Below are 72,089 nucleotides of genomic sequence, written 5' to 3' on the forward strand. Positions count from 1 at the left end.
AACAATGGCTGCCATAATGTCTCTTGTTCTCTTTAAAATAGCTGTTCATACCTTCGTGTATGTTGAAATTAAACAATACAAAATAGACTAAAATCATCCTAAACAAAGAATAATAGTATTGCTGGATTTTACAGCATGACACTATGGAATCAGCACTGGATACTATAGTGTCTCTTTTTCTTCAAAGTAGCTGTTCATTTCATCACACATCATATAATTGATTCTCATGAACTGATTAGGAGAAGTTTGAGGCATGTATAATGCTCTTCATGTATACCTACCATTTCTGTATTAGAGGGAAAAACAAAACAAATTCCTAGAAAAACAAACAAGACAAATAACAATAGCAAAGAGCCCAAAACACTGAGAATATAAGCCTTCAAAACAAGGTGGTAGCATAGCTATAGTTGTCATTTTACATAATGGTCTTCAAGAGTTCCTCAGATCACCATACAATAATATGCACAATTGTTCCAATCCTATGACTGTTAACTATTTTGTTCCAAGAAATTATAGAATTTGTAGTACAACCATCTTAGTTATTCTAAGTGTGTTTATATAATTTTAGATATTTTTTGTTTCCCCCTTTTCTTATTCCTCATTTTCCCTGAAATATTATTTTTTACCCTTTAAGCAGATTCTTATCCTTTCACTGTATTTACTGAGTTTTTTGGTTTCTTATGTATTCTTACCATTTCTTATACTAGGGAGTCTTTATGGTATTTACACATGCGAGTTTGATTTATTTCACTTACGAATATGGTCTCAAGTTGCATCCATTTACTAATGTGCTCATTCTTTATAGCTAAGTGGTACTCCATTGTATAAAAATACCACATCTTTTTTTTATCTATTCCTCAGTTGATGGGCACTTAGGTTGTTTCCAAGATCTGGCTATTACAAATTGTGCTGCTGTAACATGGGGGCACATATATCACTGTGGTATGATGTTTTCAATTCTTCTGGGAATATGGCCAGAAGTAGAATAGCTAGGTCAAATGGGACTTCCAATCCCAGCTTTTTGAGGAATTTCCAGACTGACCTCCACAATGGCTGCACCAGTCTACACTCCCACCAACAGTGCAGGAGAGTTCCTTTTTCCCCACAGCCTCTCAAGCATTTGTTGTTGGCAGTTTTGTTGATCCTGGCCATTCTTTCTGGAGTGAGATGGAATCTCAGTGTGGTTTTAATTTGCATTTCTCTAATGAACAATGATGCTGAACATTTTTGCATGTATTTATTTGCCAATTGTATTTCTTCATCTGAGAATTGTGTATTCATCTCAGATGTCCACTTTTGAATTGGGTCTTTGACTTTCAGGGGTCTGATTTTGTTTTTAATTCTTTGTATGTTCTAGAAGTCCTTTGTCTGAGGGACAATTGATAAGAGTTTTTCAAAATTCATGGGTTTCTTTTTTAGTTTGTTAGAGATTTCTTTTGACATGCAAAAACTTTTTAATCAAGAAGAGATCCCAATTATTGATTCTGCGAAGTATTTCCTGTGTGGTTTGATTTTTGTTCATGAATTCTCTGCCTACCTTAAGTCGTTAAGATTTCTACCTATTTTTGTCTTCCAGCAGATTTAGTGTTCTTGTTCTAATATCTGCAGACAAAAGAGAGTTTTCATAAACTTCTGGTAAACTTTGACTTGCTCTCACTGTGCTGAAAAATCATGCTCCTATATCATTTGCATTCTTTTTGTTGGGCGCAGGTGCTCAACATACCATACCCCACCCGGGACTAAGGACCACGCCAGCTTCCGCAATGCGCTACGTCCCTCTCCAAATTAGCCACCTCGTACTCACTTCGTATTCACCACAGCTGAGTATATTAGCCAGAGCCCGCGTCTCATTCCAGCCCTTCCTCCTTGTGGCAGCCCTCGTGGCAGCCTGATTGGCCACAGTCAGATATATAAGCCAGAACCCGCAACAATAAAGTTGGCAGTTCCTGTTACCACCTGAAGTGTCTCCTGTTTCATTGGGGCTGCGCCGGTCACTTTTAGCTACAAAATGGGTGATTTTTGCCAGTGCTTAGGGTTCCTTGAGGAATTTAAGCCCTTAGAGAAAAATGGTAGAATGACTCATGGCAGGGACCTCAAGGAAGCACCACACAAAGTGGAGAGTTCGATCCATGCCACTCTGTGCTGTATTGCAGTATGTGAAATCTTGTCATATTAATTCACTCTGCATATTTATCCAGTGCTTGTTCTTTGCCAAATATCCAACTTGGTTTCAGAAGTTCAGCAACATCAACAATGAACTACCTTCTCCCCTCCTCCCAGCCCAGGCAGTGAGGGCTCTGGGCAGGAGAGGCCCAGGGCTTTCCTGAACGGGCTGTTTCTCTTTGGTTTGCTGTCCGGTCCTGGCAGGTTATCTTATCAGGGATAATAAGTTTCTGTGTGTTCTTCCCTGGGCCATCTGTGTATTTGTTATTGTTCTTTCCTGAGTGTACCCATTTGGTCTGAATCTTAAATTCTGAGGCGCTCCCTCACCTTTCCCATGTCTGACCCAATAGGCATCTCCTACATCAGATGCCGCTGGATTTCTGTCACAAGCTCTCATTGTGACTCTTTGCCGACGTGGCCCTAGTGTTACTACATTTAATTTGGCCTCAGATATTTAAATTCAGTGAAATAGTTTTACTTTTTTTTTTGTCTTTTTTTGGGGTCTTTTTCCTTTTTATCGGTACTGGGGATCGAACTCAGGACTGCCTGCTTGCAAGGCAGGCGCTTATGCCACTGAGCTAAATCCCCAGCTCCCCAGTGAAATAGTTTTAGACTGAGATTCCTCAGGAGCCTCGTACCTGCTTATCATTTTTACCAACTTTGCTTTAAAACATTTTTGACTGCATTAGTAAAATGATCTTAATGAAATTGTTTTTTGAAACATTTTTTTAATATGGAGTTCTCATCTGTTTATCATTTCTACAATAACCCAATATCTTGGGAAAAAACCTCTCTTGCAGGTCCTCTCATTTCAAAAGTACCTGTCTATACGGAGATATTTGATAGGCGAGTGCTGACCTATAGCTGGGTGCCATTTTGAGATAGCTTCAAGTTTGTTTAGGTCACTTGACAGGCGCCTTTAGTCCTGAAGGAATCTCAGAGAGGTACAGGGTCACACAGTTCATTTTCTGGACACCTAAGAAGTAAAATTGGAAACTCAGCAGCAACCCTGAGAGAGATGGACTAGGGTGACTTTTGCAGATGTCTTTGGGCTTTGCAGGTTGCTACTGTCTTCCAGGAATAGCTTAGGTTTGATTTAGCATTTCTAAGCTGGCTCACCTGTCTTCGAGTTTGGAGGACATATTGCTTCGCACTTCCTTAGATTAATGTACTGCCAGCAACTCTGAAGCTCCCATCTCAGGAAATTCATTAACACGTTGGGAAATCCAGAGACCAGGTGTGGCACTGAAAGGTTAATCTATCCTCATTCCTTCTTCCCAACAACTTCAGAGTGAATTACACGCTTGTCATTTACAATGAACAAATGAAGGCAATGTGCTTTACCTGTGCTTATAGTAGGATGCATGTGTTGCTGATTTTAATCAAGATGTACTGATACTGTGTGTGTGTTTGTGTGTCTCCTGCTTGTCCCACAATTCCTAAATGCCTCTAATAGGGTCAGAGTAAGGTCTCTGAGTATTTTAATGTATATTTTTTGTGCTTTAGTTCATGAGTAGGAAGAAATCTGCAGATAACAGTGTACAGATAAAGACTTTCTGAGCCATCCCAATATGCACAGAGAAAAAGGAACTTTCCCCAGTTGAGGAATAAGGGGCTTTGATTGGAAGCATTAGTTTGGGTGACTTTATTGCAGTACTTTCATTCTGTCTGGTTCCTGGCCCCTGGGAGTCTTAGTTCCCTCCCATTGTCATCATTCCCCACCCCCCTTTCTTTTAACCTTACTTCTGGCACTTTTCCTTCTGTGCCACCTTATACTCCAGCAGCAGGCATGAGTGTGCTTGCCATGGATGCTCCCCAGGAGTAAACCCTGGGTCCCTAAGCATCAAGTCCCTTGTAGTCCAAACTGATTGGCAAGAAATTGGAATTTCTTTCTCTCTCTCTTCCTTTCCTTATCTCAAGTACCATCCCCAGCCCCAGCAGCTAACCTTACTCAGAGAGGACCAGGTTTGCCTTTTGATTTTAATGTTTTCAATTCAAAATTTGCCCATAAAGCAGCTTTACTTTTACAGGATAAAATATTATTTTCATTATCTTCCTACCCCAAATACAAATAGCAATAACACTTTTGTGATGTATAGTGAGTCCTGTGTTAAATGTATAGTACACAATGAGGATGTATCACTTTAATGAAATATTTTATTTCTTCTTTTGTTATTTGGTACAATTTGGTTTAATTTGGTTCCACTAACCTTTTTGCCCAAATGTAACTCTTAAAACTTGTTCTTATGAGCTCTGCATATTAAAGAGAAAGGAAGAGACAAAAAAGGTAGTCAGTTCCACTAAATACCAGGGTGAACCGAAGGTCAGGTTCCAGTTTGGGGGGAAATAACACACAAAGGATGTAGCTGAACATTCTCATTTAGGAGATGTGCAATGCATCTTTGGCAACATGTTTTCACCAAGACAATATTCAGTGGTATCTTCCTGCCTCTCCTGTGTCCAAATTGTGTTATTGCTGCAATTAGGGAAATAAAGGAACACGTAAGGACCCAGGGTCCTTATTTTAGGCCATTGAGTTTTGTCAGAAACATGACAGACAAACCTGAGACAGGATCTCCTAGCCAGACTATTTGGATAGGAGAACTGGTTCCATTTTCTTTTAGCCTAATCATTAGAGTGAAAAATGCTCATAGGCCTGGCTTAATAGGTTTTAGCAAATTATATCAACTCTTGAATACCATCCAAGTTTTTAATGATGATGTTTCTAAAGGTGACAAGCTTCAATAGCTTCAAAAAATTCATTGCATGTCTGGTGGTTATGATTTTATCCTAATAAATGATCATTTTTTCTATAGGTCTTGTAGCATTTTCTATTTTCTTCCAGATTCTGGGACTTCATATGTAATAATGTGGTTTGGGGAAACCTGTTGTATTAGTCAGGTTTAATATTGTTAGGACACAATGTCTGACACCTACAATTTAAGGAAGAAGAATTTTTTTTTGCTCATCATTTCCGAGAATTCAGTCTTTGATCGCCTGGCTCCAAGGCAGGAACATCATGGCAGAAGACTGTGGCTGTTAGTCCCTGCTGTCTGGGAAGCAGGGAAAGTGCCAAGGACTGTAGAGAGCACCCAGGGTCAGTCCTCCATACCCCACCCAGATGCAGAAGTCTGCTTTCCCAGTCTGGGGCCAGTCTTTCAGGACTGCTGAGACTTTCAAGGCCATCAGCAGCAGCAGGGCTTGAGGAGATACAGTTGCCCAATCCGTCTGCATCCTATGGAAAGGACCTTAGATTATGTCATCTTAGGTGAGGAAGATGTAGAAGGCTGCAGTTGGACAGTTTGCTCCTCTGCTAAAAATAGGGAAATGACCCTGGGTCATCTGAGTAGGTCCCGTGTAACCTCACGGGTCCTTCGGAGCAGTAGAGAGGCAGAGAAGGCACAGTGATGAGAGTGGGAAGGTCTGGACCACTTCAGTTGACTTTGAAGATGGAGGAGGAGCCTTGTGCTTAGGAAAGGGGTAGCCTCTCTTTGGCAGAGAAGACAGAAGACGGGGAAGAATGACAGCCCTGGGGACACCATGACTACAGGTGAGTGAGACCTGTGTCAGACTTCTAACCTGCAGAGCTAAGACAGCAGACCCAGGTTGTTTAAGTCAAAACAAAGCAAAGTAAAATAAAAGTATATTCTCATTAGCACCCTCCGCCCCACCAAGTTTCTAATTCAGTTGGTCTGGGTTTGTGTTAAGGGAGTTTGTAGTGCTAACAAATTCCCAGGTGAAAACAATGCTTATTAACTGTTGGTCTGGAGCCATACTTAGGGAATTTAGATTTTAGGAATAGCTTCAGCCTGTCTGAATGTTTTAGAGTGTGTTTGAAAAGCTATGTTTGGTAGCTAGTTAATTAATTACAATGACAAAATACTGTGAATAGGAACCCCTCCCTGACATTCTGGGAATTGCTGAGGAGTACCACAGACACTGACCGGCTCAGTTTCTGCTGCTCTTTTCCTGCTAAGTGAGTTCTGGTCCATTTCTCTTTCCCATTAAGTAACTGGTTTTGTTTCGTACTTTGTTATTTCAGCATCACACAAGCTCAAATTGTAACCCTGACTCCATGTAACTGTTAAGTATCTGTAGACTCTGGCAATTTATTAGAATCTCTGAACGTCAGCTTCCTTATTGGAAGAGTAGTACTTTTAAGGAGATTGTAAAAAAATGAAAGCGCCCTTTTACCCTAAGACCTTGGAACATTTCAGGTGCATTGGAGGTATTTATGCACTGCCCTTGGTTTGCATTGCCTGAGACTACCTTTCTTTTCTCTCTCTTCATTACCTTCTGTCGTATTGTTTCTGTGCCTTCTGCTTCTCCCCTTTGTGTTTTTCTCTCAGGTTCACTGAGGAATCTGTGATGTTCTTGCAATCCCATACCTCCTGTCATCCGCTGGTAGGAGCCCTGTGAAGTTCTCTCCTTTTTTATGTTGAGGCTGCCCCTTCCTCAGGATTACCATAGGTTTGACAAGAATTTACAGTTATTTGTGAAGGCTTGCAGCACGGCATTCTAAAGAGAGGGAGTAGTATCAGGTTTGGTATTTTGGCTAAATACCCATTGTCACGGAGTCCAGAGTGAGTTCCCCAGAATGAAGCCATTCATGAACTCTAATTCAAGATCCATGCCTCTTTGTTTGAGAGATTTCTTCTCACACCCAGAAAAATTTTAATGCATCTTCCTGCATCCTCATGCCTAACTCAGAAGAGAATAAACAAGTGGAAATATTCATTTTCCCACATTCAATGCACAAATCTATAACCTATGTTTGGCTTAGATTTAGGAGGAAAGAATTATTAATACCTATAAATTTTGTCTATCCATGGATGAAAGGAGTGGAAAACTGACACAGGACTGTGGGGTTCCCTTTAGTTAGAGACCCTGCAGGACTACAAGGGTCCTCCAGGGCTAGAGGTCCCCCAGGTTAGATACCACCCAATTTAGAAGTCCTCAGAGACAGCAAGAGTCATCTAGGTTAGGGGTCTTCCAGAACGGCAGTGCTGCTCCAAAATGCAAGAGCATCTGTTTTTGCCAGGCATGGTAGCAGATGCCTGTAATCCCAGCACTTGGGAGGTTGAGGCAGGAGAATCCTTCAGAGTTCGAAGCCATTGTGGGCTACAAAGTGAGCTCAAGGCCAGCCTGAACTGCTTAGTGAGACCCTGTCTAAAAAAGAAAAAAAAATCTGGTTTTGTTCTTTTAATTAAACATACATATTCACAGATGTTTCAAGAATAAACATTGAAATATTGATGTAAACAAGTCTAAAATCATATTGTAAGAGGAAACAGACCTGTGTGGCTTCACATAGCGTCCTACAACCCAGCGCACCGCAGCCATGTTCTCAGTGCATCTCTGCTTTCACGTAGGTGCCTACTGGAAAATGAGTGGCCCATTCCCTTGCAGGGTCTGCTCTTTTTCTCAAATGAAGGGCTGGACTGAATTCTTGGGAGGGGCCTCTGTTCCTTCTTGCCTGTGTCTGGGAAGGGCAATCACCATTCCTGTTCTGCTTCTTGAGGCTGAGAGGCTTGCAGGGTGCTCTCTCACTTTCTCTGGTATTAAACTTAGGACTTCTGTGCTGAGTCACATCCCCAACCTTTTCTTTTCATATTAAGACAGGATTTTTAAAAATGTGCAATCCTCCCGCTGCAGCCCCAGAAGTGTGAGTCACCATGCTCAACTCCAGGCCCTTCTTCCCCATGCCTCTGCCCCGGGGGTCGAAAGAATGTACTGGGGAATGTGCCCTTTGAACAATTTTTGTCCCTAATCATCTTCCTGCCTGCAGGATATTTTGAGCTCAGAGCCATATGTAACAGTGTAACTCATTCTGACCATTCTGCATTATAAACAGCCTCCATCTACTCAGCAGAGAGATATCTCAAAAACTTGATTTTCAATATATTTGAATCTGTCTTACTTCTTGTGCAAGACCACATCTGCAGTTCTTTTTTTCTTTATCTAGACTTAGTAGTACTAACTTGGGTAAGCCAGCATGCTTTGGCACAATGGAATTAAGATTCCTAGAAGCCTTTTAACCAGCTGAAAAGAACTTTTCAGAGATTTTGAGAAAGGTGCAGACACAAGCCTGATGTGGGCTCTTCCTTGAAGACATACCTTACTGATAGCACCTATCCTTGTAGTTTTTTGCTCAAGCTTTAAAGCCAAATAGTTCTGAATGTATCAATATATCCAGAAAACATCCTTTAATTACCAGGTGGTATGTTTATAGTAACAAGTTGGCCAAAATGTTAAATTTTGTTTGTAATTTAGAGGAAAATATATCAGCTAATGGAGGCTTACATAGGCAAAACTATTGCCATTTAAAATGTCAAGAGAGGGTGATCCTCTTGAGTATTTTTTGCCTAGGCAATGTTTATACTCCTACCTCCTTCATAAGCCTATGGTGGAGGTGCTTACTATTATGTTGGTTATTGGTGGTATTCACTGACCTTTTCTAGAGCTGAATTCAATCTACCTATCAAATTCTTTCATCTCCTTACCTTGTCTTAGTCAAAGTACAGAGGATGTAAGTTGTCCAGAATACAAATCAAGAGAGAAAATACTTGGCATCCAAATATTTTAAAAGCAGTTTCATTGAGGCAAACATTCAATAGCTTCTTTTTAATTTATAAAGTGATTATCCTGGAAACATATTTTTAGCAATTTCCCAGTATAAATTATATAGGAAGTAGATTTGTAATACAGAATATATCACATATATTTCCTCTTTATCAAATCAATTGTGGACAAGGACTACAAAGTCAATTTTTAATACATAGCAAATTTTAATATACTTACACACACACACACACACACACACACACATATATATATATATATATATATAATATATAAAATGTGTATTTCTCCTCAAACAAAAAACCTGTGGACAAGCTCCTTCAAAGTGCAATTTATAAAGAATCAATTATCAAATACAATTTTCTAGTTAAACACAAGAGAATTTTATTTTATTAGTGAGCCCCCTGCTTTAGCCCAACTCTGTAAGCTAATGAGTTTCTAAAATCTCATGAGATTATGAACTCAGACCAAAATGGATACTGCAATAATATGGCTTAACAAATTATTTTCAAGTATTGTTGGAGTAAATTTAGAAATAAGTGAGATGCTAAATTTACTTCTGAATTGATTTTTGCTAGTATCTTATAGGAAAACAAATACAACTGTCTTTATTGTCCCTACAATTTTTAATTTATAGCCCTCTCTCTCCCCATCACTCTCCTTACACTTTCTCTTCACACGCATATGTCTATATAGACATTCACATACATACTTGCTAGAGATTCAATAAAATCTAAAGACCCAAATCTCATTTTAGCTGTGAAGAGCTTCCATTTTCTTTGTCACAGGTACCTGAAGTTAGATAACCTTTTCTATCCCAAAGTGTCTATTAAATTGAAAAAATTTGATTGAAAAAATGTGTTTTTTGATGAAGCGTAATCAATTTGAATTCCCTGTTTTTAAGCATTACTAAAGTGTTTCTAGGTTATGGGCACTTGCTCTTGATTAGCACGTATAGCATTCTATCAGAACGTTGGCAAAATTTAGGGCTTAAATAGCTGCAAGTCAACTTCATAATATCTGAAATAATGAGTATTTAATAATTTAGTAAGTCAGGATTCAGACTCTACATTCTTTTCCCTATAACTTAGTCATAATATTGTCTCAACTTCTTTCCAGAAAAAATTTCAACAAGGAAGCTTTGAAAATCTATATAGTGTCTCTAAATTATGTGGTAAGCTGATGAATTAGAGTGTTTCTAAAGAAGGGTATTGGCTACGATGCAAACATCCAGTGTTCCTCAGATCATTTTTTTTCTCCTCTATATCTCTAAAATAGATTTTAAGCCTATTAATTGATGCAATGAGAGATAAGTTGGATGGTTTGTTAGAGCAGTGTGTTTGCTGTGATTATAGAAAACTAAAATGTATAAATGTTTTCATTAATTTGAGGTAAATATATAACACTCAGTATGCCATTTGTTACATCAGGTATAACTAAGCACATTTTCAAATAAATCTGTTTTTATGGGATGAATGCATGCTTATTTTTCTGATTATTCCCATTTTGTGCTGAATATGATCATATTTTTAACAGTTTATGCATATAATTCTGGCATTATCTTAGAATTAAACACAACCACTTGTTTAAATAATGTTAGTATTTGTAGGATCTAAGTTTGCATTTCTATGTTTTGTTTGGATTTGTTACCACTTATTAATTTTCTTTATTAAAGTTAGTAAATATTTCTAACACTTTGTGATCTCCATTGGGACCTCACAGCTGTTGTGATGGGAGTCTTCATAGTTAGAGCTGTGTTTATTGTAGTCTCAGCTTTAGTAAACTTCATTTGTAAGTTGGAGACATCTATTCTAGCTACTTCTGCGGAGTTGCTAAGCTTCCTAAATGAAATGACACGTGTGAAAACTTTCATGCAGGTGAAGATGATGCAGAACAGACTGGGACGGGGCAGGAAGGGATGCTTGTGTAGAGCTCAGGGGCACTGCTGCTCTTGCTCACCTGTGAAGGACTGCTGGCCCTTCCTTCCTGGTCCCTCGTGAGTGACTATACACAGTGACAGACGCTGGGATGGAGGTGTCCCTGGCTTCCTGACTCGCTGCCGGACATGTCCTCTGAAGGATCTTACTTTGAAGGATTCCTATGAGGTTCCGTGCCACTGAGCCTGTGAGCAATGATACTGCAGACAAGATGTGGCTGGAGAAAACCCTCATCCTGAGTCTTTCTCCTTTCATTATCTTCCCAATATTCTGCTTCATGGTTCCCTAAAATCTTCCTGAAATGCTTCATTTGTGGTTTCCTACAAGGACAGGATCACCGTAGGCAGAGCCTCCACTCCTTGCTTTATTAAAGTTCACCTGTCCCTTATGCACTTCTTAAGGAAGCACAGAGAAATAGTGTTTTCATCCATATACAAATACTGTGTTAAGCAATGTTCAATACAGTTGGTGTTACTGTCTTTACAAATCTGATACTGCAAAGTTCTTCATGTACTAACCACACAGGGATGCTAAGGCAAAACAAAGATTTTCTGTAACTTTCTAACTAAAGATCCTTTTTGGAAACAACAATTTCCTGAAGCTGTTAACATATTCTGGGACTTAGAGCCCTGCTCTTAGTCTCGGTCTTCAGTTTCTTTCTGATCTAGAGACAGGAAACTCTCTTACATACTTTGGCCACTGAACTTCGCCTGTACTATGCCTTAAATGAGTTTCAAGCATTTCCCTTCTGCACTCCCCTTGTTTCTTCTCTTTTTCTCAGAAATGCCCTTCTTGTCCTTGCCAAGCAAATCCTGGGGTTTCTTTCATCTGTAATATTTTTCTACAAGTTTCCTTAATTCCCTGAAATGGATGTCATTTGCTTCTTACTTGGTGCTTATTACTCGGTGCTTATTTATTTAGATGCAATCATATTTTTAAATATTTTGTCTTTGAGACAAGGTCTCACTATGTAGTTCAGGAGGGCCTTGAGCTCTCTTTGTAGCCCAGGCTGGTCTTGAACTTGCAACAATGCTCCTACCTCAGCCTCCTGAGTGCTGGTATTACAGGTATACAACACTACTGGACTTTACATGTTTGCAACACTTTTCAATAAATAATACTTTCACTGAAGCAAGAAAAGCCTGAAGAAATTAGAGACTGCTGCTCACAATTCTCATACCAGTGATAAATCCTATCTTCCCCATGATTTTGCTGTCTTCCTGATGCTTTTGTTTTGTTTTCAGGTCTGAAGTTCGAACCCAGGCCCTCCCACACGCTCAGCACAAGCTCTGTGCTGAGCCACAACCCCTGCTCCTTTGCCTGTTTTTTTTTTTTTTGTACTGGGAATCAAACTCACAACCCCAAGCTTGCCAGGCAGGCGCTGTGCTGCTGGGGTATATCCCAGGCTCCCATTGCTTTAAACTCACAAGAATTTTAAAAACTTTTTAAAATTAGGATTACTTACTATATTCCACTGCATTATTAGTTTTTCTGAGTTAACAGTAAGTGATTACTATTCACCCAAATCAAAATATTCCTGAACAATGTAATACTTGCGTATGATTTTGTTATGACGGTGACAATCATTAACTACATGATGGAGATTTGCCATGAAGCTGACTGCGTGCGTCCTAGGGTACCTAATCACATAATGTGTCTCCCTCAAATTGCCCTCCTGCGAGGTTGGTGTCACGTCCACTTTATAGACTAAGAAATTGTAGGTAAGGATGTTTAAGGTTTTGTCCAGAACTGTGAGAGCTGCCAATGGCTGAGTTGCAATTCGAATCCTCCATACTGTTTTTTTCTAAAATCTTGTGCTCAACTGTTTTGTTTTGTATGGTAATTAACATAGGCAATTTCCTATCTTTGGTTACACTCAACTTTTTCACTGCTGCTATTAAAAGGAAAACAATACTGTGATTAACATTCTGATAAAAAAAAATTTGCATGTATCTGTGATTATTTCATTTGAATAAATTTTTAGCAATGAATTGTGTAGTCATGAATATTTCATGACTATTGATGTCTAATTAATTTTTTGGCAGACCTGGGAATCCAAGGCGGCGAGCTCCACCGCTGAGCTGCAGCCTTGGCTCTTCATGTTGTTTTATTTTAGCAGGGTCTTGCTAAGTGCCTGATAGTTTTGTGCTCGCCCTACTCCGCCCTTGGGTCCTCAGTTAGGTGGGAGTAGGGTGCCACTCCACCTGGCTGAGCTCTATGAAACCTTGCCTTCTTGACTTTTTCTTGCTTCGGCAATCCTTTAACAGCTCGTTCAGGACTGTGCAAGTAACAGGAGGATTTTAGGAGAAAGCAGTCGGTGAGTCTGCATGTCTGGGCCTTAAAAGTGTACCTCTGACCTCGTAGTTACTAATTCCGTGTATGCAAAGAACAATTGTACCCAAGTCATCTCACTGAGCAAGCAGCTTGAAGCTGGACCCCTAATTCAGGGTATGTGCTTCTAAAAGGAGGTAGTTAACATGAACAGTGATTATGTTTCTTAACAAATGCATCTTTTAACCAGCAATAAAGTTTTTACAGAGAACTCTTTTTGAATCACTCCACTAATAAATTTCCTGCGTGTTAAAAGCTGAAACAGGTAGTAATTTTCATACAAATTACTGACAACATTGGCAGAATAGTGAAGTGCCAGTTAGCAGAATTGGACAACTAACTGGACGCAGGGCACCCGCGCCCGGCCTTGTTACAGGGCCTCCGGGGCCACCGGGCCAGCACAGCCCTGCCTCAGGGCCTCCCCGGGAGCAGCGCGACTAGGAGGTCCGGCCTCCCAGTCCCTCTGCTCCGTTCAGCTGTCTCTCCCTGTGCTGCGCTGTCCAGTGTTAAGTCCACTTTGAAGTTTAAGGCATCACGTGCTACTTTAGTTAAAAAATATCTTGAATCAGGAAAGTTTAAGTAATTCATTTTAAGATTTATTTAATACCAATTCAATGAAAATAATTTATAGATAAATTTAAACATCATCCAACAAATAACATGATTTGTATTAATAATGTGTGAAAAATTTGTTTTTGAAAAATTAATATTTTGGAATTGTAATGATTTCTTGTAGAATATGCAATAAAGGGCTCCCAAATCTTGATGCCCCCAGCAAAGCTTTCCTTACTGCTAAGGAATAGCTGAGATAGCATAATGTCTTAGTTCTTCTGGCAAAATACCCAGAAGGGGAATAGCTGGGTTGAGTGGGACTGCTAGTTCTAGCTTTTTGATTTCCACAGTGACTGTACCAGTCTACACTCCCACCATCCGTGGAGAAGCATTCCTTTTTCCCCACATCCCAGCCAATGTCTGTCGTTGATGGATTTCTTGATGACAGCCACTCTTTCGGGAGTGAGATGGAATCTCAGTGTTGTTTTAATTTGCATCTCTCAAGTGACTGGTATATAAGTATACATATGCATGTAAATATATATATGTGTGTGTGTACACAAGTTAGATAACTAAACTACTAATCTCTGTTGTACCCTAAGAAAATAGCTTTGTTATATGTGTATTATAGCAAACCTGTATAGGGGCTTACTAAATGTGTTTGTTTTATCCTTTTTCCCTAACTGATATGTTAAGGGACCTAATTGATCTGTTGAGCAACACTCTCCTCTGTAAAGAATTGCAAGAATCTCACCTAATTGATATGTTAACCATTGTTGCTCTCTACAAACTACAGAAGCTGTGCTAAAACAAGCTAACAAGGGTTGTTAATCACTGCTAGGAGCCTCTATTCTCCGCTAAAGAGCTAAGGAAAACTAAAATGGCAATTAATTTACATTTGTTTAAAGTAACCTGCTTGTGTGCAGAGAGATTTGCGTGTGAGTTTAACCCTTTACCCTGACCTTGACACATTACCGCCGTTTTCTGTTCTGTATGGCGCCTTATTGCCTCCCTCTCCCCTCACCTATCTATCTAGGCCATAAAGAATTTGGGTTTCTGGTGACCTCCCCCTGACCCGGTGATGATCTGTTGTAAAATGAGCCTGCCCCAATTTTAAGAATTGCTTAGCTTAAACAAATTACCGGGTAATACTATGGCCCAAACCCCAATCGGTGCTTTCCTTTTGTTCTGTATGTATCAAATGAGTTAGATATCAGGTCTTCGTAAAACTTAAGTTCCAGCGTCTCATAACTTGTGACCCCTTCGCACTCACTAGCGAAGACAAGCTGTCCTGAGATAATTAACTGTCCACTTTCTTCTCCAAATATTGCTGCAGACGTGCCACTCTGAGATAATGTCAGTCTGCAGGATAAAAATAATTTTTAAAAAACACCAGAAACTCCCTAGAGTGTCAGAGCTAAGTGGACAGCAATACAGTTTCCAGACTCGGGTCAACAAGTTTGATGGCTCTACAGGTTTCTTTGTTTCTCTCCCCCCGCCCTTTCCTCCAGCCCCTTTTTAAAGTCCTCCCTTCAGCTTCTAGGGAACAGTCTCCAAATTGGCTCCTGGAGACTGGTCGCCAGGCCTGGAAATAAAGCCTTTGCCACTAAATTTTCGGTCTCTTGCCTCCTTGGATTTTATACCAGGGCTCAAGTTATAACATTTGGGGGCTCGCCCTGGATGGAAGCAAGACCCCAGACTCATTTCTGAACATTTGAAAGTAAGTGCTCTGGAGGATTTGTTTGGGCCGCGGTCAATTTGTAATTTTGAGGGGACGCCCTCAATTTGGGAGCGGGAACCACCCGAGGACAGAGTCAGTTGGTTTGTAGGACAAATTCTGTCCATTTGTGACTCTGCCCCGGGTGGGGAACAGCTCCGTTTGGAAGGGGACGCCCTTAATTTGGGAAGTGAAACCTCCTGAGGACAGAGTCAATTGGTTTTTGCCATTTGTGACTCTGCACCGGGTGAGGAACCACTCTGTTGGTTAATTTGTTAATTCCTCCAGATCCCAAAATTTGACTAATTTTTGGGCAAAGGCCATTTTTGCTGCAGCTTGTCTCGTCTTGTATGTCTGTTTGTTTGTCCATTTGTTCTAATTGTTCTCCTTTTGGTTACCCTAAATCTAACAGAACATTCTCTCCTAGGAACCCCTTCTACGAGCCCAGAATGGACAAAGGGATTTAGATATTGATGTGCAGTGTTTTTGTTCTTTAAAATTGTTTGCCTGTTTGGATTTGTTACTAACTTAGGGGCTTGTTGCCCATTTCTGTTGCAGGATCCATATGGCTTATTAGATTCAAGCTTCATAATAAGAAAAATTATTTCCTTTAGCTCACCAAACTGTGCAAAAAGCACCCTTTGTTTGTGTCTTTAATGTTGTGGCGCCTTGTTTAATATGTAAGTCTTCAACTGATTGCTTGCAACCTTGGCATGCCTTTCAAAAGGAGTATTTTTCTTTCTGGTTAAAAAGTAAATATATATGCACATATATGTGTATATTTATGGTTTTAAGAATCATATCAACTTTACCAAGTAAAAACCAGGTCATACTGTAATTGAGCCAGTTAAAAGGTTATAGCTTTAAAAAAAAACCCAGCATTTTAATGTGGTAAAAAGACATAAAATTAATTAAATATGTTTTAGACTACTAGAAGGTAACTTCAAGGGTTTTGTTGAGAGTTTTAATGTTGTCTGAGAAGCAAAAAAAAAAAAGATAATTAACTGGTGATAGTAAAAAAGAGGGACAAAGAAAGTGGTTTGTCTTCAAGTAAAATGTCTGCTGTGCCAAAATGTAAAAAAAAGATAAAACTTAGAGGTATATTATAAGTTATAAAAAGCTCGAGATGATATAAATTTTGTCTTGGTTTATAGTACTGAAGACAACAGGTTTGACAAGAAGTAAATGTGTTCAAAGTTTGACAGTATTAGATCAGTTTTGATAGATTTATTTATAAGATTCTAAACCTTTGCTGCAAAGTGTTTCCATTAATATGAGATTATAGATGATAATAGAGATAAGATATAAGTTTTCACATGTGCTGTGGACCTCTGGGAGATTATATGGCACAATTTTGTTACCTATGAAAAAGCTTCTTTTTGTTAAGTATGTAATTTCAGTAAAATGATGGCCTACCAGGTGGCACCCTGGGACAAAAGGTGGTGTGCCATCCAGATAAAGCCTGCTCTCTGATATAGAATGCCAAAACCATGTTGTCCTTTTGTCCCAAGCCGATTGGACATCCAGAGGTAAGGAGGTTTCCCTAGTATCGCCAGTTGGTCTCTTTGCAACTCAGTCGGCCCCACATGTTAGAAAAAAGATTACAAAGGTTTGAGAGTTTAAAAAAAAATGCCCCTCAGCCAGTTGATAGAGATAGCACAAAAGGTCTTTTAAAACTAAAAAAAATACCGTCTACTGGAAAATTTGTCCAGCGTACCTGAGTCCTCACAACTGACTTAGAGTTAAAACTGTTGGGCAAATGGAATCAGGAGATTCCAAAAGTTTGGGCAGAAGACAATCTTCCAGGGCTAGCAGTCAGCCAAGTCCCCCTTCTGATGGAGCTCTTACCCCAAGCATGCCCCTTCTGCTTGTGACAATGCCCGATAAGCCTGCAGGCCGGGAAAGGGATTTAAAGTCCACATGCAGGGGCTAAGAGACAATGATATTCTCATTCCTTGTGTCTCTCCCTGGAACATGCCCTTGCTTCTAGTCACTGAAGCCAGGGACAAATAACTATCGCTCTGTACAGGATCTCGGAGAGTTAATACATGAGTTCTGAGTCTATACCCAACAGTGCCAAATCCTGAGAACACCTGGTACTCTGTTCTGAACCTGAAAGATGCTTTCTTCACTTTGCCACTTACTCTGGTGAGTCAACTCCTTTTTGCCTTTGAATGGACTGACCCAGATACGGGGGTAAAAAAACAGCTGACCCGGACACATTTACCTCAGGGTTACAAGAACTCTCCCACCCTTTTTGATGAGGCATTAGCAAGAGATCTTTTAAAATTTAAAAAAAAACACCCTGAGATAGTGCTCCTCCAACACATAGATGACTTGTTAATAGCCTCGACCCCCACAGAAGCTTGTAAGCTTGTCAAGAGACAACTGAGAAACTGTTAAGGACTTTGGGGCAATTAGGCTATAAAGTCTCGACTAAAAGGGCACAATTGTGCTGTCAGGCTGTGACTCATCTGGACTACAAATTGCAAAAAAAAAAAAAAAAGGAGGATTTTGTCTAAAAAAAGTGTCCAGGCTATATTGCAGATCCCATTCCCAGAAACTAAGAAACAGGTGCGCGAATTTCTGGGAGCTGTCGGATACTCCAGGCTGTAGATTCTAAATTTTACTGAAACAGCTCACCCCCTGTAGGGCTCCCTTAAGGAAAAAACTCACTAAACTGGACTGATAAATGTAAACTGGACCTTGCGGCAGCTCAAGTGGGCCTTGACAGAGGCCCCAGCCCTGGGACTCCCTGATGTTACCAAGCCATTCACCTTGTTCGTAGATGAACTCAGGGGCATTGCCAAAGGAGTCCTAACCCAGGACATTGGCTCTTGAAAGAGGCCTATAGCCTATCTTTCCAAAAGGCTCAATCCAGTAACAAGAGGGTGGCCTCCATGCCTAAAATTCTGGCCGCTGTGGCAATGCTACTTAAAAGAGGCAAAAAAAAAAAAAAAAACAAAAAAACAAAAAAAACAAAAACCTCACTTTTGGACAGAAGATTTCTATAGTGACCTCCCACAGTTTAGAGACTCTTATCAAAACCCCTCCTGAAAATGTGAGTGCTAAAATCTCACACTATTAGGCCCTGCTCCTAGACCCAGAATTGATAGTTTTCAAGACTTCTTCAGTTTTAAACCCAGCCACCCTTATGCCTGACAACGACCTGAGAAATTTCACAGATGGAAGCAGCTTCATCCAGAACGGCAGAGGCAGATGAGTGGCTGGGGCAGCAGTGACTACCAAAAGGAGGTACTCTGGGTTAAGCGGTTAGAGCCTGGCATCTCTGTCCAAAAGGTGGAGCTCATTGCTTTGACTGAGGTACTAAAACTAGCCACAAAAAAGAGGGTAAACATCTATACAGATAGTAGATATGCTTTTGCTACTATACATGTACATGGAGCCATCTATTAAGAGCGGGGTCTCTTAACCTCAGCCAGGGCAAAGATTTAAAAAAAGGGGGGGTGGCTCCACAGATCCTAGATTTGCTGGCAACAGTCTGGCTGTCGGCAGATTGCTGCTATTCACCTGAGGAAACAATTTGGCAGATCAGGCCTCTCAAAGAGTAGCAATCACATCAGAGGGGCCAGCCGAGAAAGTAACTGCTCTGATGCGAGTCCCCCCGACCTTGTCAAAACCAGGCTACACAAAGAAAGACTGCACTGGTTGTTGTGAGCCATCTAACAGATTCCAGTCCCTGTGACTAAAAGACAAGTGCAAAATTTCTAGGAGCCACAGGACTGATCCAGAGTTTGGGACCCTGGCAGAGGTCTGTTGTCTACCTTTCCAAGACACTTGATTCTGTAACAACCAGATGACCACCCTGTCTGTGGTGATTTCCTCAGTGGCCCCCTCATAAAGGAAGCTTAAAAATTGACTTTTGGACACAAACTCTTGTTTCTTCCTGTTCCCTGGAGACTCTCATCAAGGCCCCATCAGACTGCGGATGTCTAATTCCTGAGCCATACATTATCAGGCACTATTTCTGGAAACAGCGGCTTCAAACTCTGGCTACTTTGCTGCCTGAGGATGACCCCTCGTTGCCTCATTACAATTGTACTGAGGTCATTGATCACCTCACGGGACTTCGACCTTATCCAGTGGATAAGCCATTATCTAGAGTTCCATCCTACTTCTCTGATGGAAGCAGCTACGTCTATCAAGGTAAGCGGGTCTTGGGAGCTGCCGTTACACAAAATCTCAGGTTCTATGGGAACAAATCTTAGAGCCAGAGACATCAACATAGTGGGCTAAACCCATTGCCCACACTGAGGCCTCAAGTTGTCTTTATCAAAAATGGGGTTTATTGTCTTCTGGAGTCAAAAGATTAAATTGCTCCCCAAATTTGGACTTGTTGGCTGCCATCTAGATGCCAAAGAAAATGGCTACTATCTGCTGTATAAGCCATTGGGCAGAAGATGATCTTGTTATAGAAAAAAATAATTTGACAAATGCCACCTTCCAAAAGATAGCCAAAAAGCCCCAAAATCAGTGGGGATTGAGATAAGCTTGACATTACTGCTGATCCCACCTATTTTCTTTGTCAGAGCCCATTTATACTTAAAAAGACCAACATCTGGCAGCTCAACTTCCGAGAGATTCCCGGGGGCTAATATCAAGCTAGCCCAGTCTGTGAGCTTCAGATGCCCTCAGTGCCAATTGGTAAATCTAAAAGTACTGCAACAAATAAAAACCACTGGTTATCGTGAGATTATGCCTAAAAACACTAAAAAATAGATTTTACAAAAATAAAAAGCCTAAAACTTCAAGGATATAAATGTTATAATGGTTGATACTTTCATTAGATGAGTAAAAGCATTTTCTACTTAGTCTGAGTCAGCTCTGATAGCAGTTTCCCTGATTTGGTCTCCCTTTTTATCCATGGGGTCCGACAATGGCCTGGCTTTTATAGCCTAATAACTCAAATTAACCTAAGCTTTACAGATCAATTAAAAACTCGATTGGGCTTACCAGCCTCAGAGTTCAGGAGAGGTAAAAAGATAAGTTAGATTTTAAAGACTATAATTACTAATGGCCTTAAAAACTGGCGAAAACTGGGTAAGTCTCTTTTCCTTCTGCCCCTTTGTGTGCGTGATACATCCCCTATGTTGCAGATATTTCCTCTTTTGAGGTTTTATATAAGAGATCTTCCTCTTATCATTAAAGGTTTCTAAAAATTAGCTGATTTAACTAATCAAGATCTTATTAAGTCTCCCCCAGACTTTTCAGCCAGCTCTGACTTCCATCCACTGGTTATTTCGCTGCTGCCCACTGCGAGCTAAAGAGCCTAGGCACCTAGACAAGCGACCTCATCATAAATCACTTGAGCTGCAATAGACTGTCAAAGTAGCTAAAAGCCTGCCTGGATTCAACGTTCCCACTGCAGACAGGTCCCAGCTTCAAAAGACCATTAGCCTGCGGATAAATAAACTGTCATTTCTTCCAAGGACACTTTAAAGCTTAAGATTGTCTAATATAACTGATAATTTTGTGTTCTCCTCTTTTGTAGAGACCCCTAAGAGGCCTCTGTCTGACTTAAAAATTGTTACTTGTATGATAAAACAGAGTAAATTTAAATGTTGGTTTTCTTTCTCCTTTTGGTTAACAGCTTTAATGACAGCTACAAGACCTTTGTTAATCCTCCTACTGGGCCTTGTGTTATAAACAAGTTGATAAACTATGTCAAAGTTCTTAAAAGCATATAATTTTAAAGACACATACAAGGTTATAAACAGATGCTAAGGAGTCAATGATTTGACACACTGACTAAAATCAGTGGGAAATGTTGTACCCTAAGAAAATAGCTTTGTTATATGTGTATTATAGCAAACCTGTATAGGGGCTTACTAAATGTGTTTGTTTTATCCTTTTTCCCTAACTGATATGTTAAGGGACCTAATTGATCTGTTGAGCAACACTCTCCTCTGTAAAGAATTGCAAGAATCTCACCTAATTGATATGTTAACCATTGTTGCTCTCTACAAACTACAGAAGCTGTGCTAAAACAAGCTAACAAGGGTTGTTAATCACTGCTAGGAGCCTCTATTCTCCGCTAAAGAGCTAAGGAAAACTAAAATGGCAATTAATTTACATTTGTTTAAAGTAACCTGCTTGTGTGCAGAGAGATTTGCGTGTGAGTTTAACCCTTTACCCTGACCTTGACACATTACCGCCGTTTTCTGTTCTGTATGGCGCCTTATTGCCTCCCTCTCCCCTCACCTATCTATCTAGGCCATAAAGAATTTGGGTTTCTGGTGACCTCCCCCTGACCCGGTGATGATCTGTTGTAAAATGAGCCTGCCCCAATTTTAAGAATTGCTTAGCTTAAACAAATTACCGGGTAATACTATGGCCCAAACCCCAATCGGTGCTTTCCTTTTGTTCTGTATGTATCAAATGAGTTAGATATCAGGTCTTCGTAAAACTTAAGTTCCAGCGTCTCATAACTTGTGACCCCTTCGCACTCACTAGCGAAGACAAGCTGTCCTGAGATAATTAACTGTCCACTTTCTTCTCCAAATATTGCTGCAGACGTGCCACTCTGAGATAATGTCAGTCTGCAGGATAAAAATAATTTTTAAAAAACACCAGAAACTCCCTAGAGTGTCAGAGCTAAGTGGACAGCAATACAGTTTCCAGACTCGGGTCAACAAGTTTGATGGCTCTACAGGTTTCTTTGTTTCTCTCCCCCCGCCCTTTCCTCCAGCCCCTTTTTAAAGTCCTCCCTTCAGCTTCTAGGGAACAGTCTCCAAATTGGCTCCTGGAGACTGGTCGCCAGGCCTAAAAATAAAGCCTTTACCACTAAATTTTCGGTCTCTTGCCTCCTTGGATTTTATACCAGGGCTCAAGTTATAACAATCTCTAAGTTCATCAAAAAGAACAGTTTGTATTTTCCTGATTTGATCATGTTTTTCATGCCTAAATCTTGTAATCTGAACAACTACTTTTAAGACAGCAATATGCAATAGATTAACTAGTGTTGATTTCCTACTATTTTTTGAAATTACTTTTTATCCTTTTTTTTTGTTTTTAAAATAAAATAAAACAGACATCAAGCTACTGAAGGTTGCAGTTAGAGAAGGCCTTAAGTGACCATTGTCAGTTTAAAACCCTACACTAATAGAATAAATGGGAAAATCGCATGATCATCTAAGGAGATGGATAAAAGCATTTGTTAAAACCTATAGCTAACATTTTAGTTCAACAATGAAATATTTCTTGTGACAAGAAAAGGATATCCACTGTTACTGATTTTAACCAATATTGTGGTACAGCACTTAGTGTAATAAATAAAGGAAAAATGCTTTGGAAAGCAGTTACCATTTATAGATTATAGGTATGTTTATGCTTTTAAAAATGTAAAAATAATATAAAATAAGCTTACAGTTAATGAGAAAATTTAGGAAGATTACCAAATATAAAACTCAGAAAAATTAACTATATATCTATATACTTGCAACACATAAATAAAATTTTAAAATATCTGTGATAGTTAACTGTCAACTCCACTAACTTAGGAACCACCTGGAGAATTAGTAGAACACGCTCCACGTGTTTTAGGATGGTTACAGAGAGGCATGACTTCAGTGATGTATGTGGTCTCTGGCCCCTTTTAGCCACCTCTGTTCCTTTTCTCTCTTTGGGTCACTGTGAACTGAGCACTTTATTACGGCATGCACCTCCCCCATCATTTCCTGCCTTAGAGCCCGTGAGCAGGGATTGAATCCCTGGAAACAGTGAGCCAAATAATCCTCTCCTTCTTTAAACTGTGGGTGTCAGGTTTTTTGTCCCAGCAGTGGGGGAGCTGGCTAATAGAGTATCATTTTAAATAAAAGCAGGTGTGACCTCAAAAGTTTCTTCAAGTGCCTACTAATCCAACAAAATTTGCACCAAAATAAAAATGTGCAACATTCACTGCAGACTACCTTTACATCTGATAAAAATTTTAAATGTGAAATTAAATGGGTGTTACCCCATGCTAATTGGATGACTCAATATATTTTCATTAAATTTCGTTTTGTATTTGCAAATTTATAAATTTCATGCAGTTTCTCTCAGTGGTAGTATCTTGCATAATGATAGCACAGTATCACAATCCAGAAAAGTAATATCAACACTACCTGTGCATCTTATCCAGATTTCTTTAGTCTTAAGTATATTTGCATATGTATGTGTCTGCATGTGTGTGTGTTTGTGTATATAGTGCAGTTTTAGCCCATAGAGATTTATGTAATTGCCACAGTTAAGATGCATGGTAGTTCCATTCTCACGTGGATTTCTTATGCTCACAGCCTTTGTGCAATAACAACCATTTCTTGGTCTTCTTCCTCTCATCACTAACCCCTAGCAATCACTAACCTATTGTTTATAATTTTCTCATTTAAGAATGTTATGTTAATGGAACCATACTGTATGTAACCATTTCAGATTGAGTTTTTTACTCAGCATAATTTTTTTGAGATGCATCCAAGTTGTTACTTGAAGATTTTATATATATATATAGTCTTTTTGAGACAGTTTCTCACTTTGTAGCCCAGGCTGGTCTCTAACTTGCAATGATTCTCCTGCCTCAGCCTCCTGAGATTATGCCATCCATCACACCTGGCTGTGTTACCTATCATAGTTCATTTCTTTTCATTGCTGAACACATCATTATAGAATCACTAGAAAGTGACAATGTTTAAGACCAGATGGTGCTTACAGAGATATAGGTACTTTCCTAGCTCTACATGAAACAGACTAGGACAGATCCAGAAATAATGGTGTCACTGTCAAGTGGGAAAAATTGGGACAGTGAACTGTCCTAGTGAAAAGAAAAGTATCTTGACTCTTACTTCATACTTAATTAACTTAATTAAAATCTAACGTTGAGCTAAAATAGAAAGGCAAACAATAAAGCTGTGGGAAAAAACCAAAAGATTCCTAAAAGGACTCTTACACATTAATTAAAAGACGACAACATAAAAACAAAACTGGCAAAAAACTTGCACAGGCAGTTAATAAAAGTGTGCACCCCTAGAGGCAGTAAGTATATGAAGTACTCAAAATCTTTACACAAGGAAAAACAAAACGAAGTCTACAATCTCTCCAAAAAGAATCTTCTGGATATGGAAAGTTGTAAGGGCAGAGGTCCCAAGGGACCAATGAGTCTGTTATATGCATAACATGTATGGATGTATATGTGACGCCAGTGTGGCAGCCTCTCATGACTCAGAGGAAAAAGAAGGGATAGGAGGGCAGAGAGGACAGCATGGCCACTAGTCTTGTGTAATTTTTTTTTACTATTATGAGTAATAGTTAAAAAATGAAAGCAAAACAAATTTTTAGTTTGGAACTCTCAGTGATGTGAAACACTTTAATACTAATATTTTTGCTATTCTATTAGATTCTACAATGTCAATTATAATTCACTAAATTGACTTTATCTAGACTGAAAAAATTAGTAGATCTTAAAATAAGTTTAAACTTTAATTTTAAAACTTCCATGGTGATATAGGCCAAACTAATATTCTAGAGAAGTTTGATTTGGATGACTACAAAATTGATCAATAGGTTAGAAACACAGAGTCTCCTCCCACAGCGTGAAGATGCTCATAGTTGATCTAATGAGTATTGTCTAGAAAGAGCAAAAAGTAGTCAAGATTCCAAATAATTTACAAGTAATTTAACCTTTCTTGCTGATCCTAAAATTTACCATGTTAGCATCCAGAGTTATTGCTTAAAATATGCTATCAAATCAGTTGTTGAAAACTTCTCATATTTCAAGCCAGGTTATTACATTTTTATATTGAACTTATTATACAGGACCGGCCACTTATGACCTAGATTATAAGATGCACCAGTCACTGTCTGTGAATATTACGAGGATCTGGCTCCTCAGCTTAGTATCCTTTTTACACTGATTGCTATATTTTCAGGAATTTAGTGAGTGTGTTGGTGTTGTATTTGTACCTTGGGATTTGCTATAGTGGGAATATTTACAGAATGCTAAGATCAGGGCTCCAGACTCAAGTGCTGCTTGTACACGCCATAGCTTGCAGCTAATTACTGACTTAACCCTCACTGTGCTTCAACTTTTTCTTCAAAATTTGGATCAATAGCATTATAAGTTATAAAAACTTGTATCTCATTGCTTTGAAATAACCTGTGTTTACACATGGAAGCTGGAGTGCTTGGTGCAGGAATCTAGCTAAGTACTATATCAGTTCTCTGCGGCTATTCATCCTGGGTGTTAGTGTGAAAACAAACCCGACTAATTAAACTTGTACTACCAAGTAATAATCACAGACTCCCAGAAAATCAGAAACGTAATACTTGCAATTGGTATGCTGTTTGAACACCTTTCCCCAAGTGGTCACATCTTAGACAACTATAGCATAGAAGCAAAATAAAGAAATTCCCATTATTACAATATTGCTACCCGGACTGTAGATCTGGTCCATTTGTTTTACCTATGTTCAAATGTGCTCATTTTCCTGTGTGTATGTGTGGATGTGTGTGTGATCTGACCCATGCTTACTTTTTGAATGTACTATCTAGATAACCCAAGGAAAATTGCTTAATTAGCTGATACCTTAAAGACTGCACTCTGATGGCCTGCTAATCTCAAATATAATAAGAAAGAGAGAAAGAAAAAAGGAATGAAGGAAAGAGAAAGAAAGAAAATCAAGCAAGCAAGCAAGAAAGATGAATGAGCATGTCTTTGTCTGAATCACCTGGATTTTCCGGGTGCCTGGTCCCTGAAGTACCAGTTAACTATGTCACCTGCTGAGGTCTGGCTTTTTTGTTTGTTTGTTTTCCTTTTGGATGACTTGAAATACCTCTGTGTGGAAGAAATGAATTTATTCTTTGTAAAGAAATAGATATTCCTATAAGGAGATTGACTATTAAGACAAGTTAGTCAATATACAGAATGAAAATGATATTAAATTATTATTTTTATGATATAAATGTTTAAGATTCTGATACTCCCATTATTAGAGATGAATATTGATGGCCAGTTGTTTGAAAACTTTTTTGTTAACATAACATTTAAAATTGTATTTAAATTGTATTTTAAATGTAATATAAAATTATACTGGTTCATCACAATTTGAATCCTCACAAAAATTTTAACATTAATAGATTTCTAAGCAATGTAATGGCTTTTTGGGTCAACTATGTTACTGAAACAATGTTGTCAATATGAGATATACTCTATTTAATTACAAAACACTCTGTACTTAATTCCTGCTGGCACCTACACTGCAGTATCTCTTTTTCCCAGCATATTTACGTTGCTACTTGGTACGCTTCATTTCTCTCTTTTCTGGACATAAGCACAGATCCAAAGAAGTGCTTTTTAAACTTGCTTATTTTTATATTTTCTGTGGCCCAGGAAAGGAAATGTTTATAAGCAATCTAGAAAAGCCAGATTCATGTTAGCCTGGTGCCCTAATCCTACCTTGCTCTCCATCCTGTGACTGAAAAAGCTGGACCTGGAGCTGGAAGAGGCAGGGGAAAGCTGCGTCAGTTATACAAATTATCTTTAATGGGACATTTTGGCATGTGTGTGTTATTTACTTATAATATGATAAATGCACAAAATTCAGTTGCTCCCACAAATTGCATTCAAATAGTATAATTTGTTTTGGTGATAGAGTTTTATGGGTTACTCATGCCAATAATTCCTTCACTTTGTACCTTGATTGGATTGAAATGAAAAACATTTTCTGGAGTCTTATTGACTGATTTTAATCTTGGGTTGCTCAAATATATCGATTAAATGTTTTTATATCATTTTATCTTTCAGTGTAGATTCTGAGGTTCAGCACTTGTGATAATTGGGATCATATTATTAATCTGCTTCTCCTTCATTTTCATTCTATGCAATGAGAAAATTTTTCATAGTCCTCAGTGTGCTTCCAGAATTATAAATGAACTCCCATATCTTTTTATGGAGATTAAATACAACTAGCTTTTGATCTGTTTGAAGCCACTGACATTAACATTTTTAAAACGTGAAAATTAAATGAAACAAAGCATTGGCTCTTCAAGAAAGGTTTCATATTTACATTGCTCATATATACACTGCTCATAACTGATCTCTTTTAAAAGTGTAAATTATATTTTATTAAAAAATTACTACTTAGTAAGTAGTAAAAACCAATCAAAGTACAGTTATAGAAAGCAGTGCAGCAATAAATAAGTGTCAAGCTTTTAAATTATTTTATTAAAATCCTTAAAATCACCCATGATTTTTGAAATTGACAATGTCACATTAGCACTCACTTTTAAAGACCATTTTTAAGCATGAGTTATTTGCCAGGTGTGGTTTATTTAAGACAATAAATTTAGATTGAGTTGAACAAATAACTAGTTTGGATGCCCGCCAAGCATTTAGGGTGAATGACTGAATGTGACGAGACTCCATCACTCAGAAGGATGAATAATCAAAAGCCGTGGGATGAAATCTGTGTTGTTAAAAGATACATCTCTTCCTGCTTGCCTTTGCCAATACTGAGAAATAGGTGAAAAGCATCACGGGAAGTACAATCCCTGCATCCCAAAATAAAGCAGCAAATACACCTTCTATTCACAACACAGTCCAGCTCACATGTGCTTCTTCTGTTCATTAGAATCATGCCTCAAAGCAGATGTAATTAAAGCCTTGTGCATGAGGAAACTTAAAACGTGATTTGCTTAGGTTGTGAAATCATCAGAAATTAGCTCCACTGACAGAGGAGGCAAAAAAAAAAAAAAAAACAAACAAACAAAAAACAGAGCAAACAAAGATTTAGCATCAGCTGTGTCCTATTTGGATCTTTGTTCTGTCGCCAGCTTGCACTGGCTGTGTCACTCATGTTTCCAAACTTCAGTTACCTCACTTGTATTTAACTTCTGGATCATTGAGGGCATTACAGGAACTAATCCAGGTGGAATTTCAGAATGGTGGAAGATCATTGTTTTTGAAAACTATCACATATTTCTAATAACAGCCCCACTATTGAAGTAGGTGTCTTACCCTGGGAAATCCTATAATCTCTTGTATTTCACTATTACCACCTGAAAAATAATACATGCTCGATAGTGTTGTTAGGATGATTAGGCGAGTTGGTACATAGAGAAGGAAAACAGCAGTCGCTGGGTGTTATGGTTTGAATGTGTCTGCCAAAGTCAAAGTGTTGGGAAGTTAACCTCAACTTACATGATGGTGGATTTTGAGGTGGGACCTTGGGAAGGAATTAGGGCTGGATAAAGACAGGGAATGGGGCGCCCCTGATGGTATTAGTGGCTTTAAGAGAAGACAGAGACCCAAGCAGGTGTGCTCCTGTACTCCTCTCTGTGTGAGGTGATGGAGGCCCCTACCGGATGCTGGTTTTAGATACAGGCCAAGAGTTTCCCTCGAAGGTTTGTGTGTTGTAACCTTGATCTCCATTGTGGTGACAGCTCAAGATGGTTGGAGCCATGCAGAGGTGGCGCTTCGTCAAGGTAATCAGATACTGTGGCTGGGGATACTGCCCTCAGAAAGAGTTCGTGTAGTTCTTGTGAGACTCTGGTTAGTTCTTGTGGGAGTCTGTTGTTTTAAAAAGAACAACAGTGGCTGCTTTCTGTCTGAATTCCTGTCTCTCAATGTGATTACTCCCTCCGTGATGACTTTGGCCATGATGTCAGGCAGTCAGGAGGGCCTGTACCACAGATTAAAATAGTAGGGCACTCAACCTTGGATTTTTAGCCTTGAATTGTGAGCTAAAGTAAGGCTCTTTTTTTTTTTTTACTAAAATACTTTGCCTTGTATATGTTGTTATAACAATAGAAAATGGGATAATGCACCCCTGTCTTGATCTTGGACTTATCCTCCAGAAATGTGGGAACTTTTCTCTGAAATTATCCAGTCTATAGTAATGAGTTATAGCAACACTAAACATACTAAAACACTGGCATAAGATTAAATATCATTATTATTTTTGTGAGTCACTTGGAAGCTAGGAACACATAAACTATATGACTGTTTCAAGAAATTTTCTTTTCCCAAGTCAGTACCTAGTCTCAAGCTTGAGCTTAGTTATATTTCTCAGGATATAGCTCCCATACCAAGGAAGTTAGAGAAAATTTTCCAAAGAAAAAAGTTTTTTTGACATGTGTAAAAAACCTTATACCATAATAAATTTGCTAAATATTTCTCTAATCAAGAAAAACTCTAGGGAATTATAATGTTCAACATGCTATTTTTTTTCCAAGTAGTGCAAATGTTCTCAAACATATGCCTTTGTGGCAGGCCAGTGTACCAAAAAATGAGTTAAAAGTTTCTTTTGAAGCTAAGATGAAGTTCTAAAATCTTGATGTGTTTGCCTTACTTTCTCAGTTTTACCCTCTCAGATATTCTCTATCACCCAGCCCAATCGTATCCTACATCTAAATGTAAACGTCTGAAATCTCTAGAGAAGCCCAGGCCTTTTAAGATTTTGATATGAAACTATTGCTATAAGTAGGCTAACATAAAGTTCATGGAAAAAAGAAACAGAAAAAACCGGTGTTTTCACCTCATATTTAAATGCCAAGGCACCAAAGAACCAAGACTATGGAAGTAATTGTACATTCTGCAGTATAATGGTGATGAAGAGGTATTGAGTTGCATTACATAGAAGTCTCCAAAAAAAAAAAAATGTTCCCAAGTGAAGTGGTTTCTTTCTTGTTCAGTTTCTATACCATTAAAGCAGTAAAAGAATAAAGATGAAGATCAAGACAACATATCATAAAAGATAGAAATCAAAAAAATGCTAATAATTCCCAGGGCTAGCTTAATGATGAACCCAGAGTTAAGTGGGCTAATATACCCTGTGTCTCTTAGTGGAGGTGCCTGTCCCGGATGAGCCCTATGGCATGAAGGGCCTCGGGAGCGCTTGGCTGTCCTGACCCACAGTAGCACTAATTACAGAATGTCAGATAGTCTTTCCCTGTGGTCTCACTGATAGGTGCAATCTAAAAAGTTGACCTCTTCAAAGTAAAGAACAGAATACTGGTTGCCAAAGCTGGGAAGGGATAAGGATGGGGGTCTTAGTTACTCTACTTTTGATGGGGTCAGGCACCAAGCCCTTGCAACTTAAAGGAGGTGAGGTTATTTTGGCTCACACTTACAGTCCCTGGTTGGCTGCTCCAGCCAGAAACTGCAAGGTGGGAGGTCTGGCAGGGGCAAGTTGCTCATGGTGGCAGGAAGCAGAGAGAGGAGGAGGAGGTAAGGAGGGAGATGGACCCTTCCAAATCATATTCCCTGAGACCCAGTCCAACCACACCCCACCTGCTATGTCCATAGTCAGTGGTGAACTCATTGTGGATGGATCCACTGACAATCATAACACACCCATGAGTCAATCACCTTGCAGCCCTCTCCCCCTGAATGCATGAGAGTCTGAGGGGACATTCTAGATCTAAGCGTTAACAGCTGGGGAAGTTGGCAATAGGCTGATGAACTAGAACAGAGATTCAAGTAGCTAGGAGACATAAAGTCTGGTGTTGAGTTGTACAATAAAGAGAATATAGTAAAGAATTTTCTGAAATAGCTGGGCAAGAGGATTTTGAATGCTTTGATTATGAAGAAATGATAACTGCATGAGGTGGCATGCATGCTAATCACCTGTGTGTTCCTCACACTATGCCTTTTATATTGGTATCTATCTCACTGTCCCGAGGGAGGAACACCAAAAGGCACAGGGGAGACAAGGGGTAACCCGGTGGTTTTCCTCACGAGAAGGCTGCACCCAAGAAATGCCGCCTTTAGGACAAAGATTTGAAGAAAGGACTTTAATGTGTTTTCAACCTCCACTTCTTCTGCCACAAGAATATTTGTTTATTATGGCGATATACTGTGCTCTTTGTAACTTAAAATAATAATTAGAATAGATTTCCTTATAATTTGGGATTACTTGTTATGATACCCTTTGGTTTTGTTAGTAAATTTATAAATTCTGAAGTTTTTTAATTGCTCCCTTTTTAGGAGACTAAGATTGTACTGTAAGAGATATTTCTTCTCTTAGCAGTTCTGGACTAATGGACTCCAATGCTATTAAATTCCTGACTCACCCAAACATTCATATTCAACAAGGACATCAGTTTGTTAGTTTTGAAGACAGCTGAACATTGCCCAAATGACAAATGTGTTTATAGTCAGGGTAGAGAATCCAATAAAAACAAACAATGGACGTGATGTGTACAATATGTTACATTATTGAAAATATGCTTCTGTTATGACTTTTATTAGAAGATAATTGCTCACATAATAGGCAACAGCTGCTTGGAAACATGTAAAATTTAAGTTTAAAACTTATTCATTGAATACGATTGTCATTAATATCGTATTCTGCAGGTTTCATATGGAGAACTGAACCAAGCTATGGGAGAAGGGATCCGAGGATCAGATGACATCATGAGCAAGGAAGGTGGGATTTAAATCTTCCTTTTAGTCTTTTTTGTTTTACAGAAGCTCAGTGTCAATAGAATACCACTTACATTTTGATATTTCATTAGTCATGTTTTTGTTCATACATTTCAAACTCTTGACTTCTTGAGATCTTGCTGCATGGGGAATGACCCCTCTTTCAGCACCCATCCCCACCCACCTCCTCCTCTGGCAGGTATTCACACTGCTCACACCCCTCTGAGCCACCCATCACCTGTGTAAACATGGAAGGCCAGGCACCGGAAGACCAGGGGCTGGGCTTTGCTTCTGTGGCTGCTGAAATTGCTCAAACTAGTCAGTGCCCAACTTCCCACCTTGCCTTACCTTCCTTCTACAAAAATCACACTGAAGGCTTTTCCACTTGTTTTACCTGTTCTTTCTGCCTCCTGGTCCTTCTCCAAGTGGCATGGCATGGCTCTTGCTCTATAGATCTGAATATGTAAAAAAAAAATTTCTTCTAGGCCGTGATGTAGCTCAGTGGTGCAGCATCTGCCTGGCAAGTGTGAGGCCCTGAGTTTGATTCCTAATACCAAAAAAGAAAATAGTAGAAAAGAAGACCAAAGAAAAAAATATTCTTCCTTCATGACATTCATTTCCACATCTCTATGTCTTACCATGTATGATTATCACACATCCCAGTTAACTTCAATTGCCTCTAAAATGAGATGTGCTCTTGTGCTTTTATCTCAATTGTCATCATTCTGTGAAATAGACACAATTATTCTTATTTGTCAGACTAAGCAGCTGAAGCTAAGAGATGGCAAAGCAAAGCTGCAGTATTCTATGTGGAAGATGTGATCTGGGGGAAACCAATATAGTAATGTCTGAGTCTTTGTTAATTCATCTGTAAAGCAAGAGTATCTGCCTCGGTTGCTATGGTTTCAATCTTAAAGGTCTTCAGAGACCCATGTGTTGAAGGGTTGGTCACCAGTCTGTGGTGCTATCCAGAAGTGGTAGAACGCTTGTTGGAGAGGAAGTTTGGTCGCTGAGAGCGACGCTCAAGGGGATATTGGACACCCCGTCACTCTCTTCATTTGCTTTCCCACCATGGTGATACCAACAGACCTCATACGTCATGTACATTCACCACAGTTTATGATTTCCTTATTCCTACCACAGACCCAAAGCAACAGGCCCAAGTGACCATAGCCTGGAACCTCTGAAACCATGAGCCAAAATGAAACATCCTTCTTTAAAATGCTTACCTCCGCTATTTTGTTGGCACAATGGAAATCTAACACAGAGGTATAAAAATAGAAACAATGTCCTCAGAGTTCTAAGTTTCCTTATAATTTCTACTCACTGTGTCTAGATCTCTTCCATCTTAACCAGTTTTATTCTTTCCTTTTTTCCATGCATCAAATACCAATTTTAAAAAAATATTAATCTATTATTTAAGAGCCTATAGAAAATTCTGTAGCTGGGTATGATGAATTAGTTTTCTGTTGAGTGATAATCTTCTCAAGAATAAGCAAAATGCAAAACTCTTGAATTTAAAGGCTTCAGTGGGCACTAAAGAGATCTGGGTAAAAAGTCTGAGATTCTAGAGAGGTGTATAAGCTGCAAGTCAGCAGGCAGCTTGTAACCAGTGCTTCTGGGCAGAGCAAGTAGCTGAGAACATTGTTCAGGAAACAGTCATTCTGGAGGACAGAGACTATGCCTATTCGCCAAGTTTCCATAGATGAGAAAAAACAAGTCTTGAGAGTTTCCAGCACAGACAGTTTTCTTCCCAAGATACTGCACCATGCAGAAGACTACAGCTCCAATCTGAAGATAGATAACATGGAGATCAGGATTTTCCAGGACATGGAAGTTATACTTGAGGATTTGGGGACTCGGGCTCCTAGTGAACAGATAGTGCTCTCAGCTCACAGCCTAGAAGCACAAAGCCTTGTGTACAAAAGAAAGTTGGCAAAAATGATTGAACATTCTATAAAAGTCACCAGCCTTAGCTTGGCTCAGTCCCTGGTTAAAATAAGGAAACTCGACCTTACTGTGGCTAGTAAAGAAATAAATTCTGATGAGCAGAGAGTCACATCCCCTAGAGCTTTCACAGTTGAGTCAATGTTTGGCACTGAATCAAAAGTTTTGAGGCTTGACAAATGATAGGACTATAAACAAAAATCTGAGATAAGAAAGAAAAAGAAAATCCATGTAGTTAATCAATGTAAATAATCAATGTATAAAAACAATGCAAATAATCACACAGTTGAGCTATTGGAATTATCAGATAATTACTTTAGAATAACATTAGTATGTTCAAGAAAATAAAGCAGAAGTTGAATAACTTTATTGGAGAATTGGAATCTATTCAGACTAGTCAAATGGTAATTACTGAATTGAAAAATACAATATTTGCACTTAAGAACTTAATAATAGGATTTAATAGCAGGAAACAGGACTAGTAAACCGAAACATAGGTCAGTACAGAAAATTTAAACTGAAGCACAGAGAAAAAATAGAAGGCACAATAAAACAGATGTAAAATATCTATGGGGAGGAAAATAAAGTTCAGTATACATAGAATTAGAGTCACAGGAGGAGAGGAAGATTTTGGCAGGAGCAATATACAAAGAGGGAGAGGTGAAGAATTTTTCAAGACTTAATAAAAATTTCAGCTGATATATTTAACACTCTGCACATAGAAAACAAGATAAAAAAACCAGTAACTACAAAGGATTGTTAAAAACTTTATTATTTTTTAACAGAATTAATGCTGTTAAAAATAATGCAGTAGTATTTTTAAATACTATTTAAGAGAAATAACAGCAAATCTAGAATTCAAAATCCAATAAAACATTCTCTCCAAGTAAAAATGAAATAAATTACCATACCATCCTTATTAACCAGGGTATAGGACTCAGTCTCCCAGCTGGAGCTCCAGAAAACTCAGTGTAGACTTTTAATTCCTCTCCAATCTACATTTTTCAATGTCTACCTCACCCCTTAGATATACTAGAATTTATCTGATTCTATATATCTTCTTATGATCTTTGTCTTGCCTACAGTGCCTTCTCCTACACTCCAAATTTTAAAATCCACCTTACCTTTCAATCAAAACCCAAGTTTTACTTGGATATTAAAGCCTTTCTAGACCTCGGTTAAAGTCTGACATTCTTCAGATCATTTGTTTGGGTTTGGATGCACACAGTCTTGCCCTGCCACTTACTACTTTGACAAGGGCACCATTTCCTCAGATTTCAAGTGAAATGGGTGTGTTATTTTATTCACCTGGAAAGAAAGAGAGAAAGCAACACTCCCAATTAAAACTATTTATGGCGTAATTCCTTAACAATAGTCATAGCTTCCTTTGTCCATTCTAAGGGATCTGGCAATGTTTCCTGCCCTTAGCATGTAATAGAATATCTATTTGCATCTCTGTCTGTCTATCTATCTATCTATCTATCTATCTATCTATCTAGTGTGTGTGTATAAATACAACACATCATATTGTTGGAAATTGCCTTTTCAGAAATTTTGGGGAGTTTTTGGTTTTTGATAAAATACACATAGAATTGCAAAAAGAAATTATGAACATTTCCTCAAGATAACCATTTGCCTCATTAGTTTGTGTAAAACTGATTTCTGGTTTCAGTTCATTTTTTTGGCAAACAATATTTTTTCATTCCAATGCTATAGAAGTGAGTAACATTACATTGTGATATAATTCATGTCAAGTGGGTTTAAACTCATTGTATGCAGCACCCACAATGCACAGGATTTAACTGGAGTGGTATGAACAGCAAGGACTTGAGCATAACTGGGCAGTGATGACTCCATCCTGAGGTCAGCAGGGTCAGAGCAGTTACGCGTGTTTTCCTTAGAAATAGCTTTGCAGTCAGAAGAGTTCCAGGTCCTTCTTGCCTGGAACAAAGAATCCCTGCTAGAAAAGTTTATTTGAAAGTGTGAGTTACACGGGTCTAGAGAAACCAGCTTTGCAAAGACGAAAGGAGGGTAAATGCAGGAAGGAAGGTACACACTGCGTTCAGAAGCAGTGCTGGTGCTGGCGAAGCCACCCAGGTAGTGGCTTTCCTGCCTCCTGCTTCTACCTTCTGCGTTTCAGAGCTTCCTGAGAAGTTCTACTTGCGGGTTCGCCTGTAGATCTGGGGTCTTGTGATAACAGGTCCGGCTCATTTCCTCAGCCCGCTTTGCCTGTATCCATATGCCATTCCACACTTAGCAATGGAAAACATGTTGTTGGGCTCTTGAAGGAGGTTCTAAGTTGCCAAAAGGGCTGGAGTATTCTTTCCACTTTATTTGGTTTTGCAGAATGAGTTCAAGAGTAATCTTGTGCATGAAAATAGGCTTTAAGAATTTGTTGAGTGGGGCGTGGTGATGCACGCCTGTAATCCGAGCACTGGGGAGACTGAGGCAGGAGGATCATTGTGAGTTTGAAACCAGCCTGGGCTACAAAATGAGCTCAAGGATGGCCTGACCTGCGTAGTGAGACCTTCTCAAAAAAAAAAAAAAAAAAAAGATGTTGAATGAGAGTGATAAAGCGGACTAATGAATCAAAATTATATTTTATTCATATTAGCTAGGGTTTATCATTATGCATATCATATGAAATATTTATTCTTTTAAGAGGTATGTGAATATTTATGGAGCCTATATGTTTCCAAAACACCGTATTCTAGAACATAGCAGATTCAGTTTTTCTGGGCAAGATTGGTATATACCTACATTTCTCTGTCAACAAATTTTCTATCTCATGAAAGTTAATTTCTAGAGAATTTTACCTCAAATTCTGAAACTCTTGTGGTTTATATATGAACAAGCTCACCAGTAATGGGGTGTTGCCTATTCTTCACAATAAGAAGCTGAGACTGCGTAGTGAAAGTTCCTCAGGCTTTGGGATCAGAGTCGGCCAGCCCTGGCTGGGTGACCATACAGGGCAACACATTTAACTGGTTTCTACTCTAATTTCTTTGTGTGGAAATAGAGATAGGGGCATGTGTTAAGACATTTGAGAGAGATTTGTGAACTTTCCTCAGTTAATATTTAGAATGGAATAAGTATTTATTGAATTAATTCTTGATTTCATGAGTAAATTAAAGTAAAATTTAACTCCTCAGGCTAGGTCTTAAGTCAGTCTTACTTGGGATTAGGATGCTTTTTCATAGGTGGGTTATACTGACACACCATTTTAGTTACCACCTAAATAAGGGCTTGGCAAGTCTGCTTTAAGTGAGTGGAGAGCACATACTTCATGGTCTTTGTCACATAGTCTTCTTTTAGATTTTTTTTTAAAAAGTCCTTTTAAAGTGTTCAGTCCTTTAGACTGAATAGATGCACTGATCACAGTCCGCTAGTCCCTCTAGGCTTTCTGCATTTAATCTATTTTATTTCTGGCATTTGAAATACAAATTGCTATTGTGCTTCCAAAGTTTAGAAAGATAGAAGAAAAGCCATCTTTGGATTTTTTGAATAAAATTTAGAGCACTCCCAATGAAAATATTAAGGAAAGCAAACTTCACGTCAGGGATATTTCATTATTTCTAGAAGACAACAAAGAGAGGAAAGAAGGCAGTAATTTTTCTGTCTATGAGACAGATCAAAGACATTTATGAGCTTATGCACATCTTAGGAAACAAGGAAGTTTGTATTTTGTTTGATTAGAAAATGCTAATTCTTCAAAGGTGCTTCTGTTAGTCTCATAGGTATACACATTGATTAAGATTTCTTATTAACATACAATCACCTCCAAATGTTTCCACTTAATTGCTTTTTATTTCAGTTAAGTACCAATGTTCTTTATTCTCACCATCGTTTAATTAGCACGGAAGGTCACTGAGAGGTGTTAAGGCACAAACTTGCCCAGAGGAAGTAGTTGATGCCTTGCTGTCTTCTAATTATAGAGCGTCTTAGGACTGCAGAGCAAAAGAGAGCACAGAGAGGAGAAGCAATAATGAAAGAAGTAAAAATGAACAGGAGGTGTCCCTGTGCGATTGGAGAAAGGATGTTTTGCTGCTGTTCTCACTGCAAGGTCACAGTTGCATATGGTTATCAGGAGGTAACAAAATACAATATACAATAACTTCTAGATTATTTAACAACACACCCTGAACACCTACTATGTACAAACACTGGGGTGAATTTCGCAGGGAATGCTACAATGTTAAGTAAATCCTGTTGAGAAAAATATAGGCTCAAATGTGATAATTAAATGTCATACTCATATGTGAAAAATGAAATCATATTATTCTTTATCATCTATTACATTTTATTGCCAATATCAATCAAGTATTCCATATTTTTGTAAAGTGCTGCTAAATTGCAATAGAATTTGAGCATTTGGCTACTTAATAATAATTAGGACACATGGACATCTCTAAAAGTATTGTTTTCAACAATTTACTCCTTGTATACTCTTTATGTATGGAATCTGACTTAAAATACTGAAATCCAGTAATGAATCAAAGAAGATAATTATTAGTACTACAGAAGGGTTTTTTGTCTTATTGAGTAATTTGCCACATAGCTGTTGCAAACAAGAAAGATGCCTTCATGGCATTAAAATGGAACTCAATATCCACAATTGTAGTTTATCAATTTTACAACCCTGTTTAAGGGATAAGTCCAAGTATCCTTACATTTTATGCTAGTGCATTTCAAGGAAGCAACCACTCTAGAAGCTTACCGTGCCCTCGGGTTTCAGGAACAATGAAGCAGACGATTGTCTTAAGAGCGCATATTCTTAGATATATTAGATTTTGCCCAAACACGTAGAAACGCAATATAAACCATGAAATACAACTTAACCTAGACAACCAGGAAGCACCTACTCACTGGCTCCTCCCATCAGGAGCTTTTCACTCTAATCAAATACATTGTCCTACTCCCACAGCCACTCCATAGGTGTTTCTCTTTTACCACTCCCAGCCAATTCCCAGGGTTACACTGAACCTATTGCAGTCTGATGTTACCTATTTTATGAGTTTGTCTGCGCAAATAAACTTTTCCCAATGTGAGTATACTGCCATGATTTGCATGAGGTCTATCCTCTCCAAAAGTCGTGTTGAAATTTGATTCCCAACCTTGTGGTGCTGGCAGGTGTCCAGGGTTTGGGTCCTGAGGGTCTGGTGTCATGAAGACAGTGAGGCCATTCACTCACAGGACTAAGATTTCCTGAGTGGCATCAGTCACCCCCGGAGTGGGATATTGTCACCCTGAGTCATCTTTGTCTTCGGCTTATTCTGCTACCCTGTGACCTTTTCTGCCCTTCTTCAGTGTTAGGGTGCAGTGTATAATGCAGCCTTTACTCGAAGCTGTGTAGGCACCAGTACTGTGCTCTTGGACTTCCTAACTTCAAGGACTTGTGAGCAAAAGTAAACTTCTTTCTTTCATGATTTGACAACTTTTGGGTATTCTGTTATAGCAACAGAGAGAAGACTAAGACATGAACCCAAAAATATATTCTTTTAACCCATATAACATTTATAGAGAACTTTTTACATGTCAGAGCTTAATAATCATAATCCAATTTAATGCTGTTGCCAGTGCTAAAAGTAAGTCCTATTTTTTGTCTAGATTTTTTCAGATAAAAGGATCAGAAGCAAGGAAAGGTAACTGCCTACATCATGTGTTTGGAAGGAAGAAGGAGGGGTGGTAACTAAAGCAGTCTATGTGAATTCACAGCTTTCACAGGTAGTCAAATCTCAGTACGTGTGTGTATGTATATTATGAAACATGGAGTGATATGATCAATTCGCTTCTCTATAGCATGAATGATGACACAGCATGTGTGTTCTTTTAACAGTAAAGTATCTTTGGTGAGAAAAATTTAGGTGACATCCGGTGTAAAATCATTGCCCTGATATAAGCATAACACTTACTGTCAGGTCTGTGGACAGGTGTCCTTGGCATTCCTATCACTTATCCACATGCAGTCCAAGCTGTGGCAGAGCTTGAAGAAAAGGAGAGTCTCAGAGTCCTCATGGAACTGGATAATCAAAGGAAATGCTAAACAATACCTTATTTTCCATAGAAGATTCTCAGAAATCTTTTGGTACAACTCAGTCTTGCAATTTTCCCTGTACCTCAAACCAAGTCCAACAGGAAGTCTAATGTATAAAACAGGTAAAGTGTGTCTGCTTTGAAGCTGCAGTGGAAAGACAGAGTATTTCTGTCATGTCTGTCAGTTTGCCTCAGTCACTCACTAAAATAATTCCAAAATTTCCCCTCCAGCTGCCTGTGAGGCAGCTCCGGGGGCTGACCCAGTTCTGTGATCTCTCTTGTTTCCACAGGACAACGCTCTGAAGCTTCATGGCATCCCCACTGCAGCCAAAGGAGAGTGTCAGAGATGAACACGTTTTGCTGGTGTTTCACTGTTAGGTCCTCATGATCCCAGGAGTGTCTTTCTGGGATAAGCACCAGGGAGTCCTTCTGATGAATCCCCGGAGACAGACCTTGGGCTGTTAAGATTGAAAAACTTTGACGTTATCATGTCCGGTATCAAATCTTCCCTGAAGCAGAGTCCTGTGAATACCAGGGACTCTTGCTTCCATCCAGAAGACCTGTGACCAGAGGAAAACGTAACACTGTCAGACGGAGTGCGGACCGTCTGAGGCTGACTCTTTCATAGAGTTCATGGTATATACATGGGAAGTGGCTGACTCAGCAGGATTTGTTTAATTGAGCAGGAAAAAACTCATTGTGAGTCACGGCTTGTTTATAAGAAACTGTGACATCAAGGCTATTTTGGAGAGCTTTTATTGACATAGCTTAATGAACATAGGTAGTATTTCCTCTGATAAAGTGTCTACCAGTACTGGGGATGTTTTATGATATGAGGCTTACAGTTAAGAAGTATAAACTTAATGGAAGATAAGGCTTACTTTAATGAGTTTATTAAAGTCCACTAGATTCAGGTTTATTTTTCACCCACTCTGATAAAGGAAAGGCAACTTTCCCAAACAAATCCCTGTTGCTTCCTGCAGGTAGGAAAACTTGGGACAGATACCCTTTCCTGAAACTACTGTTTTTGAAATGTTTCCAGATTAAAATGATCAGGCAGGTGCTTATGTCACTGAGCTATATCCCCAGATTAAAATAATCAGTATTCCTGGTGGGCCATAGTTTTGGATGGCATGTCCTTTACTCCTGTGTAACTATCTCTTGCACATCTTTTATAAACTTCTTGACGTTTGCAACTGTTCTTTGGTCATTTTTCCTTGTGAACAGTCAAAACTCCAGTATCTGTCCTCCTCTTAGTCTGTCTTTCTGTAAGGAAGCTACTTGTCCTATTAGAGTATTTAGCATGCAATACACTTAAAATACATTTAATGAGCAACTAGCATTGATAGCTAGCAATTTTATAAGAAAAAAGATCTTGGTCAGTTTATTAACATGTCAGTTCTCTTTCTTGTTTGTTTTTATTCTCTTATATTCTTTGCCAATAAGCCCACCTATTTTGGAGATGCAATAAATATAGATGTAACTCTATTGTAATAGTTTCCATCAAATACTGTAGATATTTTTCCAGAACTTAGGGGCAGTATAATGTTTTATTTGTTATTTACACAATATGATTTTTAGTGTGGCAAATACAAATACATTGTAAATGCAAAAACAATAGAGTATTAAGGAGAAAGATCATCTGAAATTTCATCAAATAGACACCATAATAATAACTGCTTAATCAACATTCTTTCATTAATTTTTATGTATACATATGTACAAAATTTCTGAGATACAATTTCTTATAAATGGTTTCACATATATATATGCGGCTATGTAACCACCTTTCTTTTATTTTCTTAATGTATATTCTTGACATTTACCGTGTGCATGGGTGTCATCTCTTTAGGCAACTGAAGAACAGTGCTCTGTAAGTTTAATCTGTGACTTGGTCTCTCGGCTCCTTCTTCTGCCCCTGGGTTAGATTTCAATGTTATAACTCCTCTACTAAATGGGAGACTTGTCTAGACTCTACGACATTTTTAAACCACCCTGATAAAAGTGGTGCTATTTCACCCTGTGCCTCTGTCCATCGTACCAGCTCCTCCTCAGCCTTGGGCTTCAATCAGCCATTTGACTTCCACAATGAAAGGGAAATGTGGGAACAATTCCTCTGCATTTCAAAAGGTAGGTTTCCTTGTTTACATATTTTTGCATTTGTACATCTTTTTTTCCTAAACTTTTGAAATACAATATTTAAATTCTATCATACATATTAGAAAACTATCCTTATTTTTACTCACGATTTAATTTTTATAATATGCTTTAATACATATGGATTTTTTGTTGTGGCTGAAGCATTTGAAAATTGCAGTCAAATTATCAGTGTTTTCTATTTGTGTCAAAAGTAGAGATCTTCCTCTAAATTATGAAAATGTTCTCTCATTCGTTTACTTTCCCAGGAACTTTGTTTTATTATTTTTTGACATTTGTATTTGTTTTGGTGTGCAGACGAATATTAAAAATCTGCTTCTTTCAACAAATGGTATCTCCATATAGCATCAAAAAAATAAAGACAAGTGGACATTCAGGCATTATTTAGACTGAAAAATACTATTAAATTGGTAGATGGTGCCAAATTTGAATAGAGTATTCCATGAGAAGATGGAGTAAATGTCATTACTGAGATTGCACATACAATTTTACATAGTATGGGTCTCTAACAATGCCTTATATTTATTACCAGGTGTGTATGATTACAAGTAGTGAAGTAAGTGAAGAGAAAAATAAAATTTAGACACTAATGTTAATGAAATCAATGACATACAGAATAGGACATGTTTTCTATGGAATATAGACACTATTTTAGTACTTAGGGAAGAAATGAGCAACCACAGACAGAGGAATTCAGATTTAAGACAACTTGAGCTTCTGTTTCATAAAGATTATACTGCATAAGACCAAAGTTCCAGTTTCATTAAAAAGTATGAATGGTGAGGCTCATAAGAATGGATTGGCCTTGTGGGTAGAACTCTAAGGAATTGAAGTGGTTACAGATAATAAGTTAATGGAATGCCTCAGGCAATTACAATTAAGAGGAAAACAGGGTGGAAATTGACTTTATTGAGAACAGGCTAAGGGATTATAAAATTATAAACGCGCGTTGCGCTGCTGGCTGCTGTATGAGCCGCAGGTCTTTGAGGGAGTGGAGGCCTCCTGCCGGACACTGAACCCTGGGCTGGCACTGCAGGTGGGGGAGGGCCACAAGCAATTAGAAATGAGACCTTTACTTCACACGGAAGTTCATTATTCTCACCATCCTCTCTGATTTATCTCTCTGCCCATCCCTGTATTCTGTCTTGTTACTTTGCAGTGTACTTTAAAATACCACATACTTGTTCTTTGATCTTTCGCAGAATTTTAAAAAATATAACACTTGCATTTTAACACAACTTTGTCACACATCCTGCGCCTTGTATCTACCCTAACTCTTTCTGTCTTATCTTAGTCACCAATGAGTAGGTTAAATTATGGCAGTGACTCTAGTGTCAGCAGGATGACAACAACAGAAGCTCACTTCTTACCGGTTTGTGTGCTGCTTGGACCAATGTGAGTGGGGCTGGGGGAGAGATTTCCGAGAGTTACAGTGGTGCCCAGACTGACTGAGGTTCCAGCACTTTATAGCCACTAGAAATAACCTCTACTCCTTGGTTACCACAGTAGGGGTGGGCTCTGGGGAATTGCCCATGGGTTAAAAAGACATGTGTCTCCCCACGCCAATGCACTGTCTTCAACGGTGCTGTCCAATGGAACTTTCTATAGTAATGAAATACTCTGCAGACTGTAGTGTTTTTTTAAAAATTTTATTTAAAGAGAGAGAGAAAAAAAACAAAACAGGGTACAAAAATAAAAAGGGTACAAATAATACAGAATTTCAAAAAAATAAACAGTAAGAAATCACTAGTTAATAGATTACATATTGTCATCTTAAAAATAGTTGTTCAAGTTACAAAATTAAAGCATACGAAGTGGACATTCAAACAGACTGCAAACAGTTATGTTCAATGATCCAACAAAAACTTAGTAATGGTTTTCTATCTTACACACTTAAACATACATGCAGTTGTAGCCTTTAGAGCACTTTTTTTTCCTCTCTTTTTTACAATGGCAACTATACATTTTGGGTTTTATTACTCTTACGGTTCTTATTACTTTTTTTTTGAACAGAAAGAAACCAAATGTGACAAAGCAAAACAGTCAGAACAGAAGGATGGACATAGTACATGATGTAAAAACAGAATACTAGGTGATCAGCAATGGTTACCATTATGCCTCTTGCTATCTTAAAAAGAGTTGCCTATATCATCAGCTATAATAAAATTGAACAAAACATTACAGAACAAAACCAATAAAACCTAAACATTGGAGACCTTACAAGACTTCAAAAGAAGATAATAGTCAAACCGGAATGGGCATCATAGTGAATGTAAAATCAGTCAAAACAAGATGGTGAGAGCAATACAGGGCTTCAAATCAAGTTGATAGGAAATCAAAAAAGTTACTATAATATATCCTGCTTTTTTATTTACTTTTTTCCTTAATTTAAAAAATAATAAAACATAAATAAATAAATAAAAGGAGATTGAGATAAAAGAGGACATAACAACATAACAACACAGGCTAGAACAGAACAAATTAAACAACATAGTGTTTCACCACAAGATAACCTGACATAATAGTAGTTACCATAGTGTCTCTTTCTTTGAAATATTTGAGCATAACTTTGTATACTATAGCATCAAACATCTCAAGACAGTGAAACCATTCAAGAGAATGACAGTATTACAGGGTATTTAGAACCAACTAGCAGAAAAAAGAACAATGCTTTCTATATTATCTCTTTGCCTATAAAAAATTTTGTTTATACTATCACATATATATGGTGATAGGCATGGGTCTTGTCTTCCAATAGATTTAGTGTTTCTGTTTTAATATTCAGATCTTTGATCCATTTAGATTTTAATTTAGTGCATGGTGATAGGCATGGGTCTAGTTTTAGTTTTTGTCATACGGAGAACCAGTTTTTCCAGCACCATTTATTAAAGAGACTGTTGTTCTTCCAGTAAACCAGTTTGGCCCCTTGATTCCAGTACCATGTTGATTTTCCTACAGTTGCTTTTTACTATAAGTTCAAGTCAGGGATTGTGAGGCCTCCTGCCTTGCCTTTGCTGCTTAGAACTGTCTTTCTATTCTAAGTCTCTTCTGGTTTCAGATGAATTTTAGGAGTGATTTCTCTAGATCTATGAGGTATGTTGATGGTATTTTCATTGGGATTGCATTGAATCTGTATAACAGTTTTGGGAGAATGGCCATTTTCACAATATTCTTCCTATCCATGAGCAAGGGATGTCTTTCCATTTTCTGAGATCCTCTTCAATTTCTTTTTTCAGTGTATTATAATTTTCCCTAGGTCTTTCACTTCTTTAGTAAGAGTAATTACTAAATATTTCATTTTTTTGGTTGCTGGTGTGAAAGGTTTGGTTTCTCTTATTTCTCTCTCTGTGATTTTGTTGTTAGTGTGTAGGAATGCTATTGATTTTGTATCCAGCTACATTGCTGAAGTTATTTATTACATCTAAGAGTCTTTCAATGGAGTTTTGGGAGTATTCAATGTAGAGTATCATGTCATCTGCAAATAATGATAATTTAACTTCTTTTCCTATCTTTAACCCTTTTATTTCTCTTGCTTGTCTAATTGCTCTGGCTAGTATTTCAAGTACTATATTAAATAGAAGTGGTTATAAGGGACATATTTGTCTTGTGCCTGATTTTAAAGTAAAGGCCTTCAATTTTTGGCCATTTAGTATGATACTGGCTGCTGGTTTGTCATAGATGCTCTTTATTATATTGAGGTAAAGACCATCTATTCCAATTTTCTGTAAGGTTCTTATCATAAATGAATGTTGGACCTCGTCAAAAGCTTTTTCTGCATCTATAGAAATGATCATGTGATTCTTACTTTTGGCTTTATTGATATGGTGGATTACATTTATTGATTTACGTATGTTGAACCATCCCTGCATGCCTGGGATGAATCCCACTTGGTCATAGTGTATAATCTTCTTGATGATTTGCTGCATCTTATTTGCCGATATTTTATTGAGGATTTTTGCATCTGTGTTCATTAGGGACATTGGTCTATAATTCTCTCTTTTAGTTGGGTCTTTCTCAGGTTTTGGTAATAGAGTAATATTTGCTTCCAGGAATGACTTAGGAAGGACTGGTTACCTTTCAACTTCATTGAAAAGTTTGAAGAGTGTTGGCATTAAGTCTTTGTACTTCTTGTAGAATTCTGCAGTGAATCTGTCTGGGCGTGGGCTTTTCTTTGTAGGTAAGGACTTACTTACATTTTCAATTTTATTAATAGAAATTGGATTACTCAGCAGTTTTACATCTTCTTGACCTAGCTTTGGTACCTCATATGTTTCTGGGAATCTGTCTATTTCTTCTGTGTTATCAAATCTTTGAGAGTAGAGGTTTTTGAAATAGGTGTTGATCTTCTGTATTTCTACAGAGACTGTAGTGATTTCACCTTTTTCATTCCTTATTGCATGAATTTGAACTCTTTCTTCCCTTTTTAAAATAAGGTTGGCTAGGGGCTTATCAATTTTATTTGTTCTTTCAAAGAACCAACTCTGGTTCATTGATTCTTTGGATTGTTTTCTTAGTCTCAATTGCATTGATTTCTGCTCTGATTTTTATAATTTCCTCCCTTCTTTTGGCTTTGGGTTTGACTTGCTCTTCGTTTTCTAGATATTTGAGGTGTAACATCAGGTTATTTATTTGTATTCACTCTCTTTTCCTGATGTGGCAACTCAGTACAATAAATTTTCCTCTGAGGACAGCTTTCATTGCATCCCACAGATTCTGGTAAGTTGTATTTGTATTTTTGTTTGCTTGTAGATATTGCTTAATTTCTTGTTTAATTTCCCCCATGACCCACTGATTACTCAAGAGTTTGTTATTCAGTTTCCATATGTTTGTGGGATTTTTGCAGTATCTTTTATCATTAATTTCTAATTTCATGGCGCTATGATCTGATAACATGCAAGGGATAATTTCAACTCTTTTGCTTTTATTTAAATATGTTCTGTGAGCTAATATATGGTCTATTTTAAAGAATGACCCATGTACTGCTGAGAAGAATGTGTATTCTGATGTTGCTGGATGGAACACTCTGTATATGTCTATCAAGTCCATTTGTTTACATGTGTGTTTCAGTTCTGTTCTTTCTTTGCTGATTTTCTGTCTGGTTGATCTGTCCCTTGGTGTCAATGGTGTGTTAAGATCTCCTGTTATAATTGTGTTACTGATAATTTGGTTTTTTGTTTCTGTTAATATTTGTTTTATATAACTGGATGCTCTGGAATTTGGTGTATATATATTTAAGTTAGTTATCTCTTCCTCTTGAAATTTTCCCCTAACCAGTATGTAGTGACCTTCTTTATCTCTTCTGATCATTGCTGGTTTGAAGTTCACATTGTCTGCAAACAGAATAGCTACCCCCACTTTTTTTTGGGTTCCTGTTGCCTGAAGTATTATTTTCCATCCTTTGACTTTCAGTCTGTGAGTATCCTTTTGGGCTAGATGAGTTTCTTGTAAATAGCATATGGTTCGATGTTGTTTCTTGATCCATTCTGCCAGTCTATTTCTTTTAATTGGTGCATTGAGACCATTTACATTAATAGTTATGAGTGTTATATGTTGGTTTATTGTTGGCATGTTATCTTTCTGCTGTTGCATTTTTATCTTTCTGTTCCGTTTAACTGTCTGCTTTGTTTAGTGGTGTTTCCCTAAGTATATCTAAACTGTCTTTCAGTATTCTTTGCAGGGTTGGCTTAGTGATCATGAAGTTCTTCAGCTGTTCTTTGTCATGGAAGTATCTTATTTGTCCATCGATTTTGAAGGTCAGTTTTTCAGGTTACATCAGTCCAGGCTGGAAATCATTTTCCTTTAGGATCTGGAATACTTCACTCCATGCTCTTCTTGACTTTATTGTTTGTGCTGAGAAGTCTGCTGTGATTCTGATAGGTTTTCCTTTATAAATGATCTGTCATTTCTCTCTGACAGCTTTTAATATTCTATTTTTATGTTGGATTTCTGGGATGATGATTATTATATGTCTGGATGCAGTTTTACTTTGGTTATGACTATCTGGAGTTCTATATGCTTCACTGATCCTGATGTCGATTTCTGATCTAATGTTTGGGAAATTTCCAGCTATTACTTCTGTAAATATCCTCTTGACATCCTTTATGTTTTCCCCTTAATTTTCATTTATCCCTATCAATCTCATGTTGTTTTTCTTTGCTTCATCTTGCAGTTGTTGAATTGTTATTTCCTGATTCCTGGTTTTTTTTTTTTTTTTTTTTTTTTTTTTTTTTTTTTTTTTGGTCTTTTTCGTTTTTATTGGTACCAGGGATCGAACTCACGACTGCCTGCTTGCAAGGCAGGTGCTTATGCCACTGAGCTAAATCCCCAGCCCCATTCCTTGTTAATTCTAAAAGATCTTTCCTTTCCTGTTCACTAGCTACAATCTTGTCTTCGAGCTCTGAAATTGTATCTTCACTTTCGTTGAGGCAGTTTTTATAACTTTCAATGGAATTTTTGATTTCCTGTATATCTCTTTGCATCTGCTTTATGTATTCTGTTTGTTTCTAATAGTGTTCATCCAGGGATTCTATCTTTTTGTTTAGTTCCTCCATTTTTTAAACTGTCTTCTTTAGATATGTTTAGCATCTCCTTCATTTTGTTTATCATTTCTTCTTTTACCTGGGAGATTATTTCTAGTTTGAATTCCTTTAAAGCTTCCTGGAGTTGCTTGTTTATTTCAGTTGCTATTATGTCTGATATTTGAGGTGTAGGGCATATATTTTCTTCTATTTACATAGCTCCTAAGATTTCTTTGGATGGGCTGGAGGTTTGAGATTGTAATTTGGTCTTTCATTTTAGGCATTTTCCTATATCTCTGTGTTTCAAGTGTTATCCAAGGCTTCCCCAGGGCCTATTGGAAATCCTCTTCTATGCCCTCAGCTCCTGGGACTCTGGCTGCACAGTTCCCCAGATTGAGAGAGGGTCACTGGGGGTGGGGCAGGCTGGCTCAGGACCCACTGAGTTGGTCCAGTGCAACAGGAAGCCACAAAGTTCCCTGTTCAGGGCTGAGCGAGGATCCCAAACTAGCTGGGCTCAGGGAATGGTGCAGGGACATTCATCCTAGGCCGTCCAGCCTCTGGATCCGATGGCACTGGCAAGCCCAGAATTTCAGAGTCTGCCAAGCCCAGCAAGGAGCAGCGAGACCTGTGCAGGCTGGTTCAAGACCCACCAAGCTGGTCCAGTGCAACCAGAAGCTGTGAAGTTCCCTATCCAGGGCTGAGTGAGGGTCCCAAGCTAGCTGGGCTCAGGGCATGGTGCAGGGGATACTCACCCCAGGCCACCCAGCCTCTGGAATCGATGGCACCAGCTTGCTTAGAACTCCAGACTCTGCCAAGCACGGTTGGGAGCAGGAAGCTGTTGCAGGCCTGCTCAGGACCCGCTGTGCTGGTCAATCTGTAGTGTTTCACACAGCAGTCATTAGCTAGGTATAGGTGTTATGCTTGAAATGTGACTAATGTGACAGAGAGACTGAGTTCTAAACCTGCAAGAAAATTAATTTTCAGTATAAACAACCACAAGTGGCTGTTCAATAGAGATTAATGTTTTGCTTCACCCGAGGGAAGCAAGGAGTATGAGGAATAAAGGAAGTGTCTGAAGAGTGTGACTGACTCTGCCTTCACACCCCAAACCAACATCTCCCCTGAAACACGTGTGTGCACACTCCCACTGGAATTTCATTGCGTTTTAAACAAAATCTTACTTTAATCTTTTAAATATTCCATCTTCTTATTTGAGTACGTGGTATGATTTTCCATTTCTTACAATAATCTTTGTTTCAAAGTCCTATTTTTTTGCATAAGAATCTATTTTTGAGCTACCATTTGAATCAGATAGATAATGGGTAGAATGTTAGCACTGTATTTAAATTATTGTAATCTCTGTCATCTTAAGCTAGTCATGGAGCCTCTTCCTGTCTCAATTGTAAAGTTTGTAGGATAACAGAACCCACTGCTTCTTCTCATTGTTGATTCTGCTTCTTATTATGACAGCTACATTACAACTCTTTTTAAAGTTAAGAATAATTATTGTGGGCTAGGGATTTAATTCATCAGCACAAGCAACTGCCTGGTAAGCACGAGGTTGTGAGTTCAATCCCTGGTACCACCACCACCACCAAAAACAGAAAAAATTAAGGACTAATTTAAGAGACTTTTGGGCCAGGGATATAGCCCAGTGGCACAAGTGCCTGCCTGACAAGTGCAAGGCCCTGAGTTCAATTCCTGGTACCAAAAAAGTATTATTGGATTATTTTAATTAATATTATTATTAGATAACAAGCACTTTATGTGCTAATATTACTTAATTTACACAAGAACCAAATGCAGTTACTTCATTTAAATTGATGAGAATATAGTTGGCACAGGGCACTTTAGCTTCTATTGCTATTGCCATTCTCACCACTACCACCATCATTATTATCATCATCCTCACCACCACATCACCATCCTCACCATCACCATTTATACCATCAGTATCATCAATATCAACATTATCATCACCATCATCACAACCTCCATCACCATCACTATTACCACCATTACTATCGTCTTCCCCATTCCCATCACCACCACCACCATCATCATTATTACCATCACCCTCATCGCCACCACCACCATAATCACCATCATCATCATCACCTTCACTATCACCAACTTCATCATTATCATCACCATCACTATCAACATAATCCATCACCACCACCATCATCACCATCATCATCACCACCACTATAATCACCATCATCATCATCATCATCACCTTCACAATCACCAACATCATCATTAATATCACCATCACTATCACCATAATCCATCACCACCACTATAATCACCATCATCACCTTCACTATCACCATCATCATCATGATTATCGCCATCACTATCACCATAATCTATCACCATCACCAAGACCACCACCATTGCCATCATTACCATTACCCTCATCACCACCACTATAATCACCATCATCAACATCACCTTCACTATCACCAACATCATCATTATTATCATCATCACCATCACCATAATCCATTGCCATCACCACCATCACCACCACCACCACTATCATCACCATCATCATCACCTCCACTGTCACCACCATCATCATTATCATCACCATAATCCATCACCACCACCACCACCACTGTCATCATTACCATCACCCTCATCACCACCACTATAATAACCATCATCATCACCTTCACCATCACCAACATCATCATCATCACCACCACTATCACCATAATCTATCACCACCACCATCATCAGTTGAGGTTGTCTCTTGAATGTCTTTTTGCCAATTATATCATAAAGGAGCAGACATGAATTGGATTGTTTCCACCTCTCACTCCAAAGAACGATAATTTTTCCCCATGGCTACAGGATGGTAAAGACAGGAACCTAACCAGCCCAAAACCAATTAAAACACAGTTGCTTTTAGTCTCTCTTAAGGAGCTGTTGATAGGTTTGCAGCTGAACATGAGCCAGTTAAAAAGAAGTTTAGAACTCTGTTCAGTGGTTACTGGATAAATCATCTTTTATGTAGGGAATAAATGGAAAGGGAGAGACCGATAAATACAAATAGGACATTTTTATTAACATGGCACCATATTAAGGACCACCTGGCAACTCTTTGGGAATGGAAGTCAGAAATATTCTTATTTTCTTATTTTGTAAAAATCTGTGAGAGTAAATAGTGGGTCTAACAAACCTAATTCTGTCAAAGATGACTAATCAGAAAATTATTTTAAAATTCATTTAAAACTTCTTTAGCAAATAAATATCAGAATGAGGTATAAAGGGAACCAAAACAGAAAACGTAAAATAAAGAGAAAATAATCACATTACAAAATTTAAAATGTGTAAGAAACAGCGAAAGATTTATTTGGCAGAAATTTAAATCAGGAAAGGAGATGGTAAATGTAGGAAATCTGAAATAAAAGCAAGAAGAAAATAAATAGAAGGAAATTTAGAGGAAATTATAGTTTATAACAATACAGAAATCCAATATATGTATATCTGGTTTGTCTGAAAAAGAAAAAAGAAATGAATGAAAAAAAGCAATTTTCAAAGTATAATAGGCAAAATCTTGCCTTAGTGATGGTATAATAAGTCTTCAGATAAGAACGTTCAAAAGATACGTAAGAAAAAATGATGCCATTGTATAAGAAAAATACACGTGCAGACGGGGAGGGTGAAGTTTTCTTCCAAAGACAAGGAAATCCTGTCCTTCTGGTTCTGCATTGTTCCTCTGCTCTTGAATCAGGTGGTGATTTTCTTCATAGCTTGAGTTAGAAAAGGTCCCTAACACCTCGGAGCGACTGTCACCTGGGGGTGCAGCCGCACACCTGGTGCTTCCCTGCTCACCCCTTCACTGAAACCTGCAGGAGCACAGAGGGCTCAGGTTGCAGGCTGTGGTCCACTGTTGCTTCCCTGCTTAGCTGCCCACTGAGCAGAGCCGCCACGCTCTTCTGCAGCTTCTGCGTGGCAACAGACCCTGCCTCCATCCACTGTCCTAACTAAGGGACTCCCTGCCCTGGGATCCGCCCGCAGGTGAAAGGGACACACACATGAATTCCTTCCTTAGGGTCTGCCAGAAGAGAAAGCTCTGGGTGCTTTAGGTGTTCTTCCCTATTTGGCCCACTTGGTACTGTAGTAAGCCAGTATTCCCTACTTGCCTCAAGAAAGTGGGGTCCTTATAAAATGTCTGCATAGATAAAGCCTTCTGCATGCCACTCTTTCTGTAAGCCCATCTTCTCGAATTGTCCTATCAGGCATGGGAAAATTGTACAAATAAATATTTTTATTGCCATATTTTCCTTGTGCCTTACTCCTTGAGTCTATCAAAGTTTAACCCTTGGTTTGGCACTTACTGAAGACACTGGACTGAATCCTCACGTGATGTTTGTTTCCATTCACCTCGTGCTTTGTTTTGCAGCCCTGTACGGTGTGGTTTATGCAGTGAGTAGTTGATATTATAATGTCTGTGTTCTCATTTGATTGAAAACAATATATACATTGTAAAAGTCATTTAAATCAGGAAAGGAGATTCTACACAAGGTAGTTTATAAGGCTGATTTTAATTAAGTGGGAATTCTCAACAGATTTTTTGGAATTGATGAGAGTATCAACAGGAAGAAACAGCAACTGCAAGGAACTTCTCTAACTCCCACAGGAGGGAAGAAAAGAGAGGAAAAGCTGGAATCTGCAGAGTCTAAGAGCAGGAAGCACCCACTGTGAACTTGGGAGCTGCCCAGAGTGTTCCTAAAGTGGATCTCTGGGTGTGTTTGGAAGGGTCAGGGAATTTTGACCTTGGGTTCCTTACCTGGTCCTGAGCTCCTTTCCCTCTGGTGCTGCTCCCCAGCTCTGCTTCCTAGCAGCCATGAGCTAAGCAAATTTGCTCTGCCGTGTCCTTCAACCTGAGTATCTGCCTTGGAGCCAGATAACCATGGTCTAAATGCACTGAAACTGTGAACCAAATTAAACCTCTCCTCCTTTCAGTAACAGTGCCAAGTGCTGTGGTTCCAGGGATGGAAAATGCGACTAATCTTATTCATCCTTCTCACTAGTTAAACTAACTGATAATGTGATTTTGTGGGTGTCAGCCTCTTAGACTAAGTAAGAATTCTGAGCAAGGTAAAGTAGAGAATAGATACAAAGATGAAGAGAGTGTGAACTGTATAAATGACTATACAAACACAAAAGGCCATCAAAACTCTAAAGACAATTGAAATGAAAATCTGATTACTATTATTACAGCAATATTCTAAGTTTGCGTACCTCAGCTTACCAGTGAGTTTTATACTTTCAGACCTTTCTTTCAGGATACTTCCCTGTGGGTATTTTCCACTGCAGCTAGTTGGAATAGCAACTTTGCACAGTGAAGAGTGCAGGGTGAATTTTAGGCCACATTTTCTTCATTGTACCTGGTTTTCCTCCAGCATATTAGGCTACAGAAACCGGGCTTTTGCACTTCTTGAGTTCACATATAATCCTGCATCGATAAAATGACCATCTCGGAGCTGACACAGTGGACAGATACAGTGAATGGACAGCCTCAAGCTTATGCTTTTTTCAAAAGCTTTCCTATGATATGCTGCCTTATAGCTAGAAGTGAATTAAAGCATTAGCATATACATTTCACATGTCTGAAAAATGACATTGTCATTGCATGCATATTGATTGATTTCCCATACTCTCTAATACTATTAAAAGACCCACGGGACACTAATGAAACAAAAGTCTGAATTGTCATTGACCCTCACTGCTGGTGTTCCTGTGGTATCAGAATTTCCTTCCAGGGTGAGACTTGTGTTAACTGTTTTTTTCCCACACGAGGGCCTCAGCGCTCTAAGTAACTTTAGATTTCAGCCTCCTGGAGTTTAGTGTTAGGATTTCTATTTTGAGAAAACGAAAATGCTTTACAAAGCTCAGGCATCTTGGACTCTATAAAATTAACATTTAGTTTGTCTTTCTTCCAAAGTCATCCCTGCTGCTGTTCCATTCATTCACAGTCTCACGGTACCCTCTTACATGGCAGGGGTGACAGTGCCACTCCTGCAGCAGTGCCACTCCCACGGCCACTTACGTTTTCACGGTCAACCAGGGTCAGTCATTGTCTGCTATATTAAAATGACCGGCAGAATTTCAATGAGCAGCATCACACTGTTGGTTTACAGTGAGCATCAATCCACTTTTAAAACTCTGCCTGTAGCAGTCACATTCTGTGGGCTCATTTTCACAGTTCAGAATGCAACCCCCACACATTGCCCTTAGTTAATCCTAAATTTCACACTTGGAGGTAAAATAGTTCAAAGCAAGGATATAGATAAAACTGAGATCTCAGTCTAATTCCTATTATAAGATCTAAGAGTCTGGGATAACTTACAATGGTTGGACTTTTTTCTGCCCATTAAGGAAAAACCCAGTCATTTCAATAGCTGTATCGTTTCAATACACTCCCATCTGCTTTTCATCTCTCCTCTGCCTGCGCCACTCTCTGATGTGTGTGAGCTCCAACCAGAGAGATAATTCACACATCACTTTTAACACATGACAGACAAGTGCATCTCCTTCTGTGCTGACTTGCTCATTTTGTTTATGCTGCCTGAAATGCACCACCATTGCCTCTGCAGAAGCTTTGTCTTAAGATCTAAGATGGGTCCCAGCTGGGCACTGTGATCACTAGGGAGGCTGAGGTGGAGCCTCAGCCTAAGGAGACACTAGGGAGACACCGCAAGTTTGAGGTCAATTTGAGGTACACTGTGAGCTCCAGGCCAGCCTGAACTACCCAGTGAGACTATCATCTCCACCCTCAAGAAAGGTGGATTTGACTATCTGATTCTTGTTTTACCCCTTGGATCCCCTAGTGAAGTGGTGGCACACTTATAGTGTGTGTGTTGTTTCTCTCTTAAGATAAAAGGTGTTAATGTATGAGTTGTTTTTTCTAATTTCTTTAATTGCAGTGGGTTTGAGGCTGCATTTTGGGCACTGGGCTCTGAAAGGTTCACCATCAATGCACTGGCATGTGATCGCATTCTGAGAAGCAGGCCAGAGATGTGTGTGGGCTCCGATCACTGGTACTCACCAGGCCCATGGTACTATTCACAGAGGTGTCTTATGTCCCCTTATCATCGTATTGGTCAGTGCATCTTTTTGTACCTTTGAGGAGGAAGTACTTTTCAAAGGGTGGGACATGGGATACCTTTTGATATTTCTGTGAGGTCTTTTGCTTCTAGCATGAGTTTCTGTCCCCCTTTCCAGGCATTTTATGCATGATGTGCCTCTGTAATTGACAACTGAGCCGAGGGGCACAATTGATGCACTTTATTTGCATGGAACAGTGTACATGCAGCTTCCCAGCCCCTGGGTTCCAAGCCTCTTTCCCGTGCGTGCCTTCTCTTGACCTTTCTGTCATGTGGGTAATACAAGGTAGAGGGAAATCATCAGTCTTACTTTTCTGAGTGAGATGCCAAGTTCATGTTGAGTGAGATTAAGAGCTGATCTAGGGGCAAACAGGAAGAAGAGTATAATTTCAGGCCCACACTTCTGAGCTTTATCAGTCCTGGAGAAGTTTGAACTTGTGATTTTTTTTTTTTTTCTTTTCTCTGTTTTCTTTATCCTTCACAATGCAGAAATTGGGTACTCAATGTGCTAGCCTGTGGGAAACTCATCTCACTAAGTATACTTTCATGAATTCCAAATTTAGCTTTCTCCAGAATGAGTCTTCCCAGGTGAAATATGTTATTTGGTCTTTTCAAAGACCTCTTTGAAATAGTTAATTTACTTTTGGAAAAACAATATACACACACTACTATAAAAAACAGATTGAATTTAGTTTTAATTTCTTGTTAAAGTACTAAAATACTGGCACAGTTGAACTAACCCAATCTTCTTCTCTTTGTACTCTTTAGGGTGTGAGATTGATTGTTCTGTTTAATACTTTATTCCTAACCACCTTTGTGTCTGTGTGTGTGGCATCAAAGCTTTCCTTAGTTCTACTCTGGCCTCATATGTTTTGACTCAATGTGACTGAGTTTTATAAGAACTTTTCTTCTGTTTGAAGCTTGTTTCAAAAGATTTTGAAAAATAATCAGCTCTATTCAAAAGTAGCCATGCATAGAGATGAGCCTTCTTTGTTTTGTGACTGAACAACTTCCTCCCATGGATCCTTTAAAGGGAGCATATTTAACTTATTAATTTAACCAATCAATATTTTAGATGAGCTAGAAATTGGGTCTTCAGCAAACATTGAGATTCCTAACTTTACAGGCAAAAGAACTTGTCCTTAAAAGAAAATAACAAGTGCATTTATGTAACTTCAGAAGCTTGAGCTTTGGGGCAGTGAGGAGAAGTGTTATCCACGACTGGGTGCTGTGGAACCCCCATGTCAAGGTTCCTGTGCTGAAAAGTCAGTCCCAGTGAGATGCTGGGGACCTGGTGGGAGATAATTAGATCTCTGAGGACTCTTTTCTCAGGAACTGACTGTTTAACCTGCATAGTAGCATGGTTCTCCCAGGAGTGACTCTGTTTCAGTGAGAGGAGGGAACAGGAAGAGCAAGCCTGAGCCTTTTCTAGTCTCTTGCATTCTTTTCACCCCATGAGCTCTTTGTACCAGCTTCCAGCATGATGTGGTCTGTTGTGCTGTGAAGCAGTCAGAAAGCCTTCCACAGAGTCTAGCGATGCTTGGTGCTATGGCCTTGGACCTCAGAAACTGTGGGCCAAATAAAGTACCCAATATCCAGTAATTTGCTGTAAAACCTAAAAATGGAGTAAGACATTGGGGTAGTTTTACACTGCTAAAACCAAATAACTGAGAAATTCTCAACACCCTTTCACCATTCACCCTTTCCCCATTTGCTTTGGTGTTTGTTGTTCCCAGCCTTGTAAGGGTTCCTTTTCCATGTGTTTCTTTGGGGACCCACCTGACCACAATAAGATAGTGTTTCCACCAGAGTTGACTTGACTGGGGTGCAGCTCACTCGCTCCTTCATCTCACGGCTCACTTGCCCACTAATTTCATCACCAGCTTGCCTGCTGTTTGTATGAGTTTCCCAGCACCATGATTCCTTGTTGTATTACTTCCACCTGACAATCACTGGTTCTCTTTTCTTGAACTTTTGTTTTTCTTTTTATTTCTTCTCTTTTCTTACATTTCTGTCCTCATTTGGTCCTATTGATAGGACTACCATGATCACAGTCTCAAGTCCTTTTGTACAGATTATCTGCACTTCTATTTGTCTGTAAAACTTTTGAAGCAAGAAAGAGGAAAAAAATTACAATTATTAATCAAAATCGCTATCATTAACAATAATATTATGCTTGAGTGCCTCAAGGCTCATGCAGTTTAAAGACTCACGAAAGTCCTTGAATCACCAGGCAACAGAGGAAAAAAACAACACTTTCCTACCCATAATCGACTGAAATGTTTGAGAAAATGTGTTGTTTAGTTCTTGATGATGACATAGTGAATCTGTCTCTTAACTTTGGCTGGAGTCTCCCTTTTGCTGCATAAAATTTAAGTAATATCCATTTACTTTGCAAGAGGCAAAGAGTTGATCTCAGAAGATGCTCTAGTACTACTTACCCAAGATATTTTTTGTTGCAAAACTGAAGTAAGGCCACACAAAGCATTTTCTACATGTAATAATTACTTGCCTTGACCATGACTCAAAGAATACTGTGGACTTTTCGTTCTTACAGTACTATTAATCTTATTTCAAAAGAACTTGGGATGTAAAGCAAGCAAGAATGCTGTATCACGAACCACACTAGAGAGTGTGTAATCTGCTTAGCAGCAGTATGTTTAGTGAGGAATACTGTATGCTAACAGTTCATGAGAAGTCTAGTATAATGTCACTTTTGTTAAGAGTAGGGACACATTTGTGTATCAGTCAGGATGGCCTGAAATATGCCACAGCAACCAACTCAAAAGCACAATAGCATAAATCAACATAAAAATTTGCCATTCACTCTGTGTGTTCATCATGGATACACAGAGGTCTGTGTTCCCTGAGATCCTTCATTCTGACTGAGTAGCCACCACTAGGAGTTGGAAGCCACTGAAGCAAACAGACTTTCTAGTTAGCCTAGAAACCAGCAATTGCATACTCTGTCCTGAAAGTAACACCCACTATTTCTGTTGATGGTTTCTCTGTTCAATCATCACATGAATCTGTTCCATGCACAAGATAGCAGGAGTAGAATCCTATCAGGTGCTTGGAAGGGTGAATAAACACATGTATTTGGTGACTCACATGAATAAGCTATTAGAAACTAGATTTGGAGCCCAGCTCTGCTCTTGGCAGATTTACAGCCAGTAAAGAGGAGACAAAGTGGTAGATGAGATGTTGAGCTGTGTGTAGAAACAACACAGAACAATGTGTTAAGGACATAGGGTGCCTAATGAGAGCACATAGGTGAAACCTGGACCAGCACGGAGGGTCACAGAAGTCCTTATGGGTACATGTGAGACTTGAGGTGTAGTATCAATCAGCCTAGTGGTAATGTATATTTTGTTTGATTTCCATAGTAACCTAAATGGGAGCCACGAATAATTCCTTTTTAAAAAACAGTGCAAGTGGGACTCTAAAATCATGCAGAGCAAACCAAGAGGAGACTCTAAGTCTCTCTTCCTTCAAGCTCCTGCTTTCAAACACCCAGAGAGAAGGAGGAGTCTTTCCTGGTAGGCTTTTTGAAAATAATAGCAGTTATGTTTAATTTTAAAAATCAGGTTCAAAATGCCTTGAAAGAACACCTGTGATGTCAGCAATGTTAATTTTCTATAGTACAAATTAAACGCATTTCCAAAATACTAATTGCTACATGAGCAATTGTAATGCTACATTGTGCCTATCTTGGGGATGTGAGTGTATCCAGTGATGCTGATTAAGTACTACCCTTTTCTAAAAGCAATAAATGAGGTCTGGATTTGAACAAAACAATTCTAGTATTCTGCTGTTTATAAATCTAGGTGAATGAATTCAAGAATAGTTTATTTGTGTAGCATGGAACCTGGACAGTGCCCAACAACTTACTTACAATGCAGGAAAGGGACTGAATACAAACACATAAACCCAACTGTTTATTTCTTCAGTTGGCTGCGGTTTTATCAGTGGTTAGAAGAGGAGAGTGTCTCTGAGAAAATTTACACAAAAGTTTGATTCAACTCCTCATTTGTAGGCATATATGAACACAGAGAGCTCATCATATCAATAAATGCATCCATCCCTCAAAAGCACCACACCCAGGATGCTGGATGTGCAAGCTGATCATGAAATCAGAAAACACATAATTAAGGGTAAAAGAGCTGTGTATCATCCAGCACCTAAGCACGCAGCTGTGTAATAACTTCCTACACATGCCTGCTTGTAGCTGATGCCGTGGACCATGGAAGGGATGCACAATCTGTCATGGCTGGGACAAAATCAAGGACAACGATTTCTCTTCATATCAATATTTTAAACTTAGAGAAATGTTTTGTTTTCCATGCTTTCTAGTAGCACTAAAGGCAATTTCATCGCCTCTACATTGTTTCCAAAGTTCAAAGTGATCAATTTCACCTTTTCATTTCCCTTTGCAAATCTTCAGAGCCAGCCAGCCCAGAAGTGGGGCACCTGCTCAGTGCTTTGAGGCCTGCAGAAGATGCCTGTGTTGCCATTTCAGATATTATAACTAGCAGCCCGCTGACGACCCCAAGCTCCCCCGCGTCTCTGCGGAGGCAACCACCTATTGATTTCCTAATTTTCCATCACCAGAAGGCATGGATTTCCTTTTTTACTAATTATATACTTAATTTGAAACCAGAAAAGGGCAGTGGGTAATGTGTTTCGTGTGTGGGGTAACCTTCTTCAGTTAACCTTCTGAAGTCCCTCTTCATGGTGGAAATGAGGAAAGGAAATTAAAGAGGATGGGGGCTGGGGTTTTGTTATCTCCACAGCCAACCAAGGAAGGTCTAAGTGCTTCAGTGAGGAGCACCAAGGGTGCCTTTCTTCTTTCTGCTTTGGGATTTGACCCTCCCTTGTGGAGAGTTTATGGTTCTGGGCTTTGCTCTGATTCCCACCCAGAGAGCTCTCAGAACCCAACTCTCACGGAGTCACAGCACCTAGAACACTTCACAGCTGCACCTACAAATTCACCGTACAGCTCAGTGTTCTGTTTACAGCCAGAGGAACATTTTCATGAGGGGAAGAGGAGCACTCTCAGCTGCAGAGGGAGGAATTGAGATTATTTCTAACAGCAAGTCTCTATAAGAGACTACCTGATATGATTTCTGGGTAGAATATCAGACAATAAAATCAAGAAGGAGGCTGTCTCATGTGCGCACTCAGACAGTTTTGGTCTGTAAGTTTTGTGACTCAGTGCAGCTGAGAAGAGTTCTATTAGGATTAGGTAATTTGAATATTTTCCCATTTAAAGCAAAAGGGAAAAATGCAAACATGATATTTTATAAGACTTAGGATTTCTGGAGTATTGTTTGAATTCACTTAAACTGTGCAAACAGTCGTTTTTATGATCTTCCTTTACTACTACATTTTAAAATTATATTTTTAGGTGTACTTTTTACCTAGGCCCCTAGTTTTGCATGTTTAAAGCAGAACTAGAATAAATGTTTGAATATGCTTTAAAAGCTTTCCTTGAATTTTCCTTTCAGTTTGGCTTTTGTGGTCTTGGATCAAAATCTGGCTATTAATACTCATGGCAGGCATTTTGAACAAAATTGGAGAACCTAGTATAACCAAATGTTGTAAGGTTTAAGTGTGAGAACTTTCCAGACATTACCATTTATTTCTCTTTCGCTCTGTGCTACCTCTTTTTATGGCCACCCAGATTTATCTGCCTACTCATTAACACCTCATTAAGCTGGCCACCTGCCCGGGTTCAGGTCACCTGGGGACACATTAGCCATTACCTCTTCTCTTTTTACTCAGATCTGCTGTCACTGATGGTAGATGGGACGCCTGAGAGGCTGGCCTCAGTGTGTGCTCTGTGCCCATGTACAGGCTTGTTTTGCACTGTGAGCGGATATGATTTTTGTTCTGTAATTCTTCCATGTTACCTGCAGTCTGGTTTTTTCCAGCTCATCAATTCTGTTTTGCTACATATTCAGAGACTGAAGTTCCCTGTTGGATTCTTTTTCTATGCCTGTCACAACAACTCATTCCAATTTAGCAGTTCTGACCACACACATTAATTGTCTCAGAGCTCCGTATATCAGAGGTCTACCGTAGGTTCCCAGGGTGTCAGGGTGTCAGCCAGACCTGCGTCGGATTGTGCTCCTTTTCTAGCTTCCAAACCCTGACTTGTTCCTTAACTTGTACCTCTTACTCCATTTTCAAAGCCAAAAAAGGCCAGCAGAGGCTTTCGCCCATCTCTTCCCACCCCACCCTCCTTTCTCTCCTCTGCTTCCTTCTTTTTCTTGCAAGGATTTTATAGTTGTATGGGGGACCCTGAATAATCCAGTGTTAATAATTTAAAAAGCTCATTAATGCTTATTAATTCCATCTGCAAGATAAAATATTCACAGACTGCTGACATTACTGTGGACAGTTTTAGGGGACCATGTGTGCATTTGCCACATCTGTTTAAACTTTTTCAAGTGCAAATACATCAAATGCAGATGGGTGCTCTAAGGCACACAACTGGCACAAACACCAAGATCAGAGTACCCATGAAGTGAACGGGCCTGTGCAACTTTCACCAGCGACGGAGCTTAAGAAGCAGACCGTCCTAACCACCCCCGCCTTCCTCCAGCTTCCTTCCAGCGAGCCCCGGATGCCCTACAAGACAGGCTCTTCCTTGACTTTTAACATCAGAGGTTTCAATCATTTCAAAAAGATTTTTAGGTATAATTTGCATATCATTCAGTTCACCACTTTTAAGTGTGCAGTCCAATGACTTTGAATATAGTTAAAATGTTGTGCAATCTTGAATGCAATCAGTTTTAGAGCATTTTATCAAATCCTGCATCCCTCAACTCCTCAGAACTGTCTTTTCTATCCTTATTTGCAAACCTATGTGATCACTAATCTACCCTTTCTCTATAAATATGTGTATTTTAAACGTTTCATGTAAAAGAGTCATATGATACGTGTTATATGGGGTTTTTTGTTTGCATAATATTTTCACAATTCACCCATGTTGTAGCATATGTCAGTGTTGTATTTCTTTTTTTGCTGAATAATATTCTATTACATGGTTATAGCACATTTAATTCACCCATAAACAAATATTTGGGATGTTTGCACATTTCTTAATTTCATAAATAATGCTGCAAAAATATTTGCATATTAAATTTTATTTGGGCATGTGTTTTCATCTTTATTGTGTGTATTCCTAAGAGTGAAATTGCTGAGTTGGTTATGTACTCAAATATTTAAGAAACTACCAAAATGCTTTCCAAAGCAGCAGAATCATTTTCTACTCCTGCCAATAGAGTCTTAGAATTTCAGTTTCTCCGTATCTTGCTTCAAATTCGTATTGTTTATTGTTTAAATTTATAAATAACTTAGTATCTATGAAAGTGATATCTCATTGTGCTTTTGATTTGCATTTCCCTGGTGACTAATGATTTTGTGTATTGTGTTATATGCTTACTGGCCACTTGTATATCTTCTCTAGACAATGTTTACATTCTTTGAGTTTCATTTTACTATTAAATTATGTTATGATTTTTTGATATCATTATCTTATTTGATATATAATTCATAAATGTTTTTATTCTTTGTGTTATATTTTCCTTTGAAGCACAAAAGTTTTTAGCTTTGATAATGTCTAGTTTGTCTATCTGTGTGTGTTTTTTAAATTATTGTTTCTTTTGTACCAGGAATCAAACTCAGGGCCTCACTCTTGCCAGGCAGATGCTATGCTTTTGAGTTATATCCCTTGCTCTATGTGTGTGATTTTGCTATCAGATCTAAAAACATTTTCTTATATAGTTTTGTCTACTTTTTCTGTCTAATCTTTCATTGTCTAATCTTTCTACTGTTTTGTGAGGACTAAGTTTGCTGCGGCAGTGAGGAATAATAATAAAGAGATAGTGGTAGAAGCTTTCATTTTTGGGATTGCTTTCAAAAAAGACTCTATTTCTTCACACTTGAAATTTTATGAATAATACTGGTGCAAATGTTTTTGCATGTGTTTCGGCATAATAAAGAAATCAGTATAAGATATTCGTACATTAGAATGTAAGCAGGAAACCATTGCATGCCTTGGTGAGGTTCACTGTGCAACTGGCCTGCAGAAGATGGCAATCTTGCCCAGAATTCTAGGAGGTGGTGGTGCCCTCTGAGCTGAGAGGTTGCAGTGGTTAGGAGGCCAGGTGCGTATGTTGGTTGGAAGAGTAATGCTGTAGGTAGCTACTGTGTGCCCTAGGCAGATATATTCTGTACAAGAATATGAGGAGGGTCAATGTCTTATCTAGAACTAGACCAAAAGACAATTTTGTGGTTTTTCTGCTTGCTGAATTCCTTAGCATTCTTCTGCTACAGGAAGATTTTCTTCATAGCTACTCAAAATCATAGAAAAATAGAGACTCTTGATTTTTTTGGTAGTTTTAAAATTCTCCATATCTATTTACTCAAAGGACAAACAATAACAAGGAGTTAAAAGAGTAGATAGAGATGAACAAGTGAAAAAACATGAAAAAAGATATTTTGGGAATTGTGTTTCAGTACATTTTGTTGGTTTAATACTCATCTCTATTTTATGTGTATTTTATTTTATGAATTAAAACAACTTTATGCTGATAATGAGTCCATAGTTATCATCATACTGCCAAAGAAGTCCATGTACAAAAAGGTTTAACAAACCCTATATGATAATACAAATTCAAAATTTAATGATGCTAATAGAGTTGGATGTGTTATTCTGTTTAAAGTGTTGTGAATGTGGGTTGAAATAAAAGTTCAGTTCTTTATTACTTCTGGAAAAGCTTGTACACAGGTGAATTTTGGTGAGTCTGGTAAATTTTGGCAGCCAGAAGGCCCGGCCATGCAGTGGCCTACACAGCATGTTTGGGTTTACTTCTGGGTTGCTACATCTCAAGTACAGTATTTCTTTGTCAGGCCTGTCATCATTGGTGTGCTCAAGGGTCTCTGGGTCATAATTTAATTTTCATTTCTTGCAGTGAATCTAAAACCTGTGTAGGCTACAGCTTTTTTCCTTTAAAAGTGTATACAGTACCTGATATTTTGATTTTTCTAAGAACTATAAACGGCAAACCTATAAACCTCTAGTCTCATTTCAGCAAGAAATAACACGGACAGGAGAAGGTAGAGGTGGACAGATGTGTAACCCATTAGCTTTGCTCTCCCAAGAGCGGCTCTCCTCTTCTTTGAGCAGATGTCAAATTGGAGTGGCACAGCCTTTCAACAGGAAGTTTGTCTTTGGGTATTATGTTAGGAAATCAAATTAACTTTTTCCTGTTACTTTTCATGAAAATATACAGATTCCAATTATTGTAAAACAATTAGATTTCCTCACTTAGCATACTCTTTGCTATGAGTTGCTGGCTATCGCAGGAAAAACCAAAAATAAAAACAAAAAAACACCCTGAAGTTTTCTTAGTAGCACACAAAAAGAGTCAAGCAGACTTGAGGTTGCGTCTTGGTGACCAGGTATCTTATAGCAGAGGGGCAGGTTAATTTTGTACATAGGCTCTGAAACAAGCATCATCATGCTAATGTTGCCCTGGTTAATAAGAGTGAAATGAGTATTTTTGCTTTAAATTACATTTTAAAGCAATATCTATTTATTTAATAGTTTTTAATGGACAAGAAATTGGTGAGCTATAGCCTGTGGGTCAAATTCAGCTCACTTTCTGTTTTTATAAATAAAAGTTTTATTGGAAAGTATCCCTTCCAGTTGGCTTACAAAGAGTATATTGGTGCCTCTACACAACACAAGAGCTGAGTAGCTGCTAGAGACCATATGGTCCACAGAGCTAGAATATTACTCTCTGGCCCTTTAATGATTACTGGTCTAGACCATAGTTGCCTCTTCTGTTTGTTTATGAGAAAAGAATTCTTAGTGGTATGAGATACTTAATTAGTGTTTGAAGGCTCCAAGCTCGTCTGATTTATTCAAAGACTCCGAGGCTATCTGACACTCCCAGTTGTCTCTCTTGGAGTGCTAAAGGACCTAGAAGCCACCTGAGATTACAGGGGAAGTTGTCCATCATGACTGTGTCCATATCAGAGGAAGTGTGAGATGACACAAAACATGGGTGAACAGCACGACCACAGCACAGACTCAGAACCACGCCTGTGCGTGCTCTGGGAGAGCTGATAATGTGCTGCCTCTTCAAAGTAACATCCTTTATCTACCTTTTCAACATGTATTTAGCAGAGAGCTTGGTTGCTGTGTGGTATTACAGTAATAAGAAGAATAAGCTAAGAATCTTAATAGGGATGCTTCACAAATTTTGCTGAGAGTATTGCTGTTGGTAAACAGCAATAATGTTATATATGTTTCTGTCTACATGATATTTTATGAATAAAAATTGATACATCATGAAAAATAACCCTTCAGAATTTCTAATAAAATAAGATGCATAAAGCATGTTGAGGACGTCATCAGCAGGTTAAACATACAAAAGAATAGACTCTACAAGCCCAAACTGAGGATTTAGGATCTCAAAAAACCATTACTGAGGAGGTCAAAAGCCAGATTTGACTGAGAAATCAAATCATGGCTGGCAGAAAGAAGGACATTTGTGCTACTATACAGATAAGAAGGTAGCATATTTGGTAGAAATTTATTACTTGCTTAAATTCTCTTTATGGTTTGCTTTATTTTATTTCCTTGCAATACAAATAACAGATGATTCCAGTCCTCATAGACCTCTGTTTTCTCAGCTTTTCTGAGACTTCAGTGGCCTGTGGAAGAGGATAGAGGTTGTAGAGATGTGACTCAAGGGGGTGCAGTGACTCACTGGAACATCCACAGGCACAGAAGGAACATCCCTGTACTGCTTATGGTTAGTTACAAGAGTACCCATCCTGCCGCTCTTATTCAACTGATCTAGCCATTAAGCTACCAGCGCTGGACCCTGTGTGCATACAGAATATATAGAGTTAGAGGTGAAAAAATCAGGGAAAGTACTTCTTGTCTTTGTGTTACCCATAGCTTTGAAATCCCATAGTCAGAGGTCCAGTGATGAGTACCGCTTTTGTCCCCAGTAGCATTGTGCTGACAGTGCTTGGAGTGGGGTACTTCTGAGTCTTGGGGGCTTGGCATGGAGTGTGTGCAGGGAAGTCTTTTCCTAGAAACTATGGAATGAATCTCGAAGTGTGACCCGGAAAAGGTCTTGGTGAAGGAATGAAGCCCGATGTGCGAGGGAGCCATCGTGCCAGGGGCAGCCTTGAACAATGGAGGGTAGAAAGTGGTGGATAAATTTCTTCCCTCTTGTCCTATGGGGAGACAACTCTGAGAGGATTTCCATGGCTTCTCAAGTTGGCTCAAAGCTGTGGCAGTGACCACACACCCATATCCTTGCTTTTCTTGCTTCCTTTTCTCCACTTCCAGCTCACTCTCTCTTTCCTCTTAGCAAACAGCTGTATAAAGGCACTGAGATAGTCCTATGAACTCCCCAAACTGCCACAGGGTATTTGTGACCAAAGAGCATGTGTGTGTGCAAAGTATCATGGCAGTGCTAGGTTGAGGGGCTGAGAAGAGGGCTCAGCTGACATCTCCAGGGGCTGGGGTTTTGCTCTGAGGGCAGCGGGGTGCCACAGAGGTTCTGGCCACAGAGCGGCATGGCAGCATTCCTGTGTAGGCACCGGACTCTAATGTATCTGTAATATACCCTAAACAATCTGGTTTGCTGGTTGTAAGACTTGCTAGCAAGAGGCTCTGGGTGTCTCCGGGAAACTCTCCCAGCACATGTGGATCGTGCCCAGACAGATCCTCCGTTATCTACAAAATAAGCTTGGAAAGTGGATTTAAAAACAATTACATAATTTTATAATAGTAAAGAAAATATATGCTCATAAAGCAAATTCAGGAAATGAAGAAAGCAAAGCAATGAAATTAACATACCTGCTGGCCTACTGCTAGCAGGTATGTTATAACAGTGGTGATGCAGTGTTACTGTTTTAATCTATATTTCCCGGTTGCTAATTTATGTATGATTTTTTATGTCACATACTGTATTGCATATTCAAATTTGTATCTTTTCTTGTGTAACATTATGCATGAACACTTCCCAAGGACATTAAACATTTTTGAAATCCTGAATTATGATCAGCAAATAGTGGCCGTTATATGGATTTGCCATAATTTAATGAATCTCCAATTGTGGGACATTCAGTTCATTTCCAATTGTGTGCTATTATAAATAATGGGCCATTATTTCTTGTGCCTTAATCTTTGTCTGAATTTATGACCATTTCCTTAGGAAATGCTTACTGGAAACCTCATAGGAGTAATTTTGAATTCTTTCCTGGGTAAGCAAAGGCCTAAATAACTAAATTAACTAAATATCCATAGAATCTAAGAATATAAACAGGGACTTCTACAGTATTCTGGACATGGGTTTGTAAGTTAATTTATAAAAAAAGTGTATCAGTTTTACTTTTCACAATATCTATTTTATAAGGCAATTTTACTGCATTTCTTTCAATATTGTGAAGATTATTATTCTTTAAAAATTTTGGTTATTTAAAAAAATTTTGATATAATGAAATTCATACTGTATTCATAATTCATCTATGAGACTTAGAAAATAATGTTTGACTTTACGCTTTACTGTAACACACTGAATATCTAACATTTAACTAACTAATAATGGTAATAAATATCTGTGATGTAAGTTAAAATAAAAGCAGAAACTTCGTAAGGAGTTCTGGGAGTTGATCTTTCTGCCATCTGCAAGAATCAGTGTAGTTAATCTACTTCAACAAGATATGACCCAGTAACTGCTCTAAAATTCAGAACCAGGCACAATAAAAGCTTGTTTTTGCTCGTGTCGTGGTCCAGCGGGAGTGGCTTCATGCCCCGTCCTTCTTTCTTTCCCAGACCTTCTGGATTTCCTTGGCGAAGGTGTGAACAGCCCTTTGGGCAGTGCTGTCTGCAGCTGCACAGGGTTCCTCTTCTTGTCTGGCCCTGGTCTCCTGGGGAGGCACAGGTGGAACCCATCTACCCCAGGGAGAACTGGAGGCTTCGTGCCCAGAGGGCCACCTGTGGCTGCTGGCAGCAGTAGTGAGAGCTGGACAGAGGTTATCGCCTTCCAGCCTTTAGGCAGATGCTGCTGGAAGCCTCTGCCCAGCCTTCTAGGAGACTTCAGGAACTGTATTCTGATCTGAACGACAAACTCACCCTCCTGAGAGTTGTTTTCATCCACTGTCTGCTTCTTCAGCTACCTGCTGGGATTGCTATTGCTTTCTAAGTAAAAGTCCCTTTTTGAGGCTATGGTTTCAGGGGAACTCAGTCTAAGATATTTCTGATAGAAGTTCTTTCTTACATGGTGTTTCCATATGGTAAGCCCTCCTAGAGCAGATGCAAAATCCGGAGTGTTCTGTGGAAATGTCAGTGAGTGCCCTCTGGGAGAGGCGGGCAGCACTGCTGGTAAGTGCCAGGATGCTTCTGAACCCCTGGGTACTGCCTCACAGGAAGCCGATGCCCTAGAGGAGTGTCTAGGACAAGGAAGCAGGCTTTCCAGGGGCCGCTGGCAGCATTTCACTGGCTCCAATGCCATTTCCAGTCTTGAAGGAAATAGGTAATATTTATGTGAGTAGTAGAGAAAGGATTCTATGTAGAAATCAGCCTTTTCTGAGAGCTTGAGTCAGGTAGTCTCTGTTTGGGCACTGGCCGGAGAGGGTGGACTCTTTGGGATGGTGCCTTTTTATCTTGATGGCAGAATATCCCAGTTTCAGGCCAGTTTTGGGGTCAATAGGTTCTGGAATCACATCAGAAAAACAAGCAGGAGCACAACGATGCAGGGTAGAGTCACTGAAGGAACCAGAGTGGGAACAGAGCAGGAGGGCCTCCCTGGACAGTGTCAGTCACAGCCTGGGTTTGAGCTCTGTGGGGGGCACCAGTTGGAACCCGGGGTGCTCTCAGAGGGAGCAGGAAGTGCTCCATCCCTGCTTAAGTGCTGAGTTAGTTCACTTCCTGCCAGGTCAGAAACTTACCTGGGGAGGACCTAATGTTCTTCTTTCACTTACTCTGCGCAGATGCACAGATCAGTTAAATGCTGTCCCACTCCAACTACCCTGTGTAAAAACAGAGTTGTCATATTGATCTTGGGCTCCAAGTTTTTGTATTTATCATACAAAATTAGATACATAGCATGTACTCAGTAAATGTAAATATCCGTTCTGGGATGCCTTGAGATGGTCACTAATTTATAGGAAAGAGAAGAAATCAAAACTGTAGGTTAGCTAACTCTCTTTTCTCATGAAGTCCTCTCTGCTGACTTGGATATTTAAACTGAGGGGAGAACTAAATTGCTAAGGGAAATCTGAAGAAAATTTAGGGAAGAAAACAGAAAGAACAGCTATATTAGATAATAAAAGAGCAATAATTCTAGGGAAACAAGGATGTCTTAGTTTTTGTATTATAGCCATTGGGCGTATGACAGAAATTCTCCATTGTCATAAAAATTAGCAACTTGCTTGTTGGTTGTGTTATGTTGCTTTTGGAATATTATGCAAAACTGAATCTGGTGACTTGAAGTGATCTAAGCAAGGGCCACTCAAATGTGCTGTCACATGTCAGACATCCTGTTTCTCTGATGACCTCTCTACACTTTTGAGTTTGAACACTCTGAATCTCAACAACTTTCTAAAATTTAGATGAGAGGTGAACTCTTCTGGAGATGGGGTATGGAGTGATATTACTGAATATGATTCATTATTACCCTTAACCTAATAGTCACAGAGCCTGAAAATCATGAGAAGCCCAGCAGAATAATTGACATCATTTTTCAATGGCCAACACCATGTAATATACCATATAAGAACACGGGATTTGGAGGTAGTTAAACCTGGATTTATGCCCCAGTTCTGGTGTTTATTTCCTTAATACAACTGGGCAGATTAGGTGAACTTTTTGGCCTCAACTCCCTCATTTTAAAGCAAGGACAGGGAAACCTCTTTGCAAGGCATAAGATATAGACTACGTAAGTAAACATGCATGGTACATTTGTAGGTTTTGGCAAATGGTAACTAGCAGCTTATTAACAACAAAAGATAGTAAGTATAACACTATGGCATCAAATCCTATCATGATGCATGAATATGATGTTAAACCATGAACAAATTTTATTCGGCTCCTCATGGTAAGCCTTGCTATTGGATGGTGCCTATGTTTCTTTTATACACAAGCACGTGGCAAAGCTGCTGTGAGGATGAGCTCTTCTTGTGTGGTGACATCATTACAAAAACTACTCTGGAGACATGCAGAGATTGTTTGTTCACTATAAAATGAGAAAGTGGATGCATCCAGCCCCACTTTATGTAATAGATGTTGTTGTGGTCAAGGTAGTGAAGGGAGTAGGAGAAGGCCAGCAGTAAACACGCAATGCTCTTTAATGGACTATGATTCATTTTTCAGTCATCAGAGTGACTCAGTTCAATGGCTTGTGGCAAAACAAAGGCTAAAGTATTGTACATAATGCTAATGTGCACTTGGCAATTATATATTATTTACCCTGTTCCTGGAATCTTGTTAAATGGAATATGAGCAGTATTTCAACCATCAATTACTCAGCCAATTATACTTATAAAATTGTAATAGTAATGCCAGTGGTGCAGTAGGAGAAGGGATTGTGGTAACCGCCCTCCGATAATAGTTGTCCACAGTTCCTCCAGTGTCCGGGTGCTCATGATGCTCTACTTATTTCTCCTCCTTTTAAATGTGGATCAGTAGAATGATAAGCTAGCATGTCTAATGGCTGACTTTAAGTGGTCTGTCAGCTGCTTCCTTCCTTCTGAGATGCTCTTCCTTGCAATCAAAGGAGAAAGAAGAATGTTTAGATGCACACGCCTGTGAGGGAGGCTCATGCTATGGCCTCAGCAGCAGCCCTGGAAGAGCTCCTAGACAGAAGCCACAATCACAGCCTGGGTCATCTGATATCAAGTGAAACCAAAGAACTGAAGAATCAACCACAGAATCATAATAAGTAATAAATTGTAATATAAGATGATAAGTTTTGTGTTGATTTGTTATAAAATGAATGATAATTAGAAAGAAGTGGGGGCTAGGATGCGTGTGATAAGACGCAATGATTCCAGAGTTCCTAGTCACATCCTTTTAGTTCCCAAAACATTGCAGTACAATGATTCACGTGCCTGCGTTCCCATCTCCTTTCCCAGTTACAGACACTGAAATAGGACAAATATGGGAGGAGATGTGTATTGGGCACCATGTTGCTACGCTTTTTATCAGCTTTGGAGCCCTGCCATTTTTCATTTTTGAAAGTGTGTGTTTCTCGTCTGTATGAAAGAAAGGTCACAGCTGACACAGCTACAGAGAAGGGGAGCATCAAACGGTCTGGAACGAATGGTGGCCTAAGAAAGCTATATTCACTTTCTGATGCCCAGAATTTTAGAGTATTACACTATTTGGAAAAAGGGTCTTTGCAAATATAATTTAAGGCCTTGAGATGAGATCATCATCATGAATTATCTCAGTAAGCCCCAAATCCAGCGATAAGAGCCCTTATAAGAGACAGTAAAGGAGGAGGTATCATGATTGTAAAAGCAGAGAGTGTAGGGACATGGCCTCAAGTTAAAAATGCTTGGGCCACCAGAAGCTAG

At 38.9% G+C, this 72,089-nt stretch overlaps 1 long non-coding RNA gene across 1 annotated transcript; it reads left to right on the forward strand.

The window, feature by feature from the left end:
• Window positions 1-5,020: 5,020 nt before the first annotated feature.
• On the forward strand, window positions 5,021-50,224 carry LOC134476166 (uncharacterized). The gene is made up of 3 exons (XR_010047735.1): window positions 5,021-6,139; window positions 31,628-31,700; window positions 39,967-50,224. It is a non-coding gene; the product is annotated as an uncharacterized LOC134476166 (long non-coding RNA).
• Window positions 50,225-72,089: the final 21,865 nt, after the last annotated feature.

This window comes from Cavia porcellus, unplaced genomic scaffold, assembly GCF_034190915.1.
Source record: "Cavia porcellus strain 051 isolate PalLab524CR breed Dunkin Hartley unplaced genomic scaffold, mCavPor4.1 scaffold_1, whole genome shotgun sequence".
Lineage (NCBI taxonomy): Eukaryota > Metazoa > Chordata > Mammalia > Rodentia > Caviidae > Cavia > Cavia porcellus.